Consider the following 71,553-nt stretch of genomic DNA (forward strand, 5'->3'; position numbering starts at 1 on the left):
GAAGCTATTGTATCACCATCTTAAAACGTGGCGAACACCTCACCAAACCAGGCTGCTTCGATTGTAATGACTTTCATTGTTGGAAAGGATTGAAGTCGAAGTCCATTTTTATGAGTATAATATTAATTTTACTTTTTAGTGGATAAATTTATTAACTTGCCCGAATATTTGTAAGTAGATACAGGAGTTCATTTTTTATTATCTTGTATATATATTTTTTAGGATAAAGTATTAAATTGGTTTTTTACGCTTGGTTTCATTCTGTTTTAGTTTTTAAGGTTTAAAGTGTTCTATTTGAATAAAAAAAACTTCATTTAGCTTTAAGGTAGGTCAAAGTTAAATAATTAACCAAATATCCTACATGATAGCAATACAAGAACAAGGTTGATAATTTGAAAAACAAGTACAAGCTCCAAAGACATAAATGTATTGATGCATCAACACTTGATTTTGTGCCTTTGGAACTTATACTTGTTTTTCAAATTATCGACCTTGTTCTTGTATTGCTGTTAGGACATTCCGTTAATTATTTAATTTGGTGGGACTAATGAAACTTTTTTAGATTCAAATAGAATACTTTAAACTTTAAAAAGATCAAAACAGCATTACATCTACATGTCAATAAAAATAACTATTAGCTATGTAAAACATTTCCTACATAGTATTAAAATTAATTTCACATAATATAAGTAAATACTATGGTTTTGAAAACCGGCCCGGACTGGCCGGTTGAACCGGTTGAACCAAAAACTGGCAATGCAAACGATCCGGTCCTTCACCTATAAGGCTATAACTGCTCGAGGAAAGACCGTTGAAAAATTGTAGAACCGGCCAATTGGCCGGACTGGTAACCGTCCGGTTCGGATAAAACGATGCCGTTTTTTAATTTGAAAAAAAAAAAGAAACATATCCACTCGTGACCAACCCCACTCTTCCCCCAATCAGTGATGTTAAAACCGGATTAGACCCGCCGGTTCGATCGAAAAATTGATGAACCGGATCCTGAACCGGTGCGAACCGGTCAAAGTTGATAAAATCGGTCCGACCGAACCGTTGGAAGTTAAAATTGTTCAAAATGGGTAGGGTGGGCTTCGAACCCCTGTCCTCAATGAAAAAGAAACAAGTCACAACTACCAAGCTGTCACACTTCTAGTTAATATGTTTACAAATTATATATATATCGTTTATCAAATAATCTATTTCTATTTAACTTATTTTAATTTAAGTTATAAACTCACTTATTTTTAAATTAATTATATTTTTATTTAACAGTAACTATAAATTTTTTTGTTTTTTCTTTTCATAATTATATAATATCTATTAATATTATTTTTTTAATAAATACTTGTAGTATATAATAGAGTAATAGATATAAATTAATTAATAAATTATTAAAATTTGAAAATAATTATTATTTTAATATAAAAACAAAATAAAATATTTATGATAGAATAAAATTAACAAAATACTTATTATTCTTGTTTCATATTATTTTAGAATAGCTAGATATTCTTAAAATATTAATAAAAATATATATTTTAAATTTTAATTTTAAATTTTTTATTATTTTGTTTTTACATAGGACCGAGTTAACCGGTTCAACCAGTAATTTATCAGTTGAATCAATAACCCAATAACCCAGTAATTTAACCGGTTCGATCACCGATTCGGCTCTGACAACTATACCTCCAATCATTCATTCATTTCATTTGTCACAGGAGACCTCTGAAGTAAAGGAACCCTAGCCCTCCATCAGTCCATCGTCGCCGTCGTTCCCAGGTCTGCCGCCGCCGTCCCCAGGTCCTCGGCACCGCCGCTTCTTCCTCTTCCCCGTGTCCGGAACCCAGTAACTCGGCAAGTACTCTTCATCTTTGCTGGCTTGTTGGCACGGAACCTAGGTTAGTGAAATTGTTGTTCTTCGGTCTTGTTCTTCAATTTTTGTTCTATTTTTCTGCAATTCTTCTTCGGTTTTGGTTTGAAGTTTGGTTCTGAAGTTTGGTTCTTCAATTCTTCTTCTTCGGTCTTCAGTCTTGGTTTGAATTTTGAAGTTTGCTACTGTCTTGTATTTTCTGGTTGCTAATGGTGGAAATTTTACAAATTTGCAAATTTGTATGTATGGTTCTGACTTCTGATTGTTCTGTTACTCACTTACTCTGTTAAATACTTAAATCATGTATATTAAAATAAATTTATTCTGTTATATCATTTGTATCAACCAGAAGAAAGAGCAATGTAATGTATTCTTATTTATGATTCCATAAGACCAAGGTTAAATTAACGATTCAGGTGGAGTTGAGTTTTGTTTATGAGTAATTAAATACACGAAACAGGAATAGGATTGCTAATTTCTTTTGTGACTTTCATTGTTCTTTTCCCCTTGTTGTGCTGCTGTTGTTGTTATGTTGTTGTTTTGTTATGGCACTGTGATTCTGCGATCACTGATCAATGTTTTGAATTTGGAATTTCTGATTAGTTACTTGTTAAGCTGCTGTTATTGTTATGCTGCTGTTTTGTTATGGCACTGTGATCATGATTACTGATCAGTGTTTTGAATTTGGAATTTGTGATTAATGACTTGTTAAGTTGCTGTTAAGTTGCTGTTGTTGTTATGCTGCTGTTTTGTAATGGTTATTGCTGAATGCCAAAAATGAAAATCAAATCAAATGCTGGTTGTTGCTGAATGAGTAGGGTAGCTACGTGCCAATGCCATATATAAATAAACTGATGAATGATGATGATGGTAGTGGAAGGAGAGTCAAAGTGTATAGGTAGTTGGTGATACATTATGCTTTTTTATTCAATGACTACTTGTTATGTAGATACCTCAACTTGGAAACAATACTAGATCCCGTTTATGGCTTGTTCAGCAAGAAGAATCTGTTGCTAAGAGAGCTCTCTTACGACAGATGAACGCAACACTGCCTAAGATTAAACCGAAAGGTCATCTTGCAAGGTTTATATTCATGTTCAGTTAGCATAATACCACATAATGATCAATATTTTCTAATTGAACTAGCTCAACATTCTTTTGAAATTGATAATCCTTTGTCTCCTGACATTTCTAAATTAGAATCTCATGTGTTAAGTGATCTTGTTAACCTTCAAAGACAAAATTTAATATTTAGATATTTCTTTTTACTATTTAACTTTTGAATTTGTATTTTGATAAGATCATATGAATTTGGTTGATGATTTTTTGTATAGTATTTTAAATTTGGAAGATATTTTAGGATGTTTATTTATAATTTATTTATCATTTTATATTCTAAAACAGTTTTTTCGGTTGAACCACTGGTTAGACCGACTGGACCAATAAACCAGTAAACCAGTGACTATAGTAGTTTGATGACGGGTCCAATTTTCAGAACCTTAGTAAATACTCTTTTCCGTACTTAGTTATTTGTCCGAAAGACAAAATCGTTTTTTATAATTAAAAAATCTTAATGGGTTTCTAAATACTTAGACTAATTATTTAGATGATTAAAAATTAATTAACAATTTTTGAATTTTGACCCAAAAAAAACATTTACTCTCAATAAATGGCCTCAAAAAAAAAATTTGTGCATTAACCCTTCCAAATTCCCATTATATACCATCCCCATTATATAGTATAGATATCCTAATGATAAATTTTGCCTTAGTTAATTTTCTCGTAAGATTTTGATGAATTGTTGGCATAAATAAATTATGTTGTTCTGGTCATACTTTACGTATTGCAGTGCTATTTCCTATATTCGATTCATAATGATAAATTTTATTTTAGTTTTTTCATAAGTTTGTTATAAATTGTAAGCACAAATCAGTTATGTCGTTTTGGTCATAATTTTATATTCCTTTATATATCAACTACTAGTCTATTACAATACGTCAATACCACACTATACTATATATTCACCAAATTATTTATTTATATATTTATACATAGTAATTCACATATTTTTCTATATAACTACTTAATTACTAGAATAATCAAATATGTCATAATAGAATAATCAAACTTATAATTAGAGCGGGAAGTGAGTTAAGCCCGCTCATAAACCAGCTCGAGTTCGACTCATTAATAGCTTAATAAACTGAACTTGTGAGTTAGTGAACTGAGTTTGAGTTTGGATTTGAACTCATAAATTAAATGAGCCGAGCTTAAACTTGGATAAGCTCAGCTCATTAACTCTTGAACTGACTCGATTATATATATCATATTAAAAGTATAGATTAAATGTATATAAGATATGCGTATTAATAATTTAACATATTAATGTTCTTAATTGTTTAAAATTTTATATTCATTTTTTATATATAATTTTAATGTAGGACATAAATAAAAAATTTATAATTGATAGATAGACAATATAGTAAATTTATTTTTTTAATATTTTTAATATATATATATAAGTTATAATTTATTGATATAGAATTATAGATTATGTTCCTATTATTTGAGCCAGCTCGTGAGCTTTTGTTGAGTTGAGTTTGAGCTTACGAAATAGGTTCGATTGTTATTGAGTCAAGCCGTGAACCAAACTTAATTTTTATGAGCCAAACTTAAATTTTGTCTAACTCGATTTATTTCTAGCCCTACCTATAATAGAAAAATAATAAAATAATCAAACATATTTATAGTAGTATAATAAAATTCTTGTATGAAATACTCAATTAGCAATTCTATACTCAATAACTAATTTCTGATATCCGTGTAGCAAAGGCTAAAATACAGGAGCTACAGACCACTTCAATCACTCCTCTCCACTAGTTGCTCGACATAGGATTTGATGGTTCTAAAATATTTCCATCGTTAAATGGTACAAAACAAAATATATTTTTAAGTTTTTTTAATAATTATTAAATAATCTGTATTTAATCTTAATTATAACTTAATTTTTATATATTATTTAATTATAAATTTTATTTTTTATTTTATAAATTATTATTTTATTATTTATTTATTATGTTTATTAATAATTAAAAATAAAAACAACAACAAAAAAATAACAAAATAGATCTTCTATTAATTGTGATTTCCATAAATATTTTGACAATATGAATCAACGAATTTTTATCCTTAATCCGTTACATCAGTAAAAATTAGCGAAATTGTATTTGTTGGTAATTCAATCCATTAGAGATACAACACAATCCATTGAACTTGGTACAATAATATGGCAAGTACAACATAATCGATTGAATTTCGCACGATAACATAAGTTTTTTTCAAAATTCAATCGATTGGAAAGGTAACACAATCGATTGAATTTCGCCGACAATATGAATTTTTTCAAAATTCAATGAATTGAAAATGTTACACATTCGATTGGAAATGTTATACAATTGATTGAATTACGCATTGCACTATATATTAAGCCATTATAATTTTTTGCCTCTTTTTATAAATTATTATTTTATTATTGATCAACTTTATCTTTGAAATTCTATTTTCAATTTTATTTTAATTTAGATACCCTAATCATATTTTTCAATACTAAGATTAATAATTAGTAAATAATCTATCATGAATTTGTTTTTCAATTACTTAATTTTATAATTGTAATCGTTTTTCAATCTCTTTGATTATCAATTTCTTTATTATTTATTGTTTATCCATCTTTTTAATATTTAATTTTTATGGTTCAAATTAAAATTCTGTAATTTGAGAAATGATTTGTTTTTTTTTAAATATAATTATTTTTAATATCCAATTGAATGAACCCATTTATCTCCAAATAATGAAATTATTTTATTTGTTTTAAAAAATCCACATTTTTTATTTCCAACTTTTTAACTAATAATTCTCCAAATAAAAAATTCCCCAATCCCTCCCCAAAGTAATAATTTTATAATAGTGTATTTACCCCAAAATCATTTCATAAGCATTAGAGAATCATCCATTTGTCTTTCGGTGCAGATTGCTTTTGAAATAAAACAATAATGGACTTCTTTGGGTGAGCTTTTAAGAAAAGATTTTTTTTCGAGTTATCTTCTTTTAAAAGATTTTATAGAGAAGTAAAAGTAATTTTATGTTTGGATATCTTATGTAAAAAGGTCTTTTTATCTATTAATTATGTTTGGACATAACAATATAAAAGTATTTTTTTGTTTATTTATTACATAAAAAATATTTTTTTAAGGAAAAAAGATCTTTTAAAAAAAGATGTAAATTACAACTTTTCAAAAAAAAATTTTATTTTACTAGTACTTTTACTTTTATTACTAGAAATTTGCCAAACATATTAAAAAATAAAAAAAGATATTTTTTCATTAAAAAAAAAAATTTTTTACAAAATAATAGCGCACAAAGATGCCCAAAATTAATCAAAGAAAAGCGTAATGCTTCAACTGTTGACATTTTGTCTATAATTCTATATCATCAAGTCTGAATTCTCAAAACGAAGAACTATGAAATAAGCACTATCGTCTTTTTTGAATAATAATTTTGAAACTTTTCACTTTGTCCCATAGTACAGTGATTATGGATTTGAATCTTCGAATTGTTTCGAGACACTGGAGGCGATAGTAGTAGGGGTTGAGGGTGCAGATGACGACACTGAAATCAACGAAGCAAATGGGATAGTGTTTAGGGACAGAAAGATGACGACATTCCTCCAATAGATTGTGTTACTTTTTCAATAGATTGAATTTCGAAAAGATTCTTATTATCCTACAAAATTCAGTCATTGAATTACCAACAAACTCGATTGTTATTGGAACACTTAATGATCCAAACATTATGGAACCATTAAATCCTATCCCTAGTTACTCAGTTCTTCAACTTTCCCTTTTAGCATTTTGTTTCTTTTGTTAATCGCTGCTGTTCGGTGATTTGGTTGGGAGACCGGAGAACCCCATTTCTATCCTTTTTGTCCATTCTGGATCCCTGGATTTCATTTTTAAAACTCTATAGTACTTATATTTATATATGGGTCGATAATTTAAAGACAAATTCCACAATAACTGACATTATTGAAATGATACGATAAAATAAATACTAAAAGAATTAACAGTAAATCAAATTATATGTTTCCTGAATATCTCTTTGTTCCAAGAGAAAAAAGGTATACAAAAACTCCAACATGAGAGAAATGATGAATACCCTAAATACTTAAATAGTATGAAAAAAATAAAATTAATTTAGAAGGGTAAAAGATGTTGAACGGACTCTCCGAAAAAAGCTAGATTTTAAGTTCAAACAGTCAAACCATACGTCTTAAACTTTCTATTATGCTCTCTACAATCAGATAGATGGATCCGAGAGTAGATAGGTCAATGCATCTACTCTTGTTAGAACTGAGCTCTATGGCATATAGACGAGGCCACCTATATCAAACATCATATTTTCCTTCATGAATCATAGCTACGGTTGGACCATGAAAAATAGACACAACAATTCAAAAGCTTATTCAACACAACTGTCTAAACTCTGCATATTTCATCTTAACAGTATAGATATGTCAATGTATAAATTTTAAAGGTATAAATTTTAAACAAGCATATAGGTGCTACAAATTACGGCATATCAAATCACATAAAGTTGGCTTTTAGTATTACACTAATTGATGCCACTCTATTCATCATCCCCATGGTGGTGCCGTCTCCTCTTTTCCGATCTCTTGGCATCCCTACCCTTCCTTGAATCATAGTATGAATCACTGTCAGATGATGGAGGCCTTTTGCTCTTCCGCTTGTGCAGTACATCAGAATCCTCTGATGATTCAGAATCAGAATCTGATCGACGGCTTCTCCTTCTCCTCTTCTCCTTCCTACTCTTTCTTCGACTGTGCCTATATTCATCATCCTCATCTGAAGACATGTCCCTCTTTCTCCTGTGCGCTCTCCTCCTCTTCCGTCTCCTCCTCTCACCTGAATCATCCGAATCACTAACTTCCCTCTTCCCAGTTCTCTTCTTCGACCTGCCTCTCTTTTTCCTCTTCTTCGCAGAATCCCGATCTGACCCATCATCATCGGAACTCCCCTTCTTCCTAGAAGAACCATGCTTCCCACTAATTTTCTTCCCAGACCTTTCAGCAATAATTCTCTCAATCTCTAAATCAACCTCAGAATCTGAACTCTCACTATCTTCCTCCTCGTCCTCCTCTTCTGTGCTCTCAACATTGCTTCTCTTATCGAGCTTATCAGCCTTCCCCTTCAACTTTTTATCCAATCCAACCAACCCTAGAGACTGCATAGCTTCAGCATCTCTCTCCTCATTATCATCCTTGACCTTCACATAGTTCTTGCACTGAAACTTGAGGTGCCCAACACGGCCACACTTTTTGCAGGCCCCACGGGAGATATCAACATCAGCATTGGTTATCTTAGCAAGCTGAAGAAGCCCCTGGAAGCTAGCATATGCATTCTCAGCATCAGGTTTGGCATCCGGGAGATTCTGTGAAGAATCTTTGTCGTCCTTGTTTGGTGCATAAGGATCATAGCCAATGGCACTCTGCCAAATGCCATGGGTCTGAAGGGCTGCACTACTGTGCACCCTATTGTTCGCAGGCATGCGAACCCTACCTGCTGTAGCTGGCATCCTGAGATCTAGATTTCAATCCCTAACCTGGAGATCCCAAAAAAAAAAAAAAAAATCAGCATAACTAACAAGAGGCGTCAATCAACCAGCCAAGAAATAGCAATCGGCAAGATTGTGTGATTTTAATTGCATCCAATAAACGAAGGGAAAGAAAATGTGACCACATCCGGTGTCTAAGTTCTCCCATCTAAGGTTTGGTTTATGACATCAAAGACTGCACCAAGCCAAAGAAGGCAGTCCAGCACGACATCTTAAAGAATTTATCTAAGCTACCCAAGCTAAGCTAACTGCAATACAATGGCACATGCCATTGAATACTTCCGTAGTCCGTACAAGTTACATAAAAAATAAACTGTTTTATCTGGTAGAAACACCAAAATTTGGACAAACAATCTAACAGATTCCTAACAAACACAACCATAAACAGCATGGAAAGATCAAAAGAACAGTAAAAGTACATCAAACCAGCAAGTAGAAAGAATCAGCAACCAAAGCATGCTAAGCAGCAGAAGATCATGAACACAGCCAACCAGTAGAACAATACAGGCAAAAAACACTGGAAAAAATGCAGGAACATCTCAGAACTGCAGCAAAGAAGAAGCATCACATCCCCATGACAGAAAAACAGAAGAGAGCAAACCAGAAACCATCAGACGACAAACCAAAATGGTAAGCCAGAAAAATGCAGCAGATAGAAGAAACAGAACCACTTGTGTGGTTATCAACACGTCACTTTGGCATTACCATCAAGACATGAAGATTAACACAAGAGGAGCGATGAACACCGAGAATCCGATATGTGATGAACACCAATATAAACACCATCTTCTCTCTTTAATTCCTTCCATTTCCCCTTCCCGCTTAATATTAATTTATTCTTTTATAAAATAAAAACCTCCATATCATAGTAAGCAACATTTTCTAAATTTTATAAATAAAAAGAAGAACTTCACTAGAAAGATGCAATTTGGCATTCTATAAAACAACAAACAGTCAAAAGTCCAAGTCATACATGCCATGTTGATTAAGCAAGTGAAGAGATCTGTTTTTGTGAAGAAATGGTTGAAGTTTGATCTAGAAGGTCTATTGAATATCAAGAACTAAGGGATCAAGAAACTTGAACTATAGCAATGTGCTGCACCTAGCCAGGTACAAATCCCTCGCTTTAGTGGAATTCAAAAAGCTACAAGGTACTTCTAGATGCCAATGCTCCCTTAAGTTACTCATCCCACAAAAATTCAAGTTCAACGCATCAATTTGCATAAAGTTTTACAAAAATAAATGCTTCTAAGAATATACACTTAAAGCAGCTCCTGAAAGGATAGATATCCTATAATTAACTTCTCTTTAAAATTACCTTCACGCTCCTAAATGTTAGACATCTTGGTCACATACTAAGGAAAATTTCACCCTTGAAATGTAAAGTTTATACTAAGAACGTCATTAATTTTGCCTTTCAACAAGACAAAAGCAGGTTAGAAGCTGCTTCTGCTCATGCTTTTGTGTTTTATCTTTAATTATTCTTTTTTTATAAAGATTTATCCAAACACCACCATTATTTCACAACAACAATCAACAATAATAACAACAATGATCTTTTAGAATTAAAATCAAGGTTTACCAGTGCTGAAAGGCTGCTTCGCTGCGGGAAATGAACGACGACGGGCTGGTGGCCGGCGGCAGCAACTGTCAACGACGACGGCAACAAGCTACTGGCAGGGAGGCAAGCAAAGCGAGAATCTGACAGATGAGAGCACCAGAGAGATCCGGTGGGGCGAGTGGTCACGGCGCGGTGAGAGACGCGGTGATCGACGTCGATTCGTGGTGGTGACTTGTAAGATCGGCTGGATGAAGAGGGAAAAATGGAACAAAGGGAAGAAGGGGGAAAAGGGGAAGAGATGGGAGCTTTCGGAGAAAGAAGGGACTGCGGTTCAAGCGTATAACCTAGCAATTGGGGATTAGGGATTTTTAGCGTTCTGGGAGCTTTTGGAAGAAGAATGTGTTCTTGAACAATAGAGGTCTTTGTGAAGAATTTAAATTTCTTACATAATCTTATGCTAACAAAGTGATCATATTTCATAAGATTTTAATTAGTTTTTATTTGTTCCACATGTATTACTAATTTGATTGAAAGTAACAAAGAAATCAATTTATTCGAGAGATTTCGAGAACTTTTAAAAAATAAAAATTAATTAGGACTAAAATATTCAATTTAAATATTTATTTAAAAGAAAATTTGTTATTAATTATTATATTTCTTGTAACATTTTAGGAGTATGTCTAAAACGAGCTCAACAATTATGTACTTATTGAATGAGCCACATTTATATAGGTTATTAGATTTTATTAGATGAAAATCTAATGTAAAAGAAGAGCATTCATGAACTCTAATAAACATAGAATATCGTAGTACATAAATAAATATTTTAAATGACAATACTTTAATACACAATATTTTAAATGGCAACAAAATATTTTATTTTTAAATAATAAAATATAAAATATATGAGTATGTTTTATTTATTAAAATTAATTATTATGTAAATTCTTTTTATAATATTAAAAAATTATATTAAAATAATATTTTAAATTATAACTAACATAAAAATATAAAATAATTAAAATTTTATTTTATATTATTTGACAAATAATTAGATTATTATATTTAAAATTTATTAACTAACTACATTTATTAAAGATATTATTATATAATATAATTTTTTATAAAAATATAATTTATTTAAAATATTATATATAATACATAAAAATATTAATTTTTTATTTTTTTCAAATTTTTTAAAAAATATAATAAATAATATAATTTTAAATACATATCTAAAAAAAATTAATATTTTTATATATTATATATAATTTTTTAAATAAATTTTACTTTTATAAATATTTTGATAAAAAATTATATAATACAATAATATATTTAACAAAGTAATTAATTAATAAATTTTAAATATAATAATTTAATTATTTATCAAATAATATAAAATAAATTTTAATTATTTTATATTTTTATATTGTAGTTTAAAATATTATTTTAATATTATAAAAAAGATTTTGCATAATAATTAATTTTAATGAATAAAAAAATTATATTTTTTGTATTTATTTAATTTATACTTTTTAGAAAAAAAAAATTCTACCTTTATATAGTAAAATATGTGATAATCTTCTTAATATATATATGATGGCAAAACAGGTAGAGTCCGTCGGGCCAACCTGTCGAACTCGCTAAAAAAAGTGGGTTGAACTAAGATTTAAAACCTGTCATATTAAAAAAATTTGCCAAACTCACAAAATTTTTATGCAAATTTTTTTATAATATTAAAAAATTATATTAAAATAATATTTTAAATAGTTATACTATAACAGATTTAATATGTTTTCTGATTTCAATGTTATTATATTATTATAATTATTTAATATATAAAAAATTACTAAATAGTATATAATAGTGACAATGCGGGCCGGCCCGCCCCGCCAAGTAAAGTGGGTACAAAATGCTAGCCGTTTGACTTTGTTTTTTTTAAATAAAACTAATTAAAATTAACAAAAAATAATAATTAAACAATTAAATACAAATAAAAAATAGTCAAATTATAATATAATTTATTTATTATCTTTTTTTTTATTTTTAACTTCAATAAAATTGTTCAAAATAATATTTGTCAATAGAACCATTTTATTTAAAAAAATAAATCACATAATTTGAACGTATATACGAAATTATAAAATAAAATAAATAAAGTCACATAATTAAAACATATATATATAATTTGGTGAATTTTTTTAATTTGACAATTCTCAAATTCTAGCCCGACCCACTTTTTTTAACGGGTTCGGCAGGTCGGCCGACGGATTCGACCCGTTTTACCACCCCTAATATATATATAAGATTATCACATATTTTATTATATAAAGATAGAAATTTTTTCTTCTAAAAAATATAAAATAAAAAAATACAAAAAATATAAATTTTTTTATTAATTAAGATTAATTATTATACAAATTTTTTTATAATATTAAAATAATTTTTTAAACTACAATATAAAAATATAAAATAAATAAAATTTATTTTATATTATTTGATAAATAATTAGTTTATTATATTTAAAATTTTATTAACTAATTATTTTGTTAAATCTATTATTATATAATATAATTTTTTATCAAAATATTTGTAAAAGTAAAATTTATTTAAAACATTATATATAATATATGAAAATATTAATATTTTTTATTTAGATATATATTTAAAATTATATTATTTATTCTACTTTTTTAAATTAAAAAATAAAAAAACTAATATTTACATGTATTATAAATAATATTTTAAATAAATTATTTTTTAATATATTTTTATGAAAAATTATATTATATAATAATATCTTTAATAAAAATAATTAGTTAATAAGTTTTAAATATAATAATTTAATTATTTATTAAATAATATAAAATAAAATTTTAATAATTTTATATTTTTATATTACAGTTTAAAATATTATTTTAATATAATTTTTTAATATTATAAAAAGTTTTACATAATAATTAATTTTATTAAATAAAAAATACTAATATATTTTATATTTATATATTTTATATTTAATTATTTAAGAATCAAAGATTTTGTTGCCGTTTAAAATATTGTGTATTAAAGTATTGTCATTTAAAGCATTTATTTATGTACTACGATATTCTATATTTATTAGAGTCCATCAATGTTTTTTTTTTTATATTAGCCTTTAATTTTCATCTAATAAAATCTAATGGTCTATATAAGTGTGGCTCATTCAATAAACACATAACTGTTGAGCTCGTTTTAGACATACCCACATTTTAAAAGTAAAAAATACTATTTTTATCTATTAAAATTTAAAAGGCTGACAAAATTACTCAATAAAAAGTAAAACTAATTTTACACCTATAAAAAATGAATGTCGTTCAATAAAAATATCTTAACCCTAAAAAATTAGTCTAAATTTTTAAATTACCAATATTACCACCTCGTGATCACTATTTTCTTACCATTACATCCTAACCAACCCAATCTATCATATCTCATCATTTCATCTTGTGCCAAGTGTCAATCCAATTGTTACTCTTTTTCCACAACCTACTACCATTCTTTTATCTTTTGTCACTCTTAAACTTTATTAAATTCTCTTCTTCCACTTCTTTTTTTAATATTCGTATCTCTAGTCTTACAAACGTTTTTGGAGGCTTCTCTTCTTACTAATGGTACTACCACTCATCTTCTCCCTCTTTTTTACCATCCTCTTTAATAAAGTATAATATTTTATGACTATAATATTAATATGTGATCTCACTTAAGTTCTATTGAAAAATTAGTTGAGTTTGTTTTGTCAGCTATTGAGATTGTACCAAAATATTCTCGTTAATTTTTGTGATAACTTTTCTAGTTCTTGTAAATGGAGTCACGATAAACAAATTAAAAATTGAAAATAAAAAGTATTATCATAAACTTCAATTAACTTAAATTTGATAAGCAGAAAAAGAAAAAATAACATTATTAAATTCATATCATTAAATTTGACTAAATTTTTAAAGTGATCATCTAAATTCGATCCATGCATTAATGTTTATCCTTCAATTTTCAATTGAACTAATTTTATCCCCCTCCTCCAGATTGAGCTCCGGATTACATACAAGTCCTTCAACCCATTTTTAACGTAAATGAGCAAGCAGATTGCTAATATGGCACGACCACTACCACACTATCAATTATAATTCTCCAATTTAGTCCCTACCTCCATTTATAAACCCTAACGCTTCTTCTTCTTCCTTTCTTTCTGTAAAGTGGTGTCTCAACTCTCACAACTAGTCCAAGTCAATTTCATAGGTATACATTTTCCTCCCAAGTCAACCTTAAGTTTCTCATATCCGTTCTTGAATCGTAAAAAACACTGGAAAAAAAATGTAAACTGCGATTTCTTATGCTCTTAGTTGAAAATAAAAAAATAAAAAGATGAAATGAGCGAGTGTACCGGTGATACTCGTGATGATTAACATGGTTAACATAATAAATAATACATACTCATTTCTGCTTCTAGCAGTATACAAAGAAGTTGGTGCTACTTTTCAAGAAAATCTCATTGCTCTGGCACACTCACTTTCTATCGATCATTTGTTCAATTTTTATGCTACCTATTTGTTGCTTACCTTGCCAAGCATCACAAATGTGCTCATCTCATCACTCTTTGTGCTTTTTTTTGGACTACCACCACATTCCTCCTTGCCATCTCCACTACATTTTCACAGGTCTCTTCGTACTACTTCACCTCATCCAACTTCCCATTTATATATTTATTTGCTAGTTACTTTTCACCGTAACAATTTGTATCAATTTATAACAAATCACACCAAAATCACCACTTACATGATGAATACTTAATTTTCATGATGAACCAGCTTCAGAGTTCATTATTTTTTCATAAATTTTTTATTTATCATCTTTTTCTTTGTGCCCTGCTTCTAATTCATCATAGCTTGACTTCTGAAAATTCAACGCCGATTTAGTCCAATCATTTTTTAGCTTTATGCTGGATTTTTTCTAAAATCATCAAGCACCTGAATCAACAAGCTGGACTTTAGGGATGGGTTTGATCCTCTTAAATCGGATCCAGAAATAATCCAAGCAAAGAAAAAGTCTATCCAAACTCTGAATGATAAAGAGTATAATGCATGCATTGGCGAGAAACCGATGAGGTGGAGCAAGGTACTCCATACAAACCACCACCAATGAGCAACAAAGATGGGTAATGATAGAAGTAGAAGATGATGAAGAAAAAAAGCAGAAAGAAAGGAAGAAAAAGAAGAAGCGTTAGGGTTTATAAATGGGGATATAGACTAAATTAGGAAATTATAATTGACAGCGTGGCAGTGGTCGTGTCACATCAGCAGTCCGCTTGCTGACTCACGCCAGAAATAGGTTGAAGAACTTGTATGTAGCCCGGAGCTCAATCTGGGGGATCAAATTAGTGCAATTGAAAACTGACGGGTAACATTGGTGCACGGACCAAATTTGGAGAACCACTTTGAAAATTTAATCCACTAAATTTGGTATAGTTGGAAGCTTTTATCACAAGTTGTTAGTAAAGATAATTTTGTTGTCTCCTCGATTCAAGAATTTTTTTATATATATACTTGATTGATTTATTAATGAAATTTAATTTTTTTTAATCTGAAAAAAGGACAATTTATGTAAATAAATTATTTGGCGATCAAATTTATGCAAATATAACTTTCTAAAACAGGTTACATTTATGTCCTAAACTAATTCTATGTAAACCATAATAACCTATCACGGTTTAAGATTTACATGTAATCTGCTAGAGACTATCGTGGATTATGTTCGAAACACACACAAGAATAATATGCTATACCCTCTAGCGGATTATATCTAAAATACAGCCATAAACCGCTGCACCTTATTGCGGCTTATGAAAAAATAGTGAAGTATAGTCCGCTAGAGGCTGTCGCGATTTACGTGTTGTAGCACTATAAAACTGCGATAGCCTGTGACAGATTCTTCATTCGCTCGTGTGAGAAAATTTTGGATTGAGAGGAGGTTAACAGAGAATTTCAGGAGACCGTATTCTAGTGGGACCATGGCTGAAGAAAATTGTCTGTACTAGCTAAACGGTGTTGCTCACGTTGCTAGGAGCATCAATGAAGATGTTAGTTTCTTTTTTTAATTATAAGAGTTGTCATTGTATTAAAAGATTAGTTGTAGCTGTTTAAATATATAAGTCTTTTTATATTTTGTCTTACCTAACATTTTTGCAGTTTTTGTATATTTAAAAGATTAAATAGATAACACGCATTCATTTATTTGAAATTTGATTAGGACAATTTTATAAATAACTTATGGTTTAGGATTGGATGTTTTAGAATTTTTATATTTTTTATTCTCACGTAACATGTATGTAGTTTTTGTATATTTAAAAGATTAGATAGATAACACATATTTGTGTATTTGAAATTTGATTATGATATTTTTATAAATAATTTTAGGGTTTAGGCTTGTATGTTTTAAAATTTTATTAGCACGTAGTTATTTTTTTAATATGAGGCAGCCAACTAGGTGTATTTATAACGTTAGAAGCCAACAAAATATGCCTTTGCTTGACTGGATCATATCTTATTTGGAAATGGCTGGTTTGTATCACTTGACTAGGCTGAACTCACATTGGTTATGGGTGGATGAGCTTATGATAAGAGCATTCATTGAGAGGTGGCTTTCTAAGACACACACTTTTCACATGCCGTTCGGATAGTGTACCATCACGCTATAGGACGTGGTGTATCAATTGGGTTGGCCGTTGATGGGGAGGCTGTTAGTGGGTGTCACCGACTTCGAAGAGTTTATTGAGGATGAAAAACCAGCTTGGGAGTGATCTCGTGAGTTATTAGGCGAGCTACTGCCGCCGAATAAAGTAAAGCAGATGACAATCCACTTCACATGGTTCCATGAGAAGTTTAGGGTGCTCTCAGCCGATGCGAGTGACGATACGGTGCGTATATACGCCCGTGCTTACATTATGATGCTACCATCCACTTAGCTTTTTGGTGACAATAGTGGGAATTGGGTTCACCTTCGATGCTTACCATATGTAGCGAAGCTTGATGAGATGGGCAATTATAGCTGGAGTTTAGTTGCATTAGCATGGTTGTATAGATCCATGCGTCAGGTGGCCAACAGAAATGTCACTAACTTGGTTGGTCCAATTTAGCTTCTACACTCTTAGATACTTTGGCAGCTCCCAGATCAGTGGTTCTCCATTTATTATCAGACGTGGCATCTGCATTATAATAACAGAGTTGATTTTGTCCTGAGGATATAGAGAGTTGTTGATCTAGGTTCATCCGTAGAGTATTTAGACTTGTGGCACTGGGTAGTACATATGATTTTATCTCTGGACATCATATTTTTTTATCCTAGGTCGGTTGATATTTCGGTCAATGCTCGTCGCAGAGGGGCATCACAGGCGCCTTCTAGGGTGCAAGTGCCAGATGTGCCCGATAACAGGCGTGTGGAACGGTGACAATGTTTTGGTACACGTGCTACCGATCAGAAGTAGCGACGGCTAGACGATATGATGGATACGGATGATGGCTGTAATGATGAGGGAGGAGACCAATTTGGATATTATTAAGCAATTATGGATACCAATTTGAATCATATTCAACTTTCATACACATCAGCATATAGCTCGAATGTCCACCTGGCAGTTCACGTTCCACGTCATCGAACATTTAGACAGTACTTCTTTAAAGGACTAACGGAAATGCACGTTTTGTAATTTCAGGGATGTAGTTGGTCATTGATCAAAGTGGAGGACTAAATTGAGTAGCGATTTGAATTTCAGGGACCATTTTGGGCATTCACTCGGTGTGCTTCATAGACAAATTGGTCCCTATCCTTGTTACTAAGACGATGCCATTTTGGGATAAGGCGTAAAACGCAACATTTCAGTTTCTTCTCCTCTACTTTAATCCTGCCTCGTTGCCTCATCACATCCCACCTCATTACCAACATCACCATCATTACAACTTGAACTCATTCCTCAACCTCTATAATGCGTCCATGAACCCTTTCCTAACAAAATTGGACTTGCTATTGTTCCTGCCATACTCCCTCTCGAACTCAATGACAAAATTCATCGCCTCAATTTTTCAAAACTAAAGAAAATCGGAAGCGAAAACCCAGAAACAAACAATAGTAAAAATGGCTCCTTTCAATAACAACATCAGCTCTGATAAGAGGGAAATGATAGTAGCTAGACCACAATTGGGGCAACATTATTGATAGATATAGGAAGCTCCAACAATGGTTTGAAACCTAACGGTGACCACAACAACAACATAGTGTCAGTAGCAACAACAAAAACTCGCAGCAGCTCCATATATGGTGGAGATGATAGCCATGATAGCAGCAATGACAACGCGAACAACAACCCCAACAACTCCATTTTCTTGCTTAGCATCATCAATGACAACAACCACCTTTACAGTCGCGACAACACCTTCAACAATGGACAATGTCTTCAGTAGCAACAGCGGATCGAAGTAGCGGAGAGGCATAGCAGCATGAACCGGCAACGAGCGTTATGAGTGTGAGAGACTAGGTTAGGTAGGGGGTGAGCAACACAAAGCCGAAACGGAGGCCGACGAGAGGCGATAGTAGAGAGAGTTAAGACTTTGAGTGCTTGAGAATTGAAAGTTTAAGTGTTGTGAGTGTGAGAGAGAAAGTTAGGGAGGGGGCTTCGAAGGCGTTAGAGTTTTTTTTATAAATACAAAACGACGTCGTATTGCTAACAAGGACGAGAACTTATTTGTCCAGTTGTGTCCCATTGACACGTCACGGGCCATGTAGGCGTCTAAACGTGTCACTTCATTATTTTCCGTCAAATAGAAATGAAGAAAGCATATCATGGACTGATTTGTATGTCAGAAAAAAACTTTGGGGATATTTTTTTGTATTAATTTTTTTTCGAAAACTAAAGTGTTTGCTTTTAAAATTCTCAGAAACTGATTGGGTAATTACTTTTAAAAAAAATCAAATTTTGGTTAAATGTTTGGCCTTTTTAATATGTTGAGTTAGAACTTTAGATATTTAAATTAATATATAAAAAAATTGTAAAAATAAAAAATATCAAAAAATGAGAAAAATTTAAATAGGCCAACCCACTTAATTTACAGGTTAATCATATTGAGTTCGTTAAATCTTTCATTTCACGAGTCTATTTTTAAAGTCTAAAATTCGTGCCTTTTAAGATGGTTAAACAGGCTAAATCAATACTCAACAGACTCATCCGATTTTAAGTTTTTAACAACTTTAATTTCGCCTCCGATCTAAGTGCTGATTGACATTGCCTATGCTCTATCTCCATTTCTAGCTTCTTTTACTTAGTCTATATTGTGTCACCGATTTCTTTCTTTTTTTTTTCTGTTATATTTCTTCTCTTTCATATATTTAAATAGTATAGTCAATTGGAATTGGTATATTACTTAATTCATTAGTCCATTTGATTAATTAAGTTATGGAGTTCAAAATCCGTCTTGTTAATGCAGTAATCTATTGACAGCAATATATCCTTAAATAAAGTTAAAATTTATGCTGGAGTAATTCATAGTCTATTGAAATGAAAGATATTATGAAAAATAAAAAATTATACGTTATTATTTATATTTTTTAATTACTTATTATAATTTTTTATATTTTTTTAGTAAGACTCTGGATTTTTAAAAATTAAATAAAAAATTTATTATATTTAATTGAGATTATATTTTTAAGAGATTTTATATATAAATTAAGTAATTTCTATGATTTAAAGCTTTAGTAATTGATCGATAATAAGAATTTTATATGCTTTAATTTGAATAATTAGATTTTTAGCTCCATTTTATAATTTAAATAAAATTAATTTTATTATCTCCAAATATTGAATTAGAATATTGAGCTGCAAATAATTTGTAAATTGATGATTAAATGATAATTTTATAGATATTATTATTGGATTCAAAATTAGTTTTCAATTATTATATTATCCATTAATTGTATTAAAATTATTAAATTACCCAAAATCTCCAATTTAATACACAAAACCCTAATCCTGAAATTGAAACTCTAACCCCTTCTAACCTAACCCTAACCGCCAATGTTCCCTTTCTTATCAAACCCAACGACAGCATTAGAATTTTCTATAGAAAGAGAGAGGAGATCTGAGAAAGGGACGCACCACCACCAGTCATCGTCGTGCCACCGTCGCTACACGCTGCTGCCACTGTCAATGTTGTTGTCGCCATCGTCTTATGCAGCAGCCATGGCCTAGGGCTAACATTGTAGCCATCGCAGTCACACTTAGAGGACAGAGGGAAGGGAAGAGACGCGTACAACCAGGTAGAAGGGGAGAAGAACGTCGTTGTTCCGCCGTTCCTCGTCACGGCTGAAGCTCGCCGCCACTGCATGTCGCCGTCGCCGAAGCCTCCTTCGCCGTCGCAGTGGCCTGGGCTGTCACCAGAAGGAGTCGCTGACCCCTCATCGCCGCCATTGCTGAGGAACTCGAGGAGAGAGAAAATGCAATTGGGGATTTACTGCTGCTACTGCCATGGTTGTTGCTGTCGTGCATGACCCCCGAGAGCAGCGTTTACGCCGCCAGAGTTCACTCCTGGTGCTGTGGCTGCTCCGTTCCTAGTTTTTTTCTTGGTACAGTAAATCTTTTGCTTTGAAAACCTCTCTTTGTTGTTGTTATGTTATGGATTATTGAGTTTTGCGTGACAATTTTATGTCAGGGTTGAGTTATTGTTGTTAGCTGGTGCCCTTGTTGCTATTAACGTCGTGAAATATAGTCGGAGTTGACGTTGTTGTTTTTGGGCCGAGGGTAAAAGGTTTTCTATAATGCGTTGGTTCGACTAACTGAGATAGGGGTTCATTTTTAAATTAAGAGTTTTTAATATAAGAATGCCAAAAGTATATTGAGTAATTGCAAATAATTTACAAATGCTTTATTTGACTTTTGATGAAGTTGGAAATTGTTGGTGATAATGAGTATGTTTGAATATGCTGAAGTTGATCTTTGGTTTGTCTGATGGTGCTGTAAAAGATTGAGTGATTAGATTAGCTATGTGTGTGTTTGTTAAATTGTGATTTTGTTATTAATGAGGATATTGTTGTAGTTGCTGTTGGTTGTACGGTGGTTGTGAATGGTGATAGATTTGGTATTGCTTGTTGAATTGGAAATATGAAATTAGTTTTATGAATTGAGTTTGAATTGAGGCTGTGATTAATGTTGAGAATTCTGGTTATGTTAATGTCTTGGTTGGGTTGTTGATTTGAGAAATTATAAAAGTGCGGAAGCCGAATTTTATTGAAATTGAACATGGCTTAGTTTCAAAGAAAATGATTTGATTATTGAGAATTATTTGATATTTGAAAATGGGTTGGTTATTGAAAATGATTTGGTATTAGTGTTTCTAAATGGCGGTTATGGCGGCGCCATAACGATATGGCGTGGCGGGTTTTGACCTTGCCGCCATTTACTGGGCACCGCAATGGAGTTGTAACGGGGGGCGTCATGGTGGGATGCGATCTGTATGGCGGAAATAGTGGGGGTGTTTCAGGTTTTCCAAAAAAATTTGAGGGTGATTTGGGTAATTTAATAAACTTAAGTCAGATCCCACTAACTACTAACTCTAATTATCAGACCCTCACTCAGAACTCACTCCTCTGCCTTTTCTTCAAAAAGAACCCTCTCTTCGTCTCTGTTCTCTCATATCTGCGACCCAGATTTCTTCACCGTGCTGCCATCCATCCGCTCATCTAGCCGCCCATCACGCCGCCCGACGCACCGTCCATCTCTGTTCTCTCATCACTGCTGCTCATCACTTATTCATCACTGCTGGTTCGTACAACGTGTTTCATCTTCTCTGCTCCTATTTTTTTCTTTTCTCCCTTCCCTGCTGCCCTTCTTTATCAAGAATCAGTGTTAAACTTCTCTTCTTCCCTTTTTTTTCCATTCAGTTTACTATGTCCACTTTTAGACAAGTCCTTGATTCTAATGCTCCTACCCCTGCCTCTGCTGGCCCTACTGTTGGTGCTGCACCTGTTACTCCCGCAGCACCTGTCCGTTCTAATAGGGTTGACCCAGGCTGAAAATATATTAATACGGTAGAAGAAGAAAATACCAATAATACCGTATGTAGTTTTTGTGGAAAAATTATGAAAGGAGGCATCAAACGGGCAAAAGAGCACTTAATGATCAAGCTTGGAAACGTTGTTGGGTGTAAAATGGTTCCAAAAGATGTTATTACTGAATTATGGGAGTATTACCATCAGAAAAAAATCGAGGAAGACAAAGTGCCACACCGGAAAGCACCGAAGAACAGAGTGTCAATGCTAGAAAACTTGACTTAGAGAGTTTGGGGTTCGAATTGTCGGAGGAAGATGCTCAAGGGATTGATGAACCTCATAATCCAGCTCCAATGGCAGCAGCTAGAGGGGGTGCAAGTAGTGCTAGAGGGGGTGCAACTAACATGAGAGGTCCAATGGACTTGTTTGTTAGAAAATCTGAAACTGCCATTGCAAGAAACAAAAGAGAGAAATTGAGGCAGCAGAACATCAAAGAAGCATGTAATAAGGAAGCAGTTCATAGAGTTCATCGATACATAGCACGGTGGTTCTACCAAGCTGGGATTCCATTGAACCTAGTAAAGTTGAAGAGTTTTCAAAAAATGTTGTGTGCTGTTGGAAGCTTTGGTCCCAATTTACCTGCTCCCAATTATCATACTCTAAGGGTTCCGCTGATTAATGAGGAGTTGGAATACACCAAAGGATTATTGAATGGTCATAAAAAACAATGGAAAAAGTATGGTTGCTCTATTATGTCAGATGCTTGGACGGATAAAAGGCAAATAAGCATTATTAATTTTCTTGTAAACTCTCCAGTTGGAATAATGTTTTTGAAGTCTATTGATGCTTCTGATTATGTGAAGATTGGTAAAAAATTATTTGAGCTTTTTGATGATGTTGTGGAGGAAATTGGTGAGCACAACGTTGTTCAAGTTGTAACTAATAATGGGAGTAATTATGTTCTTGCCGGTAAGTTACTGATGGAGAAAAGACCAAATTTGTTTTTGACTCCTTGTGCTACCCACCGTTTGGATCTGATGCTTAAGGACAATGGGAAGTTACCATTAATTCAAAAAACCATAAAAGGGCTATTTCGTTGGTTAGCTTCACGCATAGTCACTCTAGCACATTAGCTATGTTGAGACACTTCACAAATGGCAAGGAGTTGGTAAGGCATGCAGTCACCCGATTTGCCACTTCATTTCTCTCTTTGGAAAGGCTTTATGAGGAGATAGGAAATATGAGAAGAATATTCACCTCGGATGAATGGACAAAGAATAAGTTGTCAAAGGAGGCAAATGGGAGGGAGGCAATAAAGATTGTTATCATGCTCTCCTTTTGGAATCATGTCAAGTACACCCTTAAGATCATGGGCCCTCTTGTTCGAGTGCTTAGACTTGTTGATGGGGAGAAGAAGCCACCAATGGGATATATTTATGAAGTAATGGAGAAGGCAAAGGAATGCATCATGAAAGCATTTCTTAATGATGAGAGCAAGTATAGTGATGTTTTTAAAATCATTGACAACAGATGGAATTGCCAACTTCATCATCTGTTGCATGCAGCCGGTCATTTTCTAAATCCCGAGTTGTTTTACGACAACTCTCGAATTGAGCTAGATTTAGAAGTTACAAAGGGGTGGTTTGAGTGCATCACTAGATTGGTGCCATGTCAAGCTGTGCAACAAAAGATATTGGAGGAGCAAGCACTATACAAGGCTGGCTATGGACTTTTTGGATCAGATTTTGCAAAATCTCAAGAAAAAAGATTTCACTCGATAAGATTGTTATAAATTTTACAAAGCTTTATAAATTTAGTTCAATTAAAGGCTTAGACAAATTTATTTTAATTTTATAGCATTTTGGTGGCGAACATATGGGCATGAAGCTCCAAACATGCGAGACCTTACTATCAAGATCTTGAGCTTGACTTGTAGTGCTTCTGGATGTGAGCGCAATTGGAGTATATTTGAGCATATTCATACTAAGAAAAGAAATAGGCTTGATCATGAAAGGATGGAGAGTTTGGTCTTCATAAAGTATAACCAACAACTCATCGAGAGGTACAACCTTAAAGATGAAGTTGACCTTATTACACTCAATGATATTGATGAGTGTAATGAGTGGTTAGTGGGATAAATTGGGACTGCCACCTTTCGAGATGATAATGTGGATGATGATGCTGATTTGGTTCATCAAGATGACAACACTTTGAGTTGAAACCTTATTTTTGAAGCAATGGGAGGACATGAGTCTACAACAAATACTAGAAGACAACAAAATAGAAAAAGAAAAGAACCTGCAACTGCAAGAGGTGGTGCAAAAGGTGGACCAAGTGGGTCTAAGGCTTCAAAAAAAAGGAAAAGAAAGGCAGTAATTGTGGAGGAGGAAGAACCAGAATTTGAAGATAAAGAGGATTTTGAAAATGAAGAAGAACAAGAAGAGGAGATTCAATTCAATGATATCGAATCAGAGGATGATGAGGCGGGGCAGAGGAACACGATAATAATCGTGTTAATTTGGATGAATTTGATGAGAGCTAGAATCTAGATGGTCTATAGTTTTTATGTTTTGTCTTCTATTTTATGGCTTGCTTATGAGTTATGACTTTTGAGTTATGATTTGAACTTCATGTTATGTTTATTTGCTAAATTTGTTACTATATTTGCTATATTAATTGGATGTTTTATGACTAGAAAGTTGCTTATATAGATAAATTTTATAGTTTATTATATTTGTAATTTTTCTACATGTTTTTTTGTACATATATGTGTATTTTTTAGGTAATCCGCCATTTTCCACAACGCCATCCGCTATAACTTTATGGCAGATTTTTGTCTCACCGCCATGAGCCGCCATCCGTAATAAAAAACTATGTTTGGTATTCGGAGTGGTTGAGAGATTGTTTGGTTGGGACCCTGGAAGGGTAGTATAGTCCGAATTTTAGAGAAAATGCTGCCGAAATTTTTATAAAACTTCAAGACTTTGTTTAAGGCGTTATTTTAAAAAAATATGATTTATGAATATTATTTGATTTCGATTTATTCGGAAAGAGTTTGTTTCCAATTCAATTTATTAAGAAAAGTATAATGTTTTAAATTCAATTTTTTGAGAAGATATTTTGTTTTAAGTTACGATATGAGTCCGGTTTGTTAAGAAAGAGAAAGAAAGGGAAAAGAGAACATAACACGTGTGATTATGAAATGATTAAAAGGTCACAAGAGGGTGACAGAAAGTAAATAGTTATGGTGCCAATGTGAAAATGTTAAGTCGCGGGCTTTATATGTGAATGGTTGTACGAGGATGCCCGTAAATGTGGAATGGCTTCCAGGAACATGGGTCACATGCTTCAGTTGGAGAATCAGCGCCTACAAGAGTTTGGAACCTTGCAGAGGTTATGCCATTGGAATGCCTTATCTGACTTGCGAGTCGGATTGCGTCGGGTGCGGGTCGAAACCGACAAATGAGCTCATTACTTGCGCTAGGGGATAGACATGCATCATCTTGTTTGCGCATTTGTATTTGGTTGTGTTTGCTTGTTGTACTTCTCTGTGATTGTGCTGGTTAGGGGTGGCAAACAGGCCTAAACCCGCCGGCCCGGCCCGCGTAACCTGCCAAAAAAGGTGGGCTGAGCTAGAAAATTGGGACTGCCAAATAGTAAAAGCCCGCCTAACCCACACCGCTTAAACGGCGGGCTTTGGCGGGGCAGGGCGAGCTTCCCCGCCGGACTTAGTATTTTTTTAGCAAGAGATATTTTTACAATTTTTTTGCCAAAATCCAACTTCTTCCAACCCAACTTACAAGAGAATGAAGATGAAAATTGAGTGTTTTGGATTATGTTTATTTTGTTTTGGGAACAATATTTATAATTATGTTTTGGATGAAAACTTGGTTTATAATTGTATTTATTAGATATTTATAATTACAAAGACTTTAATGTTTGTGAATATAAAAATTATAATTTGTTTATACTTTTATAAATTATAATAGTTAAAAGTAGATTTTTTTATGCCTTTATATATATTATTTAATAGTTAAAAGTAAAAAAAAAAAGAGGATATTTGTCGCGCCGGCCCGCCAGCCCACCGTTAGGCGGGGCGGGCTAGGATTCTGAGACCGTCTCACTAGGCGGGGCGGGACGGGCCAGCTCGCCAAAGGGCGAGCTTCTGGCGGGGCGGGGCGCGCTTTCCCGCTTGCCACCCCTAGTGCTGGTTGTCTTACTTTACCTTTCTTGTGTGTTCAATTGGGTCTCTTGTGCTATTAGTTATGTATTAATGTGATTAAGAATTAATTATGTGAATGAGACTTGCTTTAAGTTCAGAAAATTTAAAGAAAGCAATTAATTATTTAAAGTAAAATCAAAAAGTATTTTCGAAGGTTGATAAAAAAATAACTTTATTGAGTAAAGTTAATTATTCACAATCTTATTCATTAGTTGTACGGCATTCACTTTTCCTACTGAGAATCTGCAAGGACGACGTTCTCACTCCCCTATAGTTTTTCTTTACAGCGACAGGTTCAGGAATCCTTGGCGTGGAGCCGCGATCAAACTATGGAGCTTTATGTATATATGAATTAATGTATTCGTATTTCCTTTATTTGGCTTAGTCATAGATTCTATTTTCTCCTCTTCATTGGTTGTTTTGATTTTTAGAGGGGCAGAACTTGTATTTGACGATCTTTGAATATGTCTATGTATATAAAGCTATGTGAATATATACTTCTATGGTTAAGTGAATTAAAATAGAATATCCTTTTGATTTCTTGATTAAAATTTTGATTCGTATTCGCGAAAGCTCAATATTAAATAAAGATAATATAAAATATAAAGGTTCAGATGTAAGTGACGCCTGGACTTTTAGTATAATCATGGGGTGCTAAAAATTAGGGTGTTACATTTTTAGGTATTGAAATAGGACTAATGCCAAAAAAAAAAAAAACTACACACAAATCAATCGGAATAAAGTAGTTTCTCTAACATCCTCCTCGAGATTCTGACTAACTCTGGAGTAAATTTAGAGGAGAATGGTCCCAAAACAAAAAATCATCTTCTAAATCTATGCGCTTTTTAACAAGACAATCAATATTTTTATGATCATCTGTATAGATCTATAAAAAAACATAAGTTATTAAATTATTATCGAATTAAATAATTCAACTAATACTATAGTGGTTTAACCACTAGTATAATAATTCTGTCAATTCATTTATTTTTAGACTTTTTAAATAAATAAAATAAATTTTTTATTTATCAAAATATGTAATTTGTAGCATTTTTTTCAAAATGTATTTTATCACTTATTTCGTTTTAAGTGTAAACGAAATAAGAGTACATATATCTAGTTTACACTGTAAATCTGATAAGACACGAAACGACATGGCCGTATCACGTTTGTACACATAGTGTGTAACGACTTTATCTTGTTTGCAGTGTAAACGAGATACGTGTACTCTTATTTCGTGTACACTGTAAACGATATAAGAGTGATTGAGGTATATATATATTTCGTCCACATCGCCTATTTAGTCCTTATCACATCTATTTCTTCGACTTTTTTCTCACTTTGACTCTTTTTTAATCAAATTTTTGAGTTACTACGAGATTATGTCGCGCGCCAATGCACACGATGCGAACATCAACCGACTGAACGTAACATGGCACATCACTGGAGCAGTCAACTTTGAGGTTGTTGTTGTTTTTTGTTTTATATTTATGTTAAAGTATGCATGTGTAGCCATACTTATGGTATTTTTATAGAAGTAGTATGCAGTATATATTAAGCGACTGAATATATTGTTAGCAATATTTTACCTGATAGGGTATTATTTTAGGCATACTTTGAAATGGATTTGTTAGTTAAATATTTACTTATGTTTGTTTTTCTTTAAACTAAGTGGGGTCACGTGTCGTCTCAGATTTGTAAGAAAGAAAGACCTGGGCTCCGTGGTCTCAGACCCAACAATTACAAAGGCTACAGGAAGGATATTGCTGTTACCGTCTTGTGTCATTGCAATAAGTAAAATACCATAATAATTGCCATACAGATGCGTGCCATCGACGGAAAAAAACGGTTTGCAATGTTTGAATGCCTCCACATAGGCAGGGAAGGCCCACAATACCTTATCAAACATGCTGCAATCACGCACCATAAGATGTCCATCATAGTATGGTACAACCCTAATCTCACATATCGTTCTGGGACAACAATTCTGCCGTGCTTGTAGCAACATCAGCACCTTATTGTATGACTCATCCCAATCATCGTATATCTAGGCAATTACCTTTTGCTTCGTCATCCAGACCTTTCTGTATGAGGGTTTGGAGTGATAGCTTTGTCTAATTGCACCTTGTAGGATATATATGCTGATGGATGGCGAGGATTGTATCAACGGGAGGATGACACGGCAGAAGAGGCTGCTGTCCAACTATTGGTGGTCTTGAGAAATTGTGGGTGCTAAATACGTGTGTGCTCCTCTAACCCTACGCATCTCCCTAAAAAAACAGAATAACCATGGTTGAGATGTACAACAAGCATAACAGTGATAAATGAGAATATAGAACACAATTAAACTTGAACTTACCAATATCCAAGATTCTTTCGGAGAGCAACATGGAGACGCCAAGGGCAGCCTGCTTCAGATTATCGGCAATGCACATGGTGCTTTATTCGATCCAACTCCACGACTCGATACTCAACACTTTTGCGAATATTGTAAGTCTTCACACCCTGTATTATGCTTTTGAATCTATGGCCAACCGAAAACTCCATACCACCGTCTAAGTTGTAATTGTCTTCACCCGTGTTGGAAAATAGATTTTCTATTGCATCGCATCTAGATCCAATATATGATAGTGACTGAGTATAGATGACAAGGCCGGAATTGGGTGCAGGACAGGCAGAAGATACCGACGTGATGCCTCGATCGGGGTATCTGGTACAAACTCCTCCTCCTCATCATCATTTTCAGAAGAACCGCTCTCGTTGCTATCCGCAACATACTCCTCGTCAGAGACCTCATCGTCAACGTCCATGTCTTCCACTGGACTAGCAACATGTAGTGGTTTTCGTGTGAGAGTTGGGTTATCCTACACAAAATTTAACTAGCCAAATCCACCGTCACCGACATCACCAACCTCCGCAGAAAGCTCAATCACTTGTTCCACCATAATTCTTCCATGAATGTCAAACATCAGGCGTATATGCTCATCGCCATAGAGTCAAAACAGACGAAACTGAAAAATTTTGTTTTCCATCGGTGCTAGCAATATATACCAAGGTTGCGAGAACCGGACCGGTCAACGAACCGGTGGAATAACTGGTTCAATGATTTAGAGGTTCAACCGGAGTTCAACTGGAGTTCAACCGGTTTAATTAAATATAAAATAAAATTATTAAAAATTTAATATATACTTTTAAATATTTAAATTCAATATTTTTTAAATTGATAAAATTTAAAATTTTATATAATAAATTATCCATTAAAAATTCTGAAACAATTTTAAAAATCAACATTTATAACTAACAAAAATCAAAATGCATATAATACCACTAACAGTTATTCCAATTTCATAAAAATAATAATAAAAATATAACAACAGCATAAATAATGCATTGAAACACTGCACCATAACACCATCAACTTAAAATCAGAAAATTCAATAACCTAGAATCAACAACGCAGAAAAAAATAATCTTACAATTTCAAGAAATCACTGAAAAAGATTAAATAAACAAAGACCAATAAAAAGATTCAAAACTAAAAATGGGCTAAAAAATCCAATTAACCAATTTGAAACAACAAAAACCTGATAAGAGAATCTAAAATTCCAATATCCATAAAATTAATTCAGAATCCGATATCCATACAATTAACCAACTTAAAGGAATGCAACTTGAACTCCTTACAATGGCTCATTTCTTTAGTCCATTTTATTCTTCTTCAGCATAGCTTTCATGGCTTCAGCTTGGAACAAAACAAGGAAAGCAATAGCATACTTGATGAACCTAACACAAGCGTTCATATAATAGAAAAGAACAAAAACAATACCATACTTCCAATCAAGTATTCAACAAAAGCATTCCAATTAAATATTCAACAACTCAAACCCATAATCCAAAAATATAAAACTCAGCATCAGAGGCCAGAAAATCCAAAAACAGAAAAACTAAGCATATAAGCACAATTCAAAATCATATAAGCAACAACCCAACTCAAAACAGAAAAATCCAAACTCAGCATCCAAACTAAGTTCAGGTTCTGAACTAAAATTTACCCTAAATTTTTCACTGAATAAAAATTTAATTGAAAAAACCAAACACCCATGAACTCAAATATGCCCAATTCATACAATTTTGTCATCAAATAAATAAAATTAATTGAAAAACAAAAAGATTGAAGAACTCAATACTCACCGCGGAAGAGCACAGAAGGCCAGAGCCACACAACGATCAACGCTTTGGTGACGGTGACGGTTCGGTGACGACGACAACGCTTCGATGACGATGACCGTGATGCTTCGATCCGCGAGAGCTGCCTTGATCTGCGACAGTGACGCTTCGACCCGCAACAGTGACGCTTCGCTCCGGCGTTTGTTGGAGGTGACAGTGGCGTTTGTAGGGTTGAAGGTTGAAGAGAAAGTTAGGGTTGGAAGGTGATCAAGAGGGGTTCTTCGAAGAGGAAAGTGGACCAACGTTCTTTTACTTCAATCTTCTACCTTTTTTTTTTTCACTAGCCAAAACGACATCGTTTCGTGGCTTGGGGGTAAAACCGGCACTTGTTGAAACCCGGTCTGTTCGGCCGGTTTGTTAGTTAACCATCGATTTGGCCAATTTTTTTTGTCGATTTTTTATAGGATGGTTTTACAGGTGGACTGGACCGGTTAACTGACCGATTTTCGGTTAACCTAGTTGAACCGACCAGTTTGGTCCTATTTTCAGAACCTTGACATATACCACACCCTTCCGATCTCTTTTCTCCTCCTACTACCACCGATGCTATTTAATATCAAACTCTTTAGTTCCACAAAGAACTTACTCGCCGGATACGCAACAAAATGAGATTCTCACACTCAAATATCACCCCATTATCACTATTTCTCATATGTCAATTGGGATACACATTTACAACAAGATAACTACTACTAGACATTTTGGCTTATTTTTCGAAAAAAAAAAAATAACAGAGAAGAAGTAAGATGTGTGTGGAGAATATAAAGGGTTGCATATCCTTTTATAGTTGCTGAAAATTTTTCCTAACGTATCTCGTTTACACTGTAAATGTCATAAATATACACCTATCTCATTTAACTATAAACAAAATATATACTATCTCATTCCGTATCTTATTTCATTTATAGTGTAAATAAGATACATATACTCTTATTTCATAGTGTAAACGAGATAAGAGATAAAATACATTTTAATAAAAATACTACAAATTATATATTCTGGTAAGTAAAATATTTATTTTATTTATTTAAAAAAATAATTTATTTTGAGAGTTTGATGTATTGATATTATTGTCAGAAGATGCACCGGAAAAACAAAAACTAGGGACAATGTGACATATCAAAATTAAATTATTGTTTTTAATATATATACTAAATTACTAATACTATATACAGCGATAATGAAGTCACCAAAAAAAAATATACAGCGATAATGAAGCTGCGGGTAGAAAACATTTTTGATAAATATATAATAAACTTGGGAGCTTGTGGGATTCGGTGTGGCTTCATTCCATTTGGCGAGCGGAGATCGGAATCGGATTCTATCAGACAGAGAGAGATCGACGCGGGTACATCTTCCACTTCCTCCTCTTATTACTATTCCACATCTTTTAGGGTTTCATTCATTCACTTCTCGCCTCTCATGTATGATTCCTCTCATCTAGATTCATCTTCCTTAATTGATTTGTAAAGAATGCTGTTTGTTGATGGATTAAGGTTTCTGTGAATAGGCTTGCTTCGTTTCAACATAGCAAGATGTTGCGTGCTATAAGGCATAAGGTACGTGCCATGTGGCATCTCCTACGTTCGTTTCACTGATTCAATTTGTGCTTGGAAGCATCTCATATTTGGTTCTTTTTTTTTTTTTTTTGCAGAATATTCTACCTGCCTTCTCTGCATTTAGAGCTTTCTCTTCTTCTGCTAAAGAGGTATGCTTTCATTTCACATTTAACTCCATGCTTGTTTTTCGCTTTTGAAACATAAAATATCTACAGATCCTGTTGAGTAAGAACACACCAACTAAACGAGTTGTGCGTGTGTAGGACACTTGTCAGTATCCAGCACTCAACTAGTTGATTAATGTAGTGTTAAACTGTTAATAGGGTTCGGAATCGCCAATATTGGCTGATTGAATATTAGTAGTAGTGAATGTAGGTAGTTTGACATGTATAAATACTTGAATATCCTATAAACTTTGAGTTATATGCATATGGGTATATCCTGTGTTTGTGTCAGCATCCGTGTACTATCATTTTAGAAGTTTGGTGTGTGTAGTGTCCATATCCTTGTTGCGTCAAGTGTCCATGTTAGTATCTGCGCATCATAGATCTAATCTAATATATAATGTAAATAATATCACAGATGACAGTTAGAGAGGCTCTGAACTCTGCTCTTGATGAGGAAATGTCTGCTGATCCTAAAGTCTTCTTGATGGGTGAAGAGGTAACTTACACACTCGCTCCATTCATACTATCATATTTTTATTTTGTTTTATTTTTCAAAGAATGATTTCTTGTTGGTCTCTTCACTTTTTCACGTTTCTTATGATGGTTTTGGGTGTATGTAAGTGCAGGTTGGGGAATACCAGGGTGCATATAAGGTTAGTTTGTTGCCAGCTGTGTATCTGTGAACTTGTTTTGCTATCAAATGTTTAACCTGTTTTTCTTCTTACATGTTAGATTACTAAGGGGCTTCTGGACAAGTATGGTCCTGAAAGGGTTCTTGATACTCCAATTACCGAGGTTATTTTTTTTCACTCACAGTTCCTTGCTCTTTGATATCTTATCACTGTTTAATCCTATTGAAGAGTCATTGCAACTGAAAGAGAAAATTTAATAGTTTGTATCACAACTGACAAGAACAAATATTTTTATATCGGAAGATTTTCAGTTTAAAACCCAGAGGACTAGAGGCAGATTGCAAAAACTAAACTATCACATGAGGGGATAAATCCTATCCATCATTATCATTGTTTCTGTTTTCTATTAGTAAGGAGATGGCACTAATTTGTTTGCTAAATATATTGCAGGCTGGGTTTACTGGCATTGGAGTTGGTGCTGCTTACTATGGTCTAAGGCCGGTTGTCGAGTTTATGACTTTTAACTTCTCCATGCAGGTTAGAGTTGAACTTGATTAAATTGCATTTTACTTTTTAATTAAAGCACCAAATAATTAAATTGCTGTGATGTCTTCTGAAGTTGGCCAAATTCTTCTTGATCTTTTATGTTTTACAATTAGATACCAGGGTCCCATGATATGATATGGAAATTATTGATTTCCCACCTGAATCTGAATTAGAGATAAATAATACACTGGTGAATGGAGGCAAAATGTTGACCTCTATATTGGAACAATAGATTGAATTTATTATTAGCTGTGTAAATCATAGTAGACATACATTCTAAGCAGATATTTGATATGTGTGGTGTTTGACTTGTATTTTGAATGTCACTTGACTCCCATGGCCATATGCATTAACCAATTTTAGACCTCATTGTTGGAATTTTGTTACTTATTAACTCTTAATTGCTTGGCATAATTCTTTTAATGTCATAGTTACATATTATGTTAGAATGTAAAATCTCTTTCCTCTTCATTACAGCAATGTTGAGAAAAATATTTGTATCAATGCACGTAATTGAAAGATCACATTACTTGCTTCTTCATTAGGTTTATAATTGATTCCACTTATTGACTTGTTCTATTTTAACATATGCACAGGCAATAGATCACATTATTAATTCTGCTGCAAAATCAAACTACATGTCTGCTGGGCAAATATCTGTACCTATTGTCTTCAGAGGACCCAATGGAGCTGCTGCTGGAGTTGGTGCTCAGCACTCTCAAGTATGGATCTATTTCTACTTTTAAGCACGAACTTCAATTAGTTTTGCATTTCTGAAGAATTTTGCTCTGGTTACAACCTATTTAGCATAGGTATTATGGGTTTTATTTCTTATTGTATATCCTTCAACTTAGTTTTTGTGCAGTGTTATGCAGCTTGGTATGCCTCATGCCCTGGATTGAAGGTATTGTCACCATATTCATCTGAAGATGCTCGTGGTTTGCTAAAAGCGGCTATAAGGGACCCTGACCCTGTTGTTTTTCTTGAAAATGAGTTATTGTAAGTTGTGCTGCTTGATTAGTACTCCTATTTTTCTTTATCTGTCACTTTAGCTTATTTCTTTTGTTTCACAATATCTGTCATTCTCATTTTTCTATGCAACATTTATTATGGAATTACCAATTATACCCTTAATATGTAAAAATATTAAGATTTATTCTACTATTTTCTCTTTTCTTTAATTAAGGGTTGTTTAGTAATATTTTTTTGTATTACTCTTTAAGTTTAGTAATTCTGCATTCAAGAAGTGACAGATATAAAGGGAAACTGAAAATGAATATTTGAAAATTTTCAGCTTCATTTATTGTTCCAAAATATCTAATTCGTTTGTTTATGGCCTTCAGATATGGTGAGTCATTCCCTGTTTCAGCTGAAGTTCTTGATTCCAGTTTTTGCCTTCCCATAGGAAAAGCAAAGGTAATTTATTATCTAAAATATATGAATTATACCTGTCTAATGCTTGTTTGAGTCGCAACTTGTTATGCTATAAACTCTGAATCCTTGTTTGCTTAATGCATTTTACCATTAACAGATTGAGAGAGAAGGAAAAGACGTTACCATTACAGCCTTTTCAAAAATGGTTGGCTATGCTCTCAAGGTTGGCTCTCCCTAAAATCCTTTGGTTTCTAGACATGTATTGTTTGCTTTGTATCCAATTTATTGCTTATTATTTGTAGATAGATATGATAAATAGATATTAGGTTTCCTTACACCACCAACAGGTAGTATAAGGCTTGGAAGGTATCAATCTGTCATGTGGTGTTATACAAACCTTTTAAGAACAATCAGAATCCCCTTTTTTTTAAAATGGTTTAAAGATTCAGAGCCTTTTTCATACCCGAAGAAGATTTAAGGTATAAATAACACTCTTTCTTGGTCTCTAGGCTGCAGAGATACTGGCAAAGGAAGGAATCAGTGCTGAGGTAAGCATCCCTCTTCTCCCTAGCAAAACTGTGTTTTAGTTATGAGAAAAATAACGAGCAAAGGATTTATCTACACAGGTTATAAATTTGCGTTCCATTCGGCCACTTGATAGATCCACAATTAATGCTTCAGTCAGGAAAACCAATAGATTGGTGACAGTCGAAGAAGGATTTCCTCAGCATGGTGTTGGTGCCGAAATTTGGTTTAGCTCTTTGCATTGACCTTTTAGTCTTCAACTGTTAATTCTTGGAAATATACTAACCTCTTGCATCTCTTAAACAGCACCTCTGTAATCGAGGAGAGTTTTGGTTATCTTGATGCACCGGTAGAGAGAATTGCTGGGGCTGATGTTCCCATGCCTTATGCAGCCAATTTGGAGAGAATGGCTGTCCCACAGGTGATTCTTCTAAAGTTTAATCTTATTTTCTGTGAATTTCCCACCCTGATCCAATACAGTAATATATAACTTTACCTAAACAAGATGAAATAATAGCTGAGATGATTGGCTTGGTATAAGTTTGCATCTGATTGAAATCAGTTCTAATTTACTGAAGGTTTTGGTACACGTGTTGTGTATTGTGAATCTGTAGGTTGAAGATATTGTTCGTGCCGCAAAGAGAGCATGTTACAGATCTGTGCCCTTGGCTGCAACAGCTTGAGTTTTATTGAGGACTGGAAATTTCTCTCATGTCTTGGTTATGCTAAGTTCTTCGGTAATCCTAGATGTTACCAAAAACAAATTTTTCCCCTCCATATTTCACCATAAAACAGCAGAACGAAATAGCAAGCGGAGAGTGCTGGTTTCACTTATGGACTACATAGGCGTTGGTTTAAAATATTCTGATTCATGATGTATACTTAATAGTGCAGCCTTAATTTTCACGAGTTACAGATGGTATATAATAATGGCAAGTTAAACATCCATACGCATGGATCCTACGTGTCCTAGTCTCCTAGATGTTCTCTTCGACGCCTCTGGTATCTGCTTTCGCAGGGTTTCGTGAAGCCCGAACGAGGCAGTAATAGTATGTGGTGTTTGGTTGGTTCAGCATTTGTTTGGGATTACTGCGGCTAAGAAAAGTTTATTAACAGGCTTTTTGGTTGATGGGCCGAAAAGTGTCTAATATGTTACTTTTTTTATTGTTTGGATAACCGGTGGGAATGAGTAATTGTTGCCAAAATTATGTGTGAAGGAGGGCCTTTATGTTTGAGTTGCCGGAAAAAGGATGAGTGATGTGACCAAGAAAATATAATAAGTGTCACACGGAACTCGTAAAATATTAAATTCAATGGGTTTTTTGCTTGTATAAAATATTAAAAAATTTTAATTCTCAAAACAAATTAAAAGACACTATTTTTCAGTATTTATTTTTTCATTTTGAGGTTTTATGAAGTTTGCTTAACAGATAGGCAAATTTATGCAATGTCTACAAAGTTCGCTCATCACATCGGCATACTTGTCTGTTTGCTTAAAATTTGCCTCAGTTTGGCAAATTTGCTGACATTAGATATGATTTGCATGGAATTGGTATATTTTTATTTTGTTAATTATTTAAATTTTATTCACATAATTTAAAATGATAATATTTTTAGTTTTTTTTTTGAAATAAATGTTATTTTATTATTATGAAATAAGTGTTTCCATAAAGGAAGTATAAAAGATACTGGGTATTTCAAAATCATCACCAAAGGAGTAGAAGACAAATAGCTAAAAAAAAGGGTAAAGTAAGAATAAAAGGGAGAAGACAAATAGTTAAAGAAAGGGCAAAGTAAGAAAAAAAGGGAAATAGCCACATCCATCGGGTATAGCTATAGAGTTCACCCACTAATTTGTTAGCTTCTTGCATGATCTTTTTTAGTTTAAAATTTAAATAAATGTAGTTTAAATTAACGAATAAATTTAGAGTGATGTTATATGTATAAGTTATTTTGTCAATTAAGTTCAATCAATTTGGTCTAATTACAATAAAAATCACTCTCAAAATGAAATGTGCTCTACTAGCGCACAATTCAAAGAAAGTACTACAGCTATGTTTGTTTGATAGGTTAATACTCAAAATCGTTTCTGAAAGATCACGTGTTCTCTATTTTCGTTCCTGAATGATATTTTTAATCAAATTAGTCCTTGAATGAATTTTTTTAAATCGCGTTCGTCCTTCCGTTAACCTCATGAAGCTGCCGTTAGAAATCTGCTGACCTGGAACGTGAGCTGACAATATAAGTACACCTGTCATGGTGTGTGTGTTGCTGACGAGATATGTTTAGCGTATTGTATCAATTTAGCCCCTAAATCTCAAATAAATAAACCTTAATTCCCGACCTCCCACGAACATGAATGACTTGCTTGAGCATTGTTGCAGACCCAGCAGCTATTGAGGGAGGAGGAAGTTGATTTCTACGCCATGATGGGGAGCGGAAGTGGAGGTTCCGGTGGTGGGTTGCCGTCGCACTCACATGGTAGCTATACTTCGAGCTCGTCCATGCGAAGAATAAGGAAAAACGATGAGGAAACCTGTTTCTGCGGTTTAAAAACTTTGATTAAGGAATCTCGGACATCACAGAATCCAGATAGGTTGTTTCATACTTGTCCAAGATATCGGGTGAGTTTAATTTTGTATGAATGATAGCATCATCTTGGCTTTCACTCTTTATGTGGGGTTAACAGTTTTATTCAATGTTTTCAGAAAGGGAGCCATTGCAATTTTTTTAAATGGGTCGAAGAAAATGAACCTGTAGCTGTTGCAGAAGGTCCAAGGGGAATCCCATAAAATGAAGGAGAACTGGACATTGATTATGAAGATTGGAAGGTTAAATTAGCATGGAGAATATGTAGTTTAGAAGCAGAAGTAAGAGTACTTAGAATGTTAATGTGTTTCATGTTCACTAGTCTGATTTTAGTCATCTTAGTAGGAGCTTTACTTTGCATGTCATATATGTACAAGTAGGAGAGAGTGAATGTGATATGGTGGTGTGATTTAGGGAGTTGGTTTTTTTGTTTCCAGTATCATGGCTAAACTATTATAATATGAAACTAGAGCTTATAAATGGCAACTTGGATTTTGAGTACATCTGTGAAGGAAATATATTTATGCATCACTCACAATGTCATATGTAAAGAAGTAAATGACAAACTAGAGACATAAAAAGATAATAAAGTTCCTAAATTTCGTAATATAAAGTGTTAATATGAAGTTCTCAATATTGTGTTTGTCACCACAAAAGATAATAAAGTTCCTAAAAGTGATTCCGCAGAAACACATCATACCAAGACAAAACATGCCTCCAAAATAAAGGCCTTGCAAAATAGGGAGACTTGATAGTGTTTAACACAAACATATCTTTCCTAATTTATAGCTTTATACAAAAAAAAGCATATGTTCCGATGATGATCTTCAGATAGCGTCATCTTTTTTCCTTGGCTGTTTGAACCCCGGAGTCGGCACAAAAGTCATGAGACTTGCAAGCTTCTTGGTTGTCGCAGCACTAGATCCTTTGATTGTTCCAACAGAAATTGAAATTGTTGCAGGAAATGGTCCTATGGGGAGAGACAACTCTTTTTCCTTTTCCCTTAGAAACCTGAAGCTTTGGTGGTCTTCCCCTCACTTTAGCCTACATGACATATAAAGTAAATACATGAATAGAGAAACATAGATTTAGGCATGTAAAAATAAAAATAAAGTAATTAATCAAATCGCTACAGATTTAGTGGGTGGTGACGGTTGTGTTTCTTGAGTTGTTGGGATTCCTTCCGATTGGGTCATGACTATCTATGAGGTTGCATTCGATCGTTGCGGTGATGGAGAAATAGACACTGAAACAGGATTAACTGGGGTAACATGAGCAGCATCATTTTGGGAGTTCATTTGGTACATCTGTACTAGGATCCACAAATGCAAGTTGTAGTTGCATTAACCTTGCTTCTTCTTCAGCATCAGCTTATTTCTTCAGTTTGCATGTTCTTTTGTTGTGTCCAACCTCACCACAGAATATGCATCGGATGAGGTTATATTTTCTCTTCATCCTTGTCTTGGAACCAGAGTTTCCTTCATTTTTGTCTTTTCTTCTATTTTTTGTGGGTCTACCTAGTTTGGACTTAATTAGAGGGGGGACTGGTGCAGGACAACCTATTTTTTCCCATGAGTCTTGGCCTTTGACTGGGTTAACATGGAAAGCATACGTTTTTTGGTATGATTCCATGGTTAACCACTCATGGTAGTAATCCTCAACCCTCTTATCATTCTTATCTTGTATACATGATATGGCATGCATACAAGGCATACCTGTGTATGCAGTTATTATTTCAGACTAATTTGCATTATTAATATAGTACATTTGCATAAAGATTGAGAAAAGATATCTGTCATTTGCCAAAATTTGCATATGCAAGTACGCTTCCTAAGTCAGCAACCATTGTGTTTGGCCAGCCGTGAACCTCGTATAGGTCCTCATTCTGATCACCACTCCATTGTGGGGACCAATGCTGAGACAGCTTTGTCATTGCCTCAAGCCTGCTCTATTGCACTGGAGGCAAAATTCCTTGGTAGTTTGCCAATTTTTGTCTATTGTTGATCATGGTCTTCATTATGATCCTCCTAACTTCCTCTGCCAATAGGAGGATAGGCTTCACCCTATCATGCTTGGTACTTGCATTAAACGACTCACAAGTATTGTTACAAATAGTGTCCATTTTTGGCCTCTCACGAAAATGAGCTTTAGTCCATGCTTCCTTTGACCACTTATCTAGATAAGCCCATGCTCGTTCATTTATCACCTTGCTCTCTTCATGTTTCTTTCAAAGTCACTCACAGTCCTTGATCTAGCACATTCCCACACCAGCTCCTTCAGTTGTATACTCCCACACTGCTTCGTAGATTATACTTTCTTTTTCATCATTTAAAAATTTCTACCATGATAAAATATGAATATTATCAGAGGACCCTCCATCTACATAATAGCAAACAACAATATTAAGAAAAAAAAGTCATTGTAGCAAGCCATCTAAGACTTGGAATGCCTCCAAACCCATAAAAATTTAAAACAGAACATGCATAACACTAAATCATCACCAACACAGCAACTAAATCGGTAACCATTACTTCATTAACACAAACAACAGTTATCATTTTTCTAAGCCACAAAAACAGAGTCTTTCCTCAGTTACACATATAACCGATCATAAACCAAACTCTGGGATGAAACCCTAGACTCTATGCACTAACAAATTCTTCACGATGACTCAATCATATAATGGAAAAACTAGGTAGTTTACATAGTGTTACCAATTTTTTTTACAAGATACAAGAAACTTTACCTCTCACTTCGAACCCAAAAACAACGCTGTGTCATTGCCTTCAAGTTTCCCAACAAGCTCCAGAACTGACGCACGAACAATGCTCCACGACTACTCAGTCTACTCTAATGGTTGTGGCCGATGGCGCTGTCTTCTTCGTCTTCGTGATGGTTGCTTATGGTTCAGAGAAACAAAGAGTCACGGTGAAAGTGAAGAAGAACAACTAAGGACTTGTTCAAGAGACAAAGTGCAAAATGTTACACTCTACTCTCAAAAGGGTGGCGTTTCATAACTTGCATACTCTTAAAGTCTCATTGCGATGTCGTTTGGTTGGGTGGGCTGCCAGCTCATGTTCCAGGTCAGCAGATTTCTAACGGCTACGTCACGAGGTTAACGGAAGGACGAACGTGATTTAATTCATTCAGGGACTAATTTGATTAAAAAATTATTCGGGGACGAAAATGAAAAACGCATGATCTTTCAGGGACGATTTTGAGTATCAACCCTTTGTTTGAGAGAAAATGAGAAGGAAAGAAAATAGAGGAAAAAAATTGAAAGAAAAATGATTATTTTCTATTGTTTGGTTGAGGAAAGAAATTAAAGACGAAAAGTTGAATAGTATAAAAAAGTTGATAGGATCTACCAATTTTTTTTCTCTCCAATGTTGGAAAGAAAAGAAAGAGAAAACTTATTATGTTTCTCTTCTTTCAATATTATTCCTTTTTTTAAAAAATATATTTTATAATACAAGGTTAAAGTTATTTTTTTATAACATTTCTTTCATCCAAACACATAAGAAAAATAAAAATTCACTCAATTTCTTTTCTTTCATTTCTTTCCTTTTTACTTCTTTCTTCTCTATTTCTTTCCTTCCAACCAAACATAGCCACATGTACAAGCCTTCTTACACTTTATGTAACACACAAATTTTTGAATTAGAACACAAAAATTGAAACGTAATATAAATTTATCGATATAGCACACAAATTTTTGTACATATTACATAAATTTTTGAACCATAACACACAAATTTTTAAAGCACAGCACACAAATTTTTGCTATACCAAAATTTATGTGTATATTTGCTCTCTCTCTCTTTTTTCTTGGTGTGTAAATTGATCACCATTCCTTACAGGCTAATGTTACATTAGAGGTTTCATTTTTCAAAAAAATACACACACAAAAGGTGTTGTTGACTTTTTAAGTATGTCATCATGGTTTCAGTTTTCAACTAATGTTCTAAAAATCGAACCGGATGATTTAATTAGATTAATTGAGAATTGATTGTTAGACCAGTCTGATTGACATCCTAAACTGGTGAAAACCCGATTAAATCGGCAGTTAACCAGTAAATCGGATAAATCGATCCAGTTTTTTGGAGTCCTGGTTCACAGCTTCTCCCCCACACCCCCACCAAAAAAAATCCTTACCAACCCTAACTCCCTCCAACTCTCAAACGGCGCAGTAGCACACACTCCCTCCCTCGTCCCTCCCATCACTCTCGAGCTGGCCGTTCCTCTTAACGCCGGCGAGCTCAGACCCTCAAAATACTCTAAACGATGTTGTTAATGTTCTATTTGGGCGCAAAAAATGAAATGACAATGTTTTACCAGTCCAGCGTGGCCTCCGTCCAACCACGTCATCATTTCATCATCAAAAAGTATTTCAGGACGGCTGTTGTTAACTTCAGGGACAAATTTAGGGCAATTTTAAGTTCAGGGACGACATTGAGGCTCGACTGCAAGTTCAGGGACCACTTTGAGTATTAATTCTAGATTATCTAATTAGTGAATTCATGTAACTATGATATAAATTGTAAACTGTGTGATTGCTTTTTAGTTATTATGCTGTGGCTGATTTCTATACTCTATAATTTGATGTCGTGTAGGCCATGGCATTTGCACCTGTTATTGCTGGAAAGACTTGTATTATAGCTGACCAAAGTGGTTCTGGAAAGACTTTAGCATATCTTGCACCAATAATTCAGCGTCTTAGGCAAGAAGAACTAGAAGGACACAGTAAATCCACTCCTCAAGCTCCTAGAGTTGTCATACTAGCACCAACAGCTGAATTAGCTTCCCAGGTTGTTTTGCTTCTCCTATTGAGTCCCATTAAAACAAATATTCACTTTCAAGTCATTGGACCACTTATAACATTTTTTACCATGTTAAAAACATAACAGAATAGGAGAACAAGAAAGTAGCCCATGAAACCAAAAAGGAAGATTACCTTGTTTCTACATTATTGTTTAGAATCATGTTGGTTATTCAAGGATTTGTCTTAAGCTTTTAGTTATTTTTTGGGTAATTTCAAAATATGAGGTTACAAAAATTCCAATTATAGTTTCTACTTGGGATTCAAAGTATGTCTCATTATTTCACATGATAGTATTTACTTTTTAGCATTTGAAATTCAAGCCCTAAAATCATAATTCTCGGGGATTACGAGTATGCAGGGCCATGCCAATCATCTGACTTCACAAACACAAGTTTAGAAAAAGATGTGCAGTTTCATCATTTGGAGAGTGGTATAACTTTTGTTTGTCAAAAATTGCTTGCAGGTCTTAGATAATTGTCGATCACTGTCTAGATCTGGGGTTCCATTTAAATCTATGGTTGTCACAGGTGGCTTTTGACAAAGAACTCAACTGGAAACTTTACAACAGGGTGTTGATGTATTAATAGCTACACCTGGCCGTTTTTTGTTCCTTATGAAGGAAGGCTTCTTACAGTTAACAAATCTAAGATGGTAAAAGCTGATCTCGTTTGGGTTGAATTATTAATTAGCGTTGGTAATGTCAATATTCTGCTATGTTGGTTTTATCATTGAACTAACAATGATGCCATTATTAATGCCATAATTATTAACGCACGGTTGGAGTTAGCTTAATCTGCCATCAACATGCATAAAGCATCCAATATGTGGAATTTACATTCTGTTGGTGTTGAAACTTGAACAATGTTTGATATCTGGAATAGATGTTAGCCACTGCAGATATATAACCATTGGGATAACAAACTTTTCTATTTCAACACTTAAATTTTTTGTTTCCAATACATTGAGTGCTTCAAAACCTTAAAAATTTCCATTATCATCTTCTTAACAAACACCACCCTTAGAATATCTTTTAGTGAAGTCCCTAATAACGTACTAGATTTCTATGCCCGTTAGTTCCACTCTGAATATTTGTAGAATTAATGATATTTTGTTTTCCAATTGTATAATTTGGCCTAACTATAATAATTTGTTGCAGTGTTGTTTTGGATGAGGTAGATATTCTCTTTGGTGATGAGGATTTCGAAGTGGCTCTTCAAAGCTTGATCAATTCCTCACCCATAACTACACAATACTTATTTGTGACTGCAACTCTACCAAGAGATGTTTACAGCAAACTGGTTGAAATTTTCCCCGATTGTGAAATGATCATGGGACCTAGTATGCACCGAATAAGCCCACGCCTTGAAGAGGTACATTCCAGTTGAGAAAACTGGAATCAGTATTCCTGTATGTGTTGAGCATGAGAAACCATTGCTGGACTGTGACTTGTCCTTCAGCTTTATTTACTTTGTTCTGTGATATAGGATATGTCACTGCAGCTTCAAAAATATAAAATTGGTTTCTTTATATTCTAGAAATGCTGGTTCATTTTGGTGTCAAAGCCATGTAACATATAATGCCCTTTATAAATCATATTATAAACTTATAATGCAATTGATATTTCCAATATAAACATAATTGATAATCGAATCTTGTACCATTTTAAAGAATCATAAAATTCACGGTAAATGGCCATGCTGATTATTTTCTCATTTGTTCAGATCATAGTAGATTGCAGTGGAGAAGATGGGCAAGAAAAAACTACTGATACAGCATTTTTGAACAAGAAATCTGCTCTTCTGCAGCTTGCAGAGGAACGCCCTGTTCCAAGAACTATTGTGTTTTGCAACAAAGTATTTCAATTCCTATTTATACAATATTGAATGTTTGTTGCGCTTATCTTTTTCTTTTTATTTATTTTATTTGGTTTATAATTATGTGGAAATAATTTGCAGATTGAAACATGCAGAAAAGTTGAGAATGCATTAAAGCGTATAGATAGAAAGGGAGCAGTTATACAAGTTCTGCCTTTTCATGCTGCCATGACACAGGAATCAAGGCTTGCTAGTATGAAGGAGTTTGCACGTTCACCGTCAAAACAAGTGTCCCAGTTTATGGTTTGCACGGACCGGTATTCATCTATTTTAAACAAAGTCTTGCATTTAGAGTTGTTTATTCTGATAATGAAATAAGTAAGGAGGGTTGTTGAGTGCAGAGCATCAAGGGGAATAGACTTTTGGGGAGTGGAGCACGTGATACTGTTCGACTTCCCGAGGGATCCAAGCGAATATGTGAGGCGTGTCGGAAGAACAGCGAGAGGCGCCAAGGGTGTGGGGAAGGCATTCATATTCGTGGTAGGCAAGCAAGTATCGCTTGCACGCAAAATCATGGAAAGAAATAGGAAGGGTCATCCGTTACACCATGTCCCTTCTGCTGTTACCTTCTAGTTTTCACCTCGCCGATGCTTTGCGATGCATAAACTCATTTTTAGTGTATGAATGAAGAAAAATTCACGTTTGTTAGTTATGGTGATTTGCAAAATCCAAAGGAACTACTCATTTATTCTCTGCTCCTATTATCTTATACTCCTATCTTATCCGGCAACAGAGTAAAAGGCAAAAAGTGAGCCTCTAAAAGAATTGGTTGAATTTTTACCATTTCTCTTTGGAGTAAATTTGTTTTAGCTCTCAAAATAATCCCTGAATTTTCAATTGTCTTACTTTTTATGTTAATTTAATATTCATAAATTTATACTATTTAATTATGTTTATTTCAATAATATAAATATATAATTGACTAAAATATGTATTTTTTTGGTTTTAGTCTAAATTATGCATATTTTTTAAAAAATTAAAACTTATTTAAGTCATATCTAACTTCTTAAGAATCATTATCCTTATAGGTATCAATTTAGCCCTCAAGAATATTAGATTTGAACTTTAAAACCTAGAAAGTAACCCAAATCTTCCAGATTGAACCTGTTTGTGGTGAGTTAGGGAGGATGTTGAGAAGGAGCAATGAAACTTCCTAAAGCTCTAGTAGATGTCGTTCACATGGTAGTTGGGTGAAGAACGGACATCATGGCTAAGGAGGGAAAGTTTCGTGATGATGTGTTTGTGGGATGCGATCCATTCTTCGTTGGTTTGGTACAAACGCGAATCCAGAAAAATTATTTTATGAATGTCCTAATTAAAATGTGAGTTAGTTGAATGCCCATTTTTAGTTCTATATTGTTCTTCCTCTCAATTTTTTTTTTCTGATTTTTTTGTGTGTTTTAGACCATTAAAAAGAGATGGTGTGGTTTATTTATATGGACAAATATAAATGAAGATGATAGTGTATGATTAGACAAAATGAAACTCAAATCAACAACTCAATCTAGAATGGAGAATTAGTGCGGCTGAAGCTGAAATTAGAACTTTAAGAATGTGAAATATTGTTTTATCTATCATTGTTATTTTGTTTGGGCTTGTACGTGTAGGTTATGGTCATGGAGGAGAAAATGGTAATTAAAGTATGGGATATATTTATTTGCAATGAAATGATAAACCATATCTATTGTGGAAGCTGTGTTTCTAAAATAAAAAATAAAATATGCAAATTATAAATATGTTAACTCATTGGCTATACATATTAATCACAATAATAGATTAATTGTTGTAATATACCAAAATAATTAAACTGGAACAAACTTTAAACATGTTAACTAAAAGTCATAGTAATTAATCATAGTATTCAAGCAGCAACAGCATTAACTGCTATAATACATCAAAAGTGATGCTTAGAGTATCATCAATAATAATTAAGTTTTTCCAAATTAAAACACAACACCTGATAGCATAATCTCAAAATAACATAGTTTGAAAAGGATTTGTACAAAATATTAGAAATATAATATGTTCCAAACAACACCTTTAAGTTATAAACTTTTTCTTTCATGGTGGTTTGAAGTCTGGGGTGGAAACAAATTTTATAAACTTTGTCAACCGTGCAACTGTCCCAGAACTTGCTCCTTGTATTGAGTCTGCTCTTAGTGTTATTTTTCTCTTAAGTGGCAGCTTTTCAAGCCTTGTCAGTTGCTGAGGAGGTGGAGGCCTTATCACCTGCTGTGAAGGTGAAGGTGAAGATGGGTCTGATGGAAGCATCTAAAAATAAATTGTATGTGTGAGATTGATAAATACCACATTATGCATATTAAGACATGTAAAAATGCAAATAACAAGCTTAATATTATCTGTTTCTGAATTTTTGGTTGAAAATATGTGGGTTGGGTGAGTTTAATCTCTGAAAGTTGTGCTTTATCAATATTTTCAAGAGGATCATCGACAATATTAGCCTCAACCTCACCAAGTTGATGGTCAGCAGTGATAGCATTGATTCTATCCGGGTAACTCCAACATTGGCAACTTTTGAGGATGCAACAATAGCTGCTACAGAAGTAGCAAGAGCATTGGCAATATCATCTACCTTCTTATGGGAACAACTCTTTTTGGTGTATCCTTTAATACCACAGTAAGTGCAAGTAAATTTTTTCTACTGCCTTTTTAATTTGGTGAAAGTTTTGCTTTCTTACTACCAGAAGACTCTTTATCGGCATCTTTCTTTCTTTTTTTGGTTAATGGACATGGCTTTCTTCTGATTTTGGGTGCAAGAGGCCTATTATATTGAGATTTCTCCCAAAGATCCTATCTTGATATTGGATTAAAAAAGTGTATATACTTAATTTTATAGGCCTCCATAATCAGCCAATGATGACAATAATTCTCACTATTTCAATTAATCCTAAATATACATGACATACCTATAAAGAAAAATATTAGTTAGTGATAACACAACAACTATGCTACAAATTTACCAATCTAACAACTATTTAAGTGTAAATTTTACCTTTTATTTTTCAGAGCCTGCAAGTGCAAATACTCTTTTCTAAGTCAACAGCTATATTAGTAGACTGGTCATGAATCTCTAACCTCTGATGATGTTCATCTCCAGACCAGATCGAAGTCTATTTTTGAATTTTTTTTAATTTTTTATAATATGCATTACTGTATTGATGGGAACTTACCAACATGATGGGATAATTTCATCTTATTCTTTTGAATTGATCTCATTGCAAACATTTGAATCTTCTCTAATAAGATTATTATTGCAAACATAAAAAGTACACTCATCCTGAGCTCGAGCAAAAATCTTTTTCAAATAAAAATACCCTCCTAATCCTAAGAGTACTCCCTCATCACTCTCTTAATCGTCTGTTGTCGTCTTCGTGGGGGGCTGGTCAGTGCTGCCACGTTCAGGAATGTCGGAAAAACGGATCAGCGGCGACGGTTTAACAGCCAACCTGGCCGGAATGTCGAAGAACCAACTTTACGATATAATGTCTCAGATGAAGAATCTCATCGAACAGAACCAGCAACAAGCCAGGCAGATCCTCATCCAGAACCCTATCTTAACCAAAGCTCTTTTCCAGGTTCTTCACATGCCTTTGATTCCATTGCTTTGCTGTTTCTATTGATTATGGCAACTCTATTTTCCTTATTGTTGTAATTTCATAATTGAGCGCTTTACGTTTATAATATGAAACCCTATATTTAATTATACTAGTTGCAAGAATGGATTATTGATATCTTGAACACTTTCGACTCTTCACATTATACCCTAGGTTTCTTTGAAGTGTACTCGTGCTAGTTCTTCAATTCACTTTGTGGTTCTTTCAAGCTCAATTCGTTGTTTAACTTAAAATTACCTATTTTATTTTGTTTTACTAGGCACAAATTATGCTAGGAATGGTGCAACCACCTCAAACGGTATGCTTTCGACGTGTTTTTCCCATTTCAGTTTCAGTTTCACAATCGTCTTTTGGTAGAAATTCGTTCATTGAGGGTGTGGAAAAATGTTTGCTTCTAGGTTCCAAAAGTTCAGCCAATTGTACCGCAGAACACTCAGCCGTCGGTGCAGCCAAGCATTCAGCCTTCCCCTTTATTGCCCGGGCAAGGTGGTTCTCAGGATCAAGCAGGTGTATCGCAACCCCAGATTCCTCTACGAAAACACCCGAACCAACCTCCGCCGCTGGTCTCATCAACTGCTGTTCCTGCAATGAGTCATCAATCTCAGCCGATGGCCGCACACTCTTCTCAAATGCCACAGCAACCCAAGGGACATCTGGCTCCCCAAGTGTCTTCCGGGCCACTTCCACAATCATCACAACTTCCAAACATACTGACCCCTCCGCCCCATTCATCTGCACAACCTTTGCAGACACCTGGATTTTCACATATGCCTCTGCAACCACAATTGCCGCCACAGCACCGACCACCTTCAGTAACCAATTATCATTCCCAGTACCCTCCACAAATGGGTGCCAATATAGGTTTTCAACACGGTGGTGCTCCTCACAATCTTTCGCAATCCTTGTTTCTTGTGAGTTGAATATTTCAATTTACAATTTATGATCCAATGTCTTGTTGAATTGTAATAATGTTGTTTTATTGATGGAATTTTCAGCCAGGTACAAAACCGCCTGCAAGTGGTGGACCTACATTTCCACAGGGGCAGAATCCCCTGCTTCCAAGTCAACAGTCATCTCAATCACATTTTCAGGTATGCACATACTATAATTGATTAGGCCATATGACCATGCGTAAAAATATTTGGGGCTTGATTGGTTTTTTGACATTTTGTTTCTACCTGGTATTCATTTTTTTGTGCTTTCTATTTATATGATTTTTTTGTCATCCTTATGAATTTAACACTTGGTTCATTGGCATGCCTGACTAGAATCAATTTTATTTGGCTAATCAGATTCTACATGTCTCATGTTAAGTCTAGTCTTTATATAAGGTGTTATTAGGCATTAACCTATATGCATAGTAATAGAACTGTAGCAAATGAGTTTGGGTTATATACAATAGCTTTTACAAGAAAACATTGCTCCTTTGTTTTAAAGGGAAAATATGCCTTGGACTCAAAATGAAAATTATTGAATAGGAAAGTTGATACCAATTACTTGCAGAGTACGTCATGTAGAGTAAAATAGTTATATTTTCTAGTTATTTCAGTAGATAATTTAAGATATCATCAAAGCAATTCTTAGCAGAAGTAGTGATTTGATTTACTCTAGTTGGAGTCCTGTTTAATTCATTTTTCTTTTATTTTATGATTTTTCTCTTTCTGCCACATATGTGACTCTTGTTTGTCCACATAATGATCCTTAAACCTAAGTTGATTGTTGAGATTTTACCAGAAGAAATACCGAAATAAAGTACTTGGGAGCCTTATATTTAACTGAGTACCATTTGATGAGTAACTGAGAACAAGGGGGGGAGGGATATAGTTGCAAGTGAGTCGACGGATACGGAAAATTCTACTACACTAGCGATATCATTAGTGTCCCAGTATTGAGTCACATGATGATGTATATTGAATTTGAAATTAAACATAGTTGGATTTTTCGTATTTTAAGTTATGTTTGCATATCAGGTTGGGAATATGCCTTTAGGGCCTGATTTTGGCAGTCAAGCTGGAAGTGCAATGCAAGTTGATAGAGGGTCTTCTTGGATGCCTGGTCCTTCAGAAAACCCAACACCGCTTTCTGTACCTCCAGGACCACCATCTGTAGTGCCTGGTCTGATGGGCGCTTCTAATCAGCCACTTCGGCCTCCTGCGGTAATTTTTGTGAATTAACATTTATTTTGTATGGATGGTTCTTCAGTGTTTTGATATTCTCTAGCGTGTGTAGTTGACACCGGAGATGGAGAAGGCGCTGCTTCAACAGGTCATGAGTCTCACACCAGAGCAGATAAATCTACTTCCTCCAGAACAAAGAAATCAAGTGCTGCAGCTTCAACAGATGTTGCGTCAATGATGTAGTGCACATAAATCCATGCAATTTGGCAGGCATTATTCTATGATCAAATTGATTGGCTTCAGTGAAGTTTTGTAGAGGTTGATAATTAAATAGGAATGAATTCAATCGTATAATCATATTATGAATGAATTTAATTGAATAGCAGAGATGAAGCTATCTCTTGCTGGCTGCATGTAACGGCCTATGTCATTCAGAAACTTCAATGCAAATCATTCAGTGTTTGAAAACTTAGAAATTAGAATACTCGAAATCCCAATCACTGTCTCTTCATTACCAATCACCATCAGAATGTTCAAGCTCATCCTGGAAATAACAATCAGCAGATACTCAGTTGTCGTCGTAACTAAAACCATTGTTTCATCACTTCTCTTCGATACCATCTTTTAGATAAGAAATTTAATTTTATAAGCTTTTCTTTCTCAGTCTCAGTAATAGTCCATAACTCCATATTAGGCATTTCTTATGCGAGTAATAAACAATGGAGAAATTCTCCATATACAAGCATTTTTTTATACAAGTCTTTACAAGTTATTATATTAACGCGCTTGAACGTTACTGCACGTTCTTCTTCCTCTTCCTCTTCTTTTTTTTTTCTTTCGTTTCTTACTTTCTCTTTCTCCTTCTTTAACCGTTACTGCACAATTTCACTGCATCGTCTTCTTCTTCTTACTGCACATTCTTCTTCCTCTTCCTCCTCTTCTTCTTCTTCTTTTCTTTCGTTTTTTTGCCTTCTCTTTCTCCTTCTTCATTTACGTGCTTTTCTCTTTGTTTTCTTTTTTCGTTATTCTTGATTTCCATTATTTTTTGATATCAAGCTCTGAAATCATTTTTAAAGAAGAAGAAGCAGCAGAATATGAGGTGGAGAAAGAGAAAGAGTTCTGAATTATGCATAAAGTGTCCTTTGGGTGTATTTTCTATAATCGTTTGGGTGTATTTTCTGTAATCGTTTGGGTGTATTTCTGAAGTTTCATTATTTTCAAAACGATTTCAAAGCTTGATTTCAGAAACCATGAAAATCGAAAAAAAAGAAGTAAGAATACCAGTAATAAACGAGTAAAACAACTAATGAAAAGACAAAGAGAATAACGAAGAAATATCGTTTGGGTGTATTTTCTATAATCGTTTGGGTGTATTTTCTATAATCGTTTGGGTGTATTTCTGAAGTTCTATTATTTTCAAAACGATTTCAAAGTTTGATTTCAGAAACCATGAAAATCGAAAAAAAGAAGCAAGAATACCAGTAATAAATGCAAGTAAAACAACTAATGAAAAGGCAAAGAGAATAACGAAGAAATATCGTTTGGGTGTATTTTCTATAATCGTTTGGGTGTATTTTCTATAATCGTTTGGGTGTATTTCTGAAGTTTCATTATCTTCAAAACGATTTCAAAGCTTGATTTCAGAAACCATGAAAATCGAAAAAAAACGAAGCAAGAATACCAGTAATAAACGCAAATAAAACAACTAATGAAAAGGCAAAGAGAATAACGAAGAAATACATGGAGGAGGAGGAAGAAGAAGAAGAAGGAGAAGAAGAGGAAGAGGAAGAGGAAGAGGAAGATGAGTTGTTCATAATCCACGGTGAGTGAAGAAGAAGAAGAAGAAGAAGAAGAAGAAGAAGAGGAAAAGGAAGATGAAGATGAGTTGTTCATAATTCACGGTGAGTGAAGAAGAAGAAGAGGAAGAGGAAGAGGAAGAGGAAGAGGAGTCGTTCATAATTCACGGTGAGTGTAGCGCTTTGGAAATTAAATAACGCATTAAAAGACTCTAATGTGTAGCAACTTGTAAAACTTGTAAGTCAAAAAGACTTGTATGTGTAGCAAGCCTCTATATGACTATTATGGTGGGAAAAAACGAAAAAAAAAAAGAAGCAATATAGTTGAAATTAATGAGTTTGCACATTTCATTAAAAACTAAAACTCCTCCTAAATATAGTTGATATCATTTTATTTGTTTAAATTTTGTTTTCTTACTATTTTTTTTTCAAAGTCAGTTAATTTCATTCAGGTGTTCATATATGGAATAAAAAAAAAAAAAAAACAGAAGACTCCCAATATTTTACTATAGATATAACATCATATAATAATCTAAAAAGAAAAATAAAAGAAAATAAAGTACTCATCAATTAAGAATTAGGGATTTGTTGAAGCTCATTCTATAACTTTAAAGTCGATGCCATTATCTCTTCCACATTAGTTGATACATTATCAAAGATGAACCTGTTCTTAACCTTTCATGAGGACCAACTCAAAATCATCATCATCATCCTTTGAGAGGAGCTATTGGGTTGGGTATGCAAGACCTCTATTCTCAATTCCACTCAACATAGAAATCAGTCTTCGGTGTCTCTTCTAGCAGCCGATAAGCCCATTTTTGACCAAATTTTTATTAATTTCTCACAATGGAAGATGCAATAATTGGTTGTTTCTGGGAATTGTAAGCATCTTCGGCAGGTGGATTGAATCGATGGGATGCGACGATGAAGCTTTTGCAGCACTTGAAGTTTTTCATGGAAGTCTCTCCAGAGAAAAATCTTAATCTTCGCTGGAATTTCTAGCTTTTACAGTTTTTGTCACTAGTTTTGTTGTCTCATAATCTCTGGACAAAATTCAATGAGAAGATGCGAGAACCCATAAGCCACCTAGTAGCCCGTATTCACTTCATACAAATCACTTTTATTAAGGGCCCAATAAATTTTATTTTCTCCACCCCCAATTGTTGTTGCTAGCACACGTTGACTAGTACTCTCAGAGAAAATACTTCTAATTAGAGTTTGATTCCACAGACCATTAGAAAGCATTAAGATCCAATTTGGGTAAACAACTTAATCAAGCTACTTTTGAAAAAATAGCTTAAACAATAAATAATTATATTAAAAGTAGCTTATAAATAAGTTCTTTTGTGTTTGAATTTTTAGTTCTAAAAGTACTTATTTTAAAAACAATGTGATAAAAAGTTTTTTATTATGAGAGAAGTCATTTTTTTAAACTTTTGTATAAACTCCTAAATAGCTTCTTAGAAAAGCTGTAATTTGGTTTTGAAAATTACACCAGACATTAATACTAATACTTTTCATAAGTTAAAAGTTCAAAAAATTTACTTTTAAAACTTCCCAAACATGTCCTAAGTCTTGACCATCAATAGAGGTTGATTTTGTATATTGAAAGTTCAAATGTAGGGACAACAAAAAGATGTGGAGGAGCAAGCCAAGGATCGGTGAAAATTCGGATACTGGACTCATCACCAACTTGTCAAACCAGCCGATATTCAACAACCTTACGCCCTTCTAATATACCAGGTCACCCCACGAAGGTAACAAGACGAAAACAACCCAACACGAAGATGAAAATAGACGAGGAAGAGCGTAGTAACGAAAATTTTGGCCTTTGGTAATAGACCCCTCAATATAATTGAACTAATTTATGAATCAAATAGTCAAGGTTATTCAAATTCAAATTTAAAGAACTCAATTTATCGAATAGTTAAAGAGTTGAATTTGAACTTGTTCATAAATTAGTTTGGTGCACTGAATGTCTTATCTATCTAAAAGATTTCAATTTCAATTTTATTTTTGTCTAATCGAAAAAAATGGTCTAATGGTTGACAATTTTAACAAAAAGGGAAAACTAAAATATTCTAGAAATGTTGGAGAAACAGAAAGTTTTAAATTGATAACAAAATTAAAATTTTATACAAATAGTGAGAGCATTAGTATATTATTTCCTTGTCGAACCAACTATTATCTTCCCAGGGCATTGCATTCAATTGTCATGCCTGAAGTTCTGAGTTGGATAACTCTAAAGGTCAAAACTCAAAACACGTCTCGTTGACGTTGAACAAAGGAAAAAGAAAAACAATAATTTTTTGATAGCTCTATTTTGCGTGTGTATATATTATATAATAAAGAAGAAAAATTTTAATAATCTAATTGTCATTCAGTTTCTAATTTTCTCAAATCCCATTTATTTTTTGGTCTGACTCGAATCATATTTATGCTTTTCATTTTGGTCTAACGGTCAAACCACTTATGGAGGGACAAAATTTATATCATAGTTTTATTACCAATTTAACTAACTTCTCAGTTCTCAATATTACCATGAGTCCATGACACATGGACATTTGTTTTCTATCCATTGACTAATAAGTGGTAAATTAAAATGTTTAATTTTAATGTATTCACCGGAATAAAAATGAGTTTATTTTAATTAGATTTATAGTAAATTTAACAATTAATGTTTTTATTGATGTAATAATATATTATTAGTTGTCTGTATAAAATTCTTTTAAACTAATAAATAAAAATTAAATTCAAATTCAAAATTGGATTTGAAAAAGGCATTGTGTCTGCTGTTTCTTGTCAAGGAGAAAAAGACCGAAAGAATATAAAATAATAGAATAATAATAATTACTTTTATTAATAAAAGAAATGCAGTAAATAATAATGATATCTTGTATTTAAATAGTCAATTTCTCCATGTTCAATAAATTGTTGATAGTTACTTATTTGACTGTAGACTAAAATTAAATCGTAGTAAATGGTGGATTAAGAGTCAGGTCAAAGCACAAGTAAATAACAATAAAAAGAGGAGGGAAGGCGGAGAAGAAGAAGAAGTCAATAAAGGAAGAGGCAAGCGAAGCGAAATTTCAAGTTGAAGGGAAGGAGCTTGGTTCGAAGGAGGAGTTGTTGTTGGCGTAAGCAGAGGAGAAGAGAGGAATCCGTACAAGTTCAAGAAATCGATTGAGAATTTGAGATTGTTGTTGTTATCCATGAAGAGCTCTCTGAACAAGTTGCGCGGGTTGGCGCTTCACAACCACAAGGAACGCCGCACCGCCACCGCCGCCAGAGCTGTTCTTCCGCTTCCCAACGTTGACGAGCTTGCTCAGGCTGCTCAGGTATGCTTTTTCCTTTGTTTTTTTCTCCTTTTTGTTTCTAATTTCATTTCTCAGATCGGAGAAGATAACAACACAACACAAGAGAAATACAACAGCAATAAAATAGGATTAGGGTTTGTTTTGGAGGATTGTATTTGAATTTTGTATTTGCAGGACTTGGAGGACATGAAGGACTGCTACGATACCTTACTTTCCGCAGCTGCAGCAACTGCCAGCAGTGCTTTTGGTATTCTATGTTCATTTCTTGTTTGTGTTAATGCTCAAGATAGAAATATAGGTCATATGGTTTCTTATGCTTATGTAGCCTGTTAATTTTATAGACTTAATTTGGAAATGGATCCTCTCAACTTTTTCTTTTCTCTCAATTTTCTTGTGAAGTGCGATCTTTCACCATTCAATGTCTTCTCTCACATGTTTTCTCTGAGTCTCACTTAAAGAATATATAGTAAGTGGTCACAGTTTACAAGAAAATTGAGAGGATCCATTCCCGGCTTAATTTTTTGAAACATACCTTGTGAAAGGATAAGTCTTAATTAAGGGAGCATTTTGAGCATTAACCCCCTTGTTATTGCTCTGGCTCCGTGCTGTTTGTGATATCTTCTACTCACTTGTTAATGTTCTGCTCTGCTGATTCACAGAATTCGCGGAGTCATTGCGTGATATGGGCTCTTGCCTTCTCGAGAAAACCGCCTTGACTGATCATGAAGATGACACTGGTACTCATTTATTCTGCCCTTTATCCCACTTCATATGTATCAAATCAAGCAAGCTGTCGTATAACTTACATGCCGCATTATTATTCATGCAGGAAAAGTCCTCCTTATGCTTGGCAAAATGCAGTTTAAACTCCAGAAGCTCATTGATAACTATGTAACTCCGCGTCTCATTCCACTCCCTTAGGGCTCCGTTTGGTGTCTGAGGAAACGTTTTTTATTTTCATTTTCAATGTTTTCTGCTTTTACTTTTTACTTTTTCAGTAACCCTTCGCTCTTCAATTTCAGCGTTCTCATGTATTCCAGACAATTACCACTCCCTCAGAGTCTCTTCTGAATGAACTTCGAATTGTGGAGGTTTGTTGCATATAGTTCCACCTGCATTTTCTATTCTTGTCTCCTCTGTTCTATCTTGTCCAGTTGTCCTTCACTGTCTTCATTGTGCTGCCACAATTTCTTTATAGATATCAATGTGTTTTTAAGTGTGCATAGGCATTCTTCTCAAGATTTATTTTGGTCTTATAAACAATGGCAACGAACGGTTCATAATCATACATGAAGGGCTCGCAACTAGGTGTTTGATTAGATTAGTAATGAGGCATCAGATAGGGAGCCATCCCATGAGCTTCTTTTATATCAATATATGAAACTAGAACCTTGAGTATTGGAAAGAATGGCTGAAAACTGGCATCATTTTATACACAGATGAATCAATGAATAGTGGATCTTAATCACAAAATGCAATTACTTTTAAGACATCTACACAAGTTCCTTCTTCTTCTGAATCTATGTAGAGCACAATCAGGATATATGGTACCAGAAAAAAGAAAGCAGGACCTAGTTGCAATTTAGTTGTTCTTCTTTGTTTCTTAATTCGTAGGTTCACTTTATGGGGGGTATGGAGACATGAACAATTAGGATACAGACATAGAAGATTGACAAACTTAGGATGCTTCATACATATTATATGCTTTCAAGCTGTGTAAATGTCAATGCTGGTTAAAGTTACAAATTTACAACTTTTCATTATTGTATAGCAGGTTTATTTTAATCCACAACTTTAGGAGCTGTGGCTAATAATCTATTTTTAGAAAATTTTTCTGTTCTATTCTTTATGAAGGATATTTATTTATTTTGATTTGATATATTTTTTTGGGTGTTCTCAATGTTGGAACAGGAAATGAAGCGACAATGTGAGGAGAAAAGGTATGTAATGTATTAAATCCTGATTTGTCTTTGATTGCGATACATGGCTATGACTTATTGTTTAGTTTTATGATTTTGCAGAGATGTTTATGAGTATATGGTAACCAAATATAAGGAAAGAGGTAGGTCTAAAGGTGGGAAAGGGGAAACTTTTACATTGCAGCAGTTGCAGAATGCTCGTGATGAATATGACCAGGAGGCTACATTATTTGTTTTCCGATTGAAATCACTAAAGCAAGGACAGTCCCGCAGTCTTTTAACACAGGCAGCACGTCACCACGCCGCTCAGGTTTTTCTGATTCCCGCTATTTGTTCTTAGAGTATGCATTTCCAACTTTATAATTCTGATGATTATCATTACTTCCTGATATGCCTCAACAGTTGTGTTTCTTCGAGAAAGCAGTCAAGTCCCTTGAGACAGTAGAACCACATGTAAAATCAGTAACTGAACGGCAGCACATTGATTATCAATTCAGTGGTCTTGAAGAGGAGAATGGGTATGAAGAAGATGGAGATTATGATGACGACAATGAAAATGATGAGAATGATGATGGAGAGTTGAGTTTTGACTATGGACAAAATGAACAAGAACAAGATTTTTCTACATCACAAAACTCAATGGAGGTAACAACCTTATATGACACACAGTTTCGTAGTTCTGTTTTTCTATGTTAGTCAAACTTAGAAATGGATGTCTATTGAAGATTGGGAAGCTACTTCCACAATCAGACATAAACACGAAAGTTGTCTTAAGCAATGAAAGTTCACATCCTTATTTGCTAGATTGATGGATTGAGTAAGAACCTGTAGATGAAACTTCCCTTGGTCAATGAAGTAAATTATGAAAGTGCTATGGAAATATTCTTATGATGAACTTTTGATTATGAATATGTTGGAATTTTTTTTCTAATTTCAAGTCTATAAGGAATAAGCTTAAATTAGTTGAAAATTGCTATAATAAACATTGTACTCACTTGTGTATGTATCCTTCCAGTTGGACCAGGTGGAGCCTGCATTTTCCAAAGGTTTAACAGCTGATGCCACTAAGGTTAGAAGTTAAACTTAAAAGAGATTATCGATATTCATGAGTTGATAGAAGAAACTTCCTTAGGCACAAAACTCAATATGCCTGTTGATAAATTTAGATGCATAATTCTTCAGTTTCCTTTCTAGTGAAAAATTAAGATGCATAAAGAAAAATTAATGTATACATATTGATTCTCTGTTGTTCTATTTGCAGGAAGACTTTGATAGGCTTCAAAGGAATTTGTTTTCCTTCAGGGTTACGTCAGGGAGCCAATCTGCCCCACTTTTTGCTGATAGCAAACCTGATCCCAGCGAAAAGTTAAGACAGATGCGCCCATCTTTATCACGGAAGTTTAGTTCGTATGTGCTACCCACACCAGGTGAGACAAAGAGTTCAACCTCTTCAGGGTCCATTAACCAAGCACCTTCCAAAATGCTGACAAATTTAAATGAGCCTACAAAGAAAATGTGGCATTCCTCCCCTCTTGAACAAAAGAAAAATGAAAAAGTTCTTGTAGATGAGGTTCCTGGTCCTACAGGAAAAAATGCAGTCTCTGTACTCAAGGAGAGTAACAGCAATACTACCTCCACCAGATTGCTGCCTCCTTCGGTAGATGGAATTTTATCCTCTAAAAAGGATGATTATGTTTCTGCTTACTCCAAAAAGATTAAGAGACATGCCTTTTCTGGCCCGTTGACAAGTAATCCTTGGCCTACCAAACCTATATCAGTAGAAACTGTTAAATTGTTATCTGGACCTCTTTTGCCAACCCCAATGCCAAAGCCTCCCTCATCCTCTCCTAAAGTCTCTCCTAGTGCTTCTCCTAGATTTATGTCTTCACCCAAAATCAGTGAGCTTCATGAACTTCCTAGGCCTCCAACTAGTTCCCCATCCAATTCAAGGCTTTTAGATTTGGTGGCTCATTCAGGGCCATTGTTTTCCAGAGGTCAAAATCAAATGGTTCCTCCGAGTAATTTGGTTGCATCACATGCAGCATCTCCATTGCCAATGCCACCTCAGGCCATGCCTCGTAGCTTCTCCATACCTTCTAGTGGTGCTCGAGGTGCAGCATTACAGGGGTCAAGGGCACTGCAGACGTCTCACAGATCATCTATATCAAGGGATATCGCTTCTCCTCCTCTGACACCAGTAACATTATCTAATAATTGGCAGTAAGATGGATAAGACTTGCTCTATGCGTTTCGACCAGAGGTAATTTCTAAATCTGATTTCTTTTTGTTTGCTTTATTTCTTATTTCTATTTTCTGGGTATATGAATGTTGGACTCTCAGACAGAGGGGAAAGAGTTTAGTTTTAGTGATAAAATATAAATGCTATGCCTCTGTCTCAGTTTTCCCAGTTTAAATAAAATCGAGATGAGGGTTAATATATCTGAAGTGCTACTGCGGGGAATAACTAACCTGTTGACAAAGTTCTATGTTTAACATAAACTAGCATATGATTTTAAATGGACTAGAAACTGTTATACATGTAGGAATCGTTTTGCCATCTTACCCATTGCTAGGTTACATGTCTCGAATAGGGTGCAGAATTTTCGCTTTATGTTGCAGGTTATGTAGTGTACTTGATGTGCCACAGTGCCAGATAGTAAGAAAAGTTATTAAATTCAAAGCCTGTAGTCACAGAAATTCGTTCCAAATGGTTGAAATGACAATTATAGTTTTGGTTATTCAGTGCTAGAATCTTGTAAGAAATCTTATCTGAAAACTGCTGATGCCAATATTTGCTTTGGGTGCAGGTGTTAACGTTTGTGCAGATTTAATTCCAGAGTCTGAAGATAGCCCCGTCCGTTTGTGACCTGGCAAATTCAGCGTAGGTCAAGTTTTGCTTACTTTCAAATCTGTAAATACTCCTTTTGGTTATTCTCTTCTCTGTGAATATAGTTAACTGGTGGATTAATAGGCATGTCTATTAATTCTAGTTTTTTCATTCAACTGTGTAATAATTGGAACTGATTAAAAATAGTAAATACCTTTTTTTTAACTAATGGTTTTGAATTCAAATTTTAGAAATAAAAATAATATTTTAATATATGAAAAGGGGTATTTTAGAGAAAATAAATTAGTTAACTGGTGGATTAATAGGCATGTCAATTAATTCTAGTTTTTTCATTCAACTGTGTGTAATAATTGGAACTGATTAAAGATAGTAAATACCTTTTTTTAACTAATGGTTTTGAATTCAAATTTTAGAAATAAAAATAATATTTTAATATATGAAAAGGAGTATTTTAGAGAAAATAAATGGGCATTGATATAGTCAATAAGTTATAACTCAAATGACATAATCTCATCGTACTCACTTAAAAGGTTATGAATTCGAATTTTCTTATCTTTTAAAAAAAAAGACATCGACATAGTCACCAAAAAATAAAAAAATGGACATCGATATATGTAGTAGATTTAACCTCATATTTCCACGGGTTATGTTGTCTTCCCCCTTTGGTCTGACAATGAGTTCTTTAGCTGAAATTTGCATTTAAGCAAGTCGATGGCAAAAAAGTGTCTTTCCAAACGATCTAAATGTCTATTTAAATCATATGTTGAAGTAATTGAAGCTTGTTCTTCGATTTTTTTTTTTTAATGTTCAAAACGTGCTTTTATTTGTCTTTTGTCTGAATTCAGACGGATTCGGTGGAAAAAGAAGTGATTAAGGTATATGTAAATACATTAAAACTCAATTTTAAAGTTCAAAAGAAAATGTCCAAAAAAAAAAGTTTAAAAGAAGATTATAACATTTTATCTTGGAAGGTAAAGTATAATTTTTGTTTATAAAGTTTGTAAATTTTTAAAAAATATTTTTAATATTTAATTTTATTTAGTTTGTCTCTAATATTTTTTATTTATTTAATTTTATCTTTAATATTTTTTATTTTTTAAAATTATTTCTAAATATTTTTAATTTTGTCTCCAAAATTTCAAATGAAATTAATATCTAAGAAAAATTTTGATAAAAGCCAAAAACATTAAAAACAGAATTGAATACAATTATACGTTAGGGGTATTTTTGAATAAAATATAACTAATTTTTTTTATTTATGAATGATCGAAGTTTTTTTTTTAAATATGGAAAAAAATCTATATCGAATTATGAAAGGAAAGAAGTTAAATGAATTTTTATTTTTTTTAGATATGTTTGAATGAAAAAAAATAAAAAATATTATAAAAAAATAATGTTACTCTTTTATTATAAAATATATTAAAAAAAGAATAGGAGTAATATTGGAATAAAATAACATAGTAAATTTTCCATCACTTTTTTATTCAATATTAGAGAAAAAAAATTAATAAATTTTATTAACTTTTTTATACTATTTAACTTTTTTTTTTTAATTTTTCTCTTCAATCTAACTAAAAAAAAGATTTTTTTTCCGACTTCTTTTTCTCTCTTTTCTTTTCTTTTATTTTTCATTCAAGCAGACAAAGCTTTAGTAATTCAAATATTCAAATCAAATGTACGAGTTATTTCTTGAATACAAAAATTATTTTTCATTTACAAAAAATATAATTTTTTTAATTTTTTAAGAATTTATTTGTTGATTCCTATCTTTTAAATTTGTTTTTTTATTATTAATACAAATTTTTGAATATCACTTTAGTAATTAATTGATAAGAAAAAAGGATTGTAACCATTGATTAGTAAATTTTCTTAAATAATTTAACCTGTACACAGGAAATAATAATAATAATAATAATAATAATAATAATAATAATAATTTAAAAGAAGTCCTACTCCCCAACCTCACGACACAGAAGAGAACCCTAACACCACAAAGAGAAGACCCACTCTCCCGCTCGCCGCTCGCCGCTCGCCACTCGCCGCTCGCCACTCGCCGCTCGCCGCTCGCCACTCGCCGCTCGCCACTCGCCGCTCGCCGCTCGCCACTCGCCTCTAGCCCTGTCTGACCCACCATTTTGCGGTTCGGTATTTGTTCTTGTTTGTGTTGTGTGCGACTTAGTGAGAGGGTTATACGTGATCTTATCTACTCTTGATGTTTGATACTTAATTGTTCCTGAAATTTGAATTATCTTAATGCTTTAATCATTGCAGCAGTTGCAAGCTAAGATACGAGGATGGGTGTATTTTGGGGGACTAGGGTTTTGGAGATTGTGAAGAAACATGATTCTGGAGGCCTCGTTTGGAAGAGAATTAAGCTCACTACTACCCGTAAAGCCAATGCCAAGAAGCGTCTCCTCCGCGTTTGGCAGGTATCTGCCATACCTATCCCTATTATTTACAGCTTAAACTATATCTCTTACTGTTTAAGATTTAGGATTTAAAATTTAGGGTTTAAGGTTTACCGCATTTTGGGAATACGGTGCTTAATATGTATAGCTGCTGCAAACTAAGTTCCTAACTTTGACGGTTTACATAGTGTAGTTATATCCCCGATTTCATATTGGGCATCTTCAGTATCTTGGACTGAATGCTTAGAGGTGTTTATTTGTTGCTTCATTTTACATAAGCCATCTCTTGTTAGAGGAGTGAGTACTGAGAGAGAAAATGGAGTACGTACTCTGTCATTGATGCCAAAAGTGTGATTATTGTATGTACAGTGATATATATATACTACTGCTCTGCTGCACATTAGTATTTCTAATTTAACTAACTATAGCTAACTTAATACACTGGAGTATGAGCTAACATCTCTTTCATTTACATAATTATTTTAAACAAAACGGATACTGTACTTTGGAGGAAGTGATCTAGCATGTAAAATATGGCGTTATGGTACCTAGAAGAAGTGTGATTGGTACATGCGAACTGGTGGGTAATGTCTCGTAATGGGGGAATTCATGTAACTATGATCTATGCTTGTCAAAGCTTGGGTGTGGCTCTGGCTCTGGCTTGAATAAGTTAGCCTTGGCTTGTTGCTGTTTCAAGTAACTTCCCGCGGCACGCCTATTCTGTTTTGTTTTGTTCCATCTGTATTGATTTCTTGTATATGTATTTTTTGTTTCGAGAGAATAATAAGAGTAGCAGTGAACTTGTGACTGTTTCTATCATCAATGTCTAATGTCATGTTATGTGTCTTTTATTTTTGAAGAATGAAGCTGTCCTGAGGGCATGTTCTGAACCACCTCCTCCTAAAAGTTCTTCTGCCAGTAGCAATAAAGCTCATGACAATGTCACACAGAGTTGATAGAAGAGCCATGATGATGGATAATATTAGATCCATCTGAAAGCTGTATCATTAGTGCTCTAGGCTTCCCAGTCTGGGAACATTTCTTGTCTTCAGACTTAGCAGGATGCATCACTTAGCCTCTTGTTTAAGCTTTGTTTTCATGAAGAAAAAAATAAGCATTTTTGTCAAGTCTCAGTGCTCGAGTTAGTTATTGCAACTGTTTTGATTTAATTCTGATATGTTGAGCATCAGTACGATTATGTGCAGCAGGGACTTGGATTTGTTTTTTCCCTCTTTTTGAACATGATTATATCTTACATCTTGTATATATCATCATGATTATTGTAGCAGTGTAATTGAGGTAGTATTGATGGATGAAACTGGAAACTGCATGTGTTGTAGAAGTGTGGATTAAGAATTAAAAGAAAAGTAATTGGAAAGATGAAAATAAGCCACGCTCTTCCATCGATTTGGGATTAAGAAGACCATAATATCTCAAAAAATTGGTAGATAGGAACCATTTGTCATTTATTTTCTAGGGTAAATTACTAAAATAGTATTCATAATTTATATTGTTATTCGCTATTAAAAGTAATTTCGAAAGATACGGATAAATAAATTTTAGAAAGATTTAGAAAGTGACAAAAATGGCAAATAAAATTATTTCAAAACTTTTTTATTTTTTTTAAAAAATTTTGGTCATTTTAAAAAAATATAAAAAAGAATTCGATTGGCGGAACAAAAATGGCAAGTCCCATCCCATTTAAAGCTCTTGAAATTGCCACTTAGTAATAATTAAAATTAAATGGTGATCTTGGTGTGATATGTTGCAATAAGCAAATAAATATATAAAGGGGAGAGTTGGAGTAAAGGAGGGACCTATGAAAATGTGGTGGAGATGGCGAGGAAGAATATGGTGGCAGCCTAAAGAAAAGCACCAAGAGCGATGAGATGAGCACGGTTGTGGTGCTTGGCGAGGTAAGCGGCGAATGGGTAGCAGAGACATTGAACAAATGATCGGTAGAAAGTGAGTGTGTTCAGAGCAGTGTCACCGTTGCACTCTCCTATTTCATTTTCATCTTTTTTTATTTCCAACTAAGACCATAAGAATTCGCAGTTTGCGTTTTTCTTTTCTCCTTTTTGCAGTGTATTCCACGATTTAAGAACAGATATGAAAAACTCATGGTTGACTTGGGAGAGAAGATTGACTTGGACTAGCTGTGAGAGTTGAGCCACCACTTTGCTTGGTTTGCACAACACCATCATTTTACATATACTGCCATTAAAATTGTAATTTTCGTCCACCTTTAGGACTTATTTAGGCGAGCTTCTAAGAAAATATCTTTTTTCAAATTATTTTTTTTAAAGATCTTATGAAAAAGTAAAAGTAATTTTATGTTTGGGTATCTCATGTAAAAAGATATTTTTATTTATCAATTATGTTTGGGTATAACAATATAAAAATACTTTTTTGTTTATTTATTATATGAAAAATATATCTTTTTTAAAGAAAAAAGATCTTTTAAAAAAGATGTAAATTACAGCTTTTCAAAAAAAAAATGTTTTTTTTTTTACTTTTCTAGTACTTTTACTTTTACTACTAGAAATTTGTCAAATACGCTAATAAATAAAAAAGATATTTTTTCATTGAAAAAAAATATTTTTTTCATTGAAAAAAAAATCTTTTTTTATTAAGATAATGACGCCCAAACAAGTACTTATAATGTTAGTAAGAAAGTCTTTTTATTAGCCCAAGAAGTAATAGAATTACATGAAACTACCATCCCCTTTGATTTTAAGCCTTCAAGTATGATCATCATAAGAATAACTATGTTAAAGTTTGAAATAAAAGAGCATGATATGTACGGTATTTTAAAATCGCGTAACGGATAAACTAAGAACGTCTTCATGTTTCTGTATCAATCGAGAAAAAAAATCTCCTAGGGTGAATTTGGAATACAATAAAATAGAAATTAGAATTAATTTAATTTTAAGATTTTTTTTCTTATAATAAACAACCAATAAAAATTGATTAATTTATAAGTTATATAAATTTGCATTATAATTAAACTCAAATGTTTTATTTTTTTTATAAAATTTGGTTAAAACTAAATTAAATAATTTACAAGTGTTAATATTAATATAAAAGAAAAGTTAATTTAGTTTAAAAATTGATATAATGACTTAATTTTATAAAAAGCCATTATATAAAATTAAACACAATAATTTAATTTTAATTTAATATATTTTTAAGTTAAATAAAAGTAATTCTAAAAATATTTTGTTCTAAACAAGCTCTAGTTAGTGTTGATAAAAAAAAAACTCTTAAGTATTGTAGTACTCAATCAAACAACTTAATCTCTTGAACAAGTTCTCGAACTAGCGAGGTAGAAAAACTTTTTCATCATTATCATCTACACCTACTACTATCTCTTTTCTCTCTAGCTGGTGCATTTCTTAATCTACCAATGTAATCATTCTTACTCGCTTCCTGTCCCTTGGGTAAGTGCAATAAAGGAATGAGTAGATGGAACAACAGATTATCATAGGAATTTCGGTTGTCGTATAGAGTATCTTTGCCAGTGATGCAGTATTTTCTCTATCAACTGAGTCTGACAATCCTTTTGGGATTGGTTTATAACCATAAATATGCTGCGCTAATAATCCAACAAAGGGAGGAGCAAATAACGCCAATATGGACTCAAAAGATCGATCCAATGCATATATAGCTGCCCGAAGCTTCTCAGGGACTATTTCTGTAAATATTGGACTGTCCACAATGTTTAATTCTGAACAAAGTTCTAGCCCAGATTTATAAAATGATCCATAATTGTTATCCTGAATACCATTATCTTATTATTAGCATATAATAAGAGTAATGCTATTCGGTACAGCTTTATGATACAACACCATTCATACTAATTAATTAAGGTTCTTCTAGACCCTGAAAAATAAATGGAATGAGTTTTTATCTTGTTAAATATTAGCTAACTCCTTTTGTTTTATGATAGAATTTGTCTCATTTTCTCTATACCCAATAAAGAGTAGGGTCAGAGTACCTGTTAAATATATTCTCCAAACTCGGGCTCCACCGTCCTTTTATCAATGCGAATGCCATTACCCTCATCATAGCTCTTTTAGTTGGAAAGGCATTCAATTATTTATCTTAAATACCATGCAAAATCACCAGACTAATTAACCATAAGCTCTGAAACCACTTGTTAGGTCATCATCGGCTTTGATACCACATGTTGGGTAACCATCGGCCCTGATATCACTTGTTGGGTCACCGTGGAGCGCTCTCGACCATCAAGGAGATTTCGGGAAGGAATCAAGTGGGATAACATAAAATAAGAAGACACTACATCTAACTCAAAACCTTAAGGTGTTAAGTTAGTGGGTCTCTCATCTTATAAACTCTACCTTTTTGTCGGGAAGACTTTTGATGCTTTACCTTAAATACCCTTTAAAGTCACGTGTTTTAAAGGTATTAATCATTTTTATTTATTTACAAAATATAATTGACAAATACTCCATAAAATTATGAGTAATTATTTCAATTGATTACTAAACTTTTGAGATTAAAATCTTCTTTCTAAGAGGACTTTGTGTGTTAGCATATCCGATGGGAGAGAAAATGTGAAATGCTTCTGGGTTGGAGAGGTTGTCTTTAAAGGCTTAGCCGATGTTTGCGGTGAAGCCAATTGTCAAAAAAGCTATAGTGACGGCAACGACACCCGCAAAGATGAAAGGACGGTGCCGCCCGAGTTTACAGGTTGCTCTATTACTGTAATAAGTGAGGATGGGATGGAGAACAGTGCTAGAAACGGCGCCGACGAGCCACACCAAAGAGGCCCATCAATTCGGTACTCCGAGAATCACGGAGCCTGATATTAGCCATGCTATCTGGATAGCGTTGACAAGGTGGATCCTGACAGTCATGGGGGCCACCATAACCAACATCCAGACTGGGATTTGTGCCGTTGTTGAGCCTGATTCCAACTATGACGGTGAACTCATGACCATGAGATAGCTTTCGAGGGGAACACTGCAGGGTGAGAGAGCTTTCGAACTAGGTAAAAGAAGAAGGTATCATAACTGGTAAAAGAGGAAGATATCGTAACTGGTAAAAGAGGAAGATATCGTAACTGATAAAAGAAGAAGGTATTGTAACTAGCTTTCGATGCTTCACCTTGAATACCCTTCAAAACCACCAGACCAATTAACCATCATCTTTGATACCACTTGTTGGGCCACCATCGGCTCTGATACCACTTGTTGGGCCACCGTGGAAGAGCTTTCGACCACCAGGGAGATTTTGGGAAGGAATCCAGTGAGAGAACATAAATGAGAAGACACCACATCCAACTCAAAATTATAAACTGTTAAGTTAATGTGTCTCTCATCTTATAAACTCTACCTTTTTTTCCAAGAAGACTTTCGATGCTTTAACTTAAATACCATTCAAAGCCACTTGTTTCAAAGGTACTAATCATTTTTATTTATTTGTAAAATATAATTGACAAATACTCCATAAAATTATGAGTAATTATTTCAATTGATTACTAAACTTTTGAAATTAAAACTTTTTTTCTAAGAGAACTTTGTGTGTTAGCGCATCCGCTAGGAGAGGAATTATGAAATACTCCTGGGTTAGAGAGTTTGTCTCCAAAGATTTAGCCGATGTCTGCGACAAAGCCAATTGTCAAAGGGTAGCAGAGAGACTGAACAAGAGATCAGAAGAGAGTGAGAGATCCCAAGAAAGTTGGGTCAGCGCGGAGAGCAGCACCGACTTCTTTGTTCATTGTTTATATTTTTTATTTTAATATCAAATCTAATATTTCTATTAATATTTACTTATAATTTATTGTCTAATAATTATATGCTCACCATTATATGATCGTAAATATTTCTTTAATCTATTCTATCTATTCTATTATATAAAAATCGGATTTTTGGAATTAATGATGGAGCTGACGTGACATGCTTCTGAAAGTATTTCTCGATTTATTTCTTTTAACTCATTAAATACAAGTTATTACGATAAACTAATTATATCAACTAATTGATTTGATTAGATATTTAAATATCATATAATTTATATCAATTTGATTTGGTAGTATTTCCTAATTTATTTCTTTTAATGTTCTATTAGTATTTTTTAATTTATTTTTTTAATTTATTAAACCAAATTTATTGTGTGTACTAATTAATTAATTTAATTAATTTATTAGTCATTAAAATAATAAATCTATGAATAAAATAGACAACTAAGATATTTTTAACTAATAATTAAATCAAATCATATATATTGAGCCAAACTCAAATCATGTGAATTAAGGACTAAATTAAAATAAGATGATTTTTTACCTATTCAAATTAAATACAATAAATACAAATTAATTTTATTAGATAATCATAGTCTTCTAATCTTCTATATATAGATAGCCACACAAAATTATAAGAATCATTATTTTTATCGCTTTTGCTATTTTAACTCTTCTTTTCTTTTTTTTTTTTATATGTATAAATGTACTTAAAATGAGAAGGAATGATGAGTGTTTCATTAATTGTTTGTTTGAAAAATTTTATAATCCGAAAATATCTCATTTTAAGCATTTTACCACTGTCGATGGAAGTTGAATATGTAGTAATTCAGAGTGACCATGATATTTTTTATAATATTACATAAAAAAATATTTCTTATAATGAATATATCCATTGTAATTAATTTTCTTTGTCAATTTATTATCTTTTATCTAACAAACAATATTTACATGTTGAATATATTATTTTCATGAGAAATTATACATAATTGATTGATAATTCTATATATAAAAATACTCCTGTGGTAACTAAATAGCATATTATTATCTCACTAAAGTTAATTCTCCTATGATTATGTCAATGTGTAGCACTATCAGATGAAAATTGATTAGATTACATTTATTTTTGACGAGGTGGGTAACCTTTTAGGCTTAATTACGGTCGGAGTTGAGAAAGGTTTTAAAAGTGCTAACAATACAAATACTTTTTATTTTTAATACCCAATAATAAATATATAAATTAAAACTAATATTGTTTTGTACAAAATCATAAAATGTATATTATACTTAAAATATATATAATCCGTATTAACTGTTATTATTTATCAATTATGTTATGATAAATCTGGTTATTAAAAAAGATTAAAATTAACTTAAATATACACAATATTAGTTCATTCCTTTTATTTTTATTTTATCATCATAAAAAATCATACATATTATAAGAAAATATCATCTTTTTACCAACGGTTCTTCCATTCAATAGTTTCTATAAAAAACAGATGGATGCTTTTGTTATTTTCAATTCTTTGGTAAATATGGACGACTCATAATAATATTGTGTTTGGCTAGAATATATGAGATTTTAAAAGGCTAAAGCATAGGTTTTAGTCCTTAACATATTCGTAGATAAAGTATAGAGTAGATAAAAAGATAGCTAATAAAAGAATAAATGGTTAAAGCTTCTTCAATATTAACAGTCGTAGTGTATGTAACTTTTTTAGATTTGATTGTTTCTATATTATTATATATTGTTCTATTTAATTTATGCTAAAAAGACTTATGATAATCATCTTATCATAATAGTGTAAAAGTTGTAAGTGTTATATTTACTTTGTATGCTCTTAAATCTCATATCTTTGATGAATATTTGTGACTGAATAATTATTAAAATAAATTGGTTTGATATCTATTATATATTTTATTTAAATTATAATAGTGAGTAAATATTTTTTTTTCAAAGTAAATAATGCAATTTTTTCATAAAAATAACGTTTGAATAATCGTGAAATTAGATTATACTACAGATGATGATAAATATCTTAGTATTAGATCTGTTATAAAACAAACTTCTAGAAATATTATGTTGTATCATATAATTTAATTATATTTTTTCTATTTTTAATCTATATTATTTGGATTGCCATATTTTTAAAAAGGATTATTCAATTTTTTTTAAATTATTAAATTAAATCCATTACAACTAATTAATTAAGTTGATTAAATATATAGATATTTTATAATTTAATATAATTTAATTTCTATAGATACATAATTTTTACAGTTTTATTATTTATTGTAATAAATTTTTGAGATAATTTTTGTAAGTTATAATTTATTTTTTTATTTGCATATTCAACTTTTAAGAATAATTTTTTATTTTTTATTTATAAATAGATTATTTTTACTTTAATATGTATTTTTTTATGAAATTTTTATTGCGTAATTCACTTTAACAAAAATAAATTAATTTATGAAAATTAAATTTAAATATATTATCTATAAAATTATATAAAAATTCAACTATATAAAATTTAATAGTTTGTTTCAAAACATACTTAAATATATTATCTATTATATACAATCATTAGGATAAACAAATAAATATAAATTGAATATATAATTTAATTTTAATTTAAACTAAAAACTAAATAAATGATAAAAAAATTGTAACCAATTTTGTTTTTAATTTTTTTATAACTTTATTTAAAAGTAAAAATTTTTCAATAACCACTAACATCGCTGATAAAAAAAATTTTAAGTTTCTATAAAATAAATAACATATATACAATTTTAAAGTTATTAATTATAGATTATGGACAAATTTTTAAAAAGAAAATCTTATGGATCAACATGCAATTTTTTTATTTTTTAATTTTTTTATAAAATTTTTTAGACTTATCAATATTTAAGTTGTCTATAAATTATTTCTCAAAATATTATGATTTTACAAGTTATAATATATAATATTAGTTATTGTTATATATATGAAAAATGTGACTTATTTACGTATTGTTTGGATTAGAAG

General features: G+C 33.0%; 8 protein-coding genes across 13 annotated transcripts; 7 read left to right on the forward strand and 1 right to left on the reverse strand.

The window, feature by feature from the left end:
* Positions 1-7,218: 7,218 nt before the first annotated feature.
* Positions 7,219-10,564, reverse strand: LOC130976029 (CAX-interacting protein 4). Its single transcript, XM_057900767.1, has 2 exons — positions 10,143-10,564; positions 7,219-8,548 (listed from the first exon to the last, which is right to left on the reverse strand). The coding sequence occupies exon 2, from the start codon at positions 8,519-8,521 to the stop codon at positions 7,556-7,558; it is 966 nt and encodes a 321-aa protein (XP_057756750.1). The 5' UTR covers positions 8,522-8,548; positions 10,143-10,564; the 3' UTR covers positions 7,219-7,555.
* An 11,808-nt stretch (positions 10,565-22,372) lies between these two features.
* On the forward strand, positions 22,373-23,317 carry LOC130975625 (uncharacterized). The gene has a single exon (XM_057900388.1). The coding sequence runs from the start codon at positions 22,373-22,375 to the stop codon at positions 23,315-23,317; it is 945 nt and encodes a 314-aa protein (XP_057756371.1).
* A 2-nt stretch (positions 23,318-23,319) lies between these two features.
* LOC130975626 (uncharacterized) lies at positions 23,320-23,976 on the forward strand. Its single transcript, XM_057900389.1, has one exon. The coding sequence runs from the start codon at positions 23,320-23,322 to the stop codon at positions 23,974-23,976; it is 657 nt and encodes a 218-aa protein (XP_057756372.1).
* Positions 23,977-31,813: 7,837 nt separating this feature from the next.
* LOC130976190 (pyruvate dehydrogenase E1 component subunit beta-1, mitochondrial) lies at positions 31,814-36,394 on the forward strand. 3 transcript variants are annotated; one of them, XM_057900974.1, is made up of 15 exons: positions 31,814-31,981; positions 32,144-32,192; positions 32,288-32,341; positions 32,775-32,855; positions 32,986-33,012; positions 33,092-33,154; positions 33,442-33,528; positions 34,134-34,259; positions 34,403-34,536; positions 34,881-34,953; positions 35,069-35,134; positions 35,421-35,459; positions 35,538-35,662; positions 35,743-35,857; positions 36,051-36,394. In XM_057900974.1, exons 2-15 carry the CDS (start codon positions 32,169-32,171, stop codon positions 36,117-36,119), a joined length of 1,083 nt encoding a protein of 360 aa, XP_057756957.1. In that variant the 5' UTR covers positions 31,814-31,981; positions 32,144-32,168; the 3' UTR covers positions 36,120-36,394. The 3 variants fall into 3 exon arrangements, with proteins under 3 accessions (XP_057756957.1, XP_057756956.1, XP_057756958.1); XM_057900973.1 differs by having other exon boundaries at positions 31,829-32,057; XM_057900975.1 differs by having other exon boundaries at positions 31,844-31,981; positions 32,130-32,192.
* A 5,662-nt stretch (positions 36,395-42,056) lies between these two features.
* On the forward strand, positions 42,057-45,554 carry LOC130973139 (DEAD-box ATP-dependent RNA helicase 50-like). Its single transcript, XM_057897552.1, is given in 6 exon segments — positions 42,057-42,833; positions 43,311-43,498; positions 44,004-44,217; positions 44,569-44,700; positions 44,803-44,978; positions 45,063-45,554. Coding segments are annotated over 6 exon segments (1,134 nt in total). The 5' UTR covers positions 42,057-42,641; the 3' UTR covers positions 45,295-45,554.
* A 2,209-nt stretch (positions 45,555-47,763) lies between these two features.
* Positions 47,764-51,195, forward strand: LOC130973712 (cleavage stimulating factor 64-like). Its single transcript, XM_057898348.1, has 6 exons — positions 47,764-48,317; positions 48,616-48,654; positions 48,755-49,267; positions 49,352-49,447; positions 50,327-50,512; positions 50,586-51,195. Exons 1-6 carry the CDS (start codon positions 48,147-48,149, stop codon positions 50,709-50,711), a joined length of 1,131 nt encoding a protein of 376 aa, XP_057754331.1. The 5' UTR covers positions 47,764-48,146; the 3' UTR covers positions 50,712-51,195.
* Positions 51,196-55,271: 4,076 nt separating this feature from the next.
* Positions 55,272-60,557, forward strand: LOC130974077 (uncharacterized protein At2g33490). Its single transcript, XM_057898826.1, has 11 exons — positions 55,272-55,607; positions 55,761-55,833; positions 56,246-56,323; positions 56,416-56,477; positions 56,609-56,677; positions 57,498-57,526; positions 57,608-57,815; positions 57,908-58,150; positions 58,521-58,574; positions 58,767-59,765; positions 60,313-60,557. The coding sequence occupies exons 1-10, from the start codon at positions 55,482-55,484 to the stop codon at positions 59,727-59,729; spliced, it is 1,905 nt and encodes a 634-aa protein (XP_057754809.1). The 5' UTR covers positions 55,272-55,481; the 3' UTR covers positions 59,730-59,765; positions 60,313-60,557.
* A 1,742-nt stretch (positions 60,558-62,299) lies between these two features.
* LOC130973564 (uncharacterized) lies at positions 62,300-64,055 on the forward strand. 4 transcript variants are annotated; one of them, XM_057898156.1, is made up of 3 exons: positions 62,300-62,498; positions 62,625-62,782; positions 63,622-64,055. In XM_057898156.1, the coding sequence occupies exons 2-3, from the start codon at positions 62,648-62,650 to the stop codon at positions 63,715-63,717; spliced, it is 231 nt and encodes a 76-aa protein (XP_057754139.1). In that variant the 5' UTR covers positions 62,300-62,498; positions 62,625-62,647; the 3' UTR covers positions 63,718-64,055. The 4 variants fall into 4 exon arrangements, with proteins under 4 accessions (XP_057754139.1, XP_057754138.1, XP_057754141.1 ...); XM_057898155.1 differs by having other exon boundaries at positions 62,306-62,493; XM_057898158.1 differs by having other exon boundaries at positions 62,314-62,498; positions 62,628-62,782.
* Positions 64,056-71,553: the final 7,498 nt, after the last annotated feature.

Source organism: Arachis stenosperma, chromosome 4 (genome assembly GCF_014773155.1).
Source record: "Arachis stenosperma cultivar V10309 chromosome 4, arast.V10309.gnm1.PFL2, whole genome shotgun sequence".
In the NCBI taxonomy this organism is placed as follows: domain Eukaryota; kingdom Viridiplantae; phylum Streptophyta; class Magnoliopsida; order Fabales; family Fabaceae; genus Arachis; species Arachis stenosperma.

Coding starts and splice junctions, on each gene's coding strand:
- LOC130973564 (XM_057898156.1), top strand. CDS start 62,648: ATGGGTGTATTTTGGGGGACTAGGGTTTTGGAGATTGTGAAGAAACAT. Junction 62,783..63,621: donor GTCTCCTCCGCGTTTGGCAG/GTATCTGCCATA, acceptor TTATTTTTGAAG/AATGAAGCTGTCCTGAGGGC.
- LOC130976190 (XM_057900973.1), top strand. CDS start 31,846: ATGAAGCTGCGGGTAGAAAACATTTTTGATAAATATATAATAAACTTG. Junction 32,193..32,287: donor TGCGTGCTATAAGGCATAAG/GTACGTGCCATG, acceptor TTTTTTTTGCAG/AATATTCTACCTGCCTTCTC. Junction 34,260..34,402: donor TTGGTGCTCAGCACTCTCAA/GTATGGATCTAT, acceptor GTTTTTGTGCAG/TGTTATGCAGCTTGGTATGC.
- LOC130975626 (XM_057900389.1), top strand. CDS start 23,320: ATGTTGAGACACTTCACAAATGGCAAGGAGTTGGTAAGGCATGCAGTC.
- LOC130976029 (XM_057900767.1), bottom strand. CDS start 8,521: ATGCCAGCTACAGCAGGTAGGGTTCGCATGCCTGCGAACAATAGGGTG.
- LOC130973712 (XM_057898348.1), top strand. CDS start 48,147: ATGTCGGAAAAACGGATCAGCGGCGACGGTTTAACAGCCAACCTGGCC. Junction 49,268..49,351: donor TTTCGCAATCCTTGTTTCTT/GTGAGTTGAATA, acceptor TGGAATTTTCAG/CCAGGTACAAAACCGCCTGC. Junction 50,513..50,585: donor AGCCACTTCGGCCTCCTGCG/GTAATTTTTGTG, acceptor TAGCGTGTGTAG/TTGACACCGGAGATGGAGAA.
- LOC130975625 (XM_057900388.1), top strand. CDS start 22,373: ATGGGAGTATTACCATCAGAAAAAAATCGAGGAAGACAAAGTGCCACA.
- LOC130974077 (XM_057898826.1), top strand. CDS start 55,482: ATGAAGAGCTCTCTGAACAAGTTGCGCGGGTTGGCGCTTCACAACCAC. Junction 55,834..56,245: donor AACTGCCAGCAGTGCTTTTG/GTATTCTATGTT, acceptor GCTGATTCACAG/AATTCGCGGAGTCATTGCGT. Junction 58,151..58,520: donor CATCACAAAACTCAATGGAG/GTAACAACCTTA, acceptor GTATCCTTCCAG/TTGGACCAGGTGGAGCCTGC.